Source organism: Natator depressus, chromosome 14, assembly GCF_965152275.1.
Source record: "Natator depressus isolate rNatDep1 chromosome 14, rNatDep2.hap1, whole genome shotgun sequence".
In the NCBI taxonomy this organism is placed as follows: Eukaryota; Metazoa; Chordata; order Testudines; family Cheloniidae; genus Natator; species Natator depressus.
The window spans coordinates 37,470,592-37,540,939 of NC_134247.1; the positions used below are offsets into that span (position 1 = coordinate 37,470,592).

At 49.3% G+C, this 70,348-nt stretch overlaps 3 protein-coding genes, 2 non-coding genes and 1 pseudogene across 6 annotated transcripts in view; 2 read left to right on the plus strand and 4 right to left on the minus strand.

Annotated features, from left to right (window-relative positions):
* Positions 1–5,717: 5,717 nt before the first annotated feature.
* LOC141998289 (zinc finger protein RFP-like) lies at positions 5,718–20,210 on the minus strand. The gene is made up of 7 exons (XM_074971022.1): positions 19,803–20,210; positions 18,228–18,323; positions 15,256–15,483; positions 14,003–14,025; positions 10,717–10,826; positions 9,199–9,273; positions 5,718–6,226 (listed from the first exon to the last, which is right to left on the minus strand). Exons 1-7 carry the CDS (start codon positions 20,208–20,210, stop codon positions 5,718–5,720), a joined length of 1,449 nt encoding a protein of 482 aa, XP_074827123.1.
* Positions 20,211–23,743: 3,533 nt separating this feature from the next.
* Positions 23,744–35,861, minus strand: LOC141998646 (zinc finger protein RFP-like; annotated as a pseudogene).
* Positions 35,862–56,981: 21,120 nt separating this feature from the next.
* LOC141998484 (E3 ubiquitin-protein ligase TRIM39-like) lies at positions 56,982–64,758 on the plus strand. Its single transcript, XM_074971343.1, has 6 exons — positions 56,982–57,450; positions 57,648–57,743; positions 59,872–60,102; positions 61,693–61,715; positions 62,425–62,537; positions 64,073–64,758. Exons 1-6 carry the CDS (start codon positions 57,034–57,036, stop codon positions 64,588–64,590), a joined length of 1,398 nt encoding a protein of 465 aa, XP_074827444.1. The 5' UTR covers positions 56,982–57,033; the 3' UTR covers positions 64,591–64,758.
* TRNAV-CAC (transfer RNA valine (anticodon CAC)) lies at positions 58,737–58,809 on the minus strand. The gene has a single exon. It is a non-coding gene; the product is annotated as a tRNA-Val (tRNA).
* On the minus strand, positions 58,828–58,899 carry TRNAP-UGG (transfer RNA proline (anticodon UGG)). Its single transcript has one exon. It is a non-coding gene; the product is annotated as a tRNA-Pro (tRNA).
* A 4,865-nt stretch (positions 64,759–69,623) lies between the features above and the next one.
* LOC141998422 (uncharacterized) overlaps positions 69,624–70,348 on the plus strand; it is a 7,066-nt gene continuing 6,341 nt past the window's right edge. For both annotated transcript variants that reach the window (XM_074971229.1, XM_074971230.1), the window contains exon 1: positions 69,624–69,764. In XM_074971229.1, coding sequence (XP_074827330.1) covers positions 69,755–69,764 — 10 coding nt within the window. In that variant the 5' untranslated portion in view covers positions 69,624–69,754. The remainder of the gene's footprint in view (positions 69,765–70,348) is intronic.

The following is a 70,348-nucleotide window of genomic DNA, read 5'->3' on the forward strand; positions in this document are numbered from 1 at the left end:
TTCTGCACTTGCTCAGCCTGTAGTTGAACAGCTCCTGACTACTGTCCAGGCTGCCTGCGTACGGCTTCATGAGCCATGGCATTAAGGGGTAGGCTGGGTCCCCAAGGATACATATAGGCATTTCAACATCCCCAACGGTTATTTTCTGGTCTGGGAATAAAGTCCCTTCTTGAAGCTTTTGAAACAGACCAGAGTTCCTGAAGATGCGAGCGTCATGTACCTTTCCCGGCCATCCCACATTGATGTTGGTGAAACGTCCCTTGTGATCCACCAGAGCTTGCAGCACTATTGAAAAGTACCCCTTGCGGTTTATGTACTCGCCGGCTTGGTGCTCCGGTGCCAAGATAGGGATATGGGTTCCGTCTATGGCCCCACCACAGTTAGGGAATCCCATTGCAGCAAAGCCATCCACTATGACCTGCACATTTCCCAGGGTCACTACCCTTGATATCATCAGATCTTTGATTGTGTGGGCTACTTGCATCACAGCAGCCCCCACAGTAGATTTGCCCACTCCAAATTGATTCCCAACTGACCGGTAGCTGTCTGGCGTTGCAAGCTTCCACAGGGCTATCGCCACTCACTTCTCAACTGTGAGGGCTGCTCTCATCTTGGTATTCATGCGCTTCAGGGCAGGGGAAAGCAAGTCACAAAGTTCCATGAAAGTGCCCTTACGCATGCGAAAGTTTCGCAGCCACTGGGAATCGTCCCAGACCTGCAACACTATGCAGTCCCACCAGTCTGTGCTTGTTTCCCGAGCCCAGAATCGGCGTTCCACAGCATGAACCTGCCCCATTAGCACCATGATGCATGCATTGGCAGGGCCCATGCTTTCAGAGAAATCTGTGTCCATGTCCTGATCACTCACGTGACCGCGCTGACGTCGCCTCCTCGCCCGGTAGCGCTTTGCCAGGTTCTGGTGCTGCATATACTGCTGGATAATGCGTGTGGTATTTAATGTGCTCCTAATTGCCAAAGTGAGCTGAGCGGACTCCATGCTTGCCTTGGTATGGCGTCCGCACAGAAAAAAGGCGCCGAATGATTGTCTGCCGTTGCTCTGACGGAGGGAGGGGCGACTGACGACACGGCTTACAGGGTTGGCTTCAGGGGGCTAAAATCCACAAAGGGGGTGGCTTTACATCAAGGAGTAGTTCAGGCAGGACTTCACGGAGGGTTCCAATAAGAAATGGTGCACCTAAGTTATTGTTCTTATTGGAACAAGGAGGTTAGCCTGGCCTCTGATTGATACATGGCTAGATTTACCTCGCTGCACCTTCTCTGTGAGTGACTGCAGTGTGACCTAGAGGAATGAGTCCCCTAGACAGGGGAGAAGGCAAATGAGTACAAAACAAATCTGGTCTATTTCTTGTTTTGATCCACTCCATCTATCTTTCACATCTTTGGCTGGCAGCAGACGGTGCAGAAGGACATATTGCCTACCTGCTCACCATAAGACGGTTCAATAGGACTGACTGCCGGACTTAAGAGAATGACCTGGTCAAGTCACTAAAAATTTAGTCCCTGCGCCCATGTCTGCCCAGGCGCTCCTGATCGACCTCACACAGGCGACCAGGAGTACCTCGGACATGACGAGGACGGCTACCAGTCGTATTGTACTGTCTGCTGCCAGAAGGCAATGGGTTGCTGCTACCGTGTAGCAATGCAGTACCGCGTCTGGCAGCACCCAGGAGACATACGGTGACGGTTACCTGAACGGGCTCCATGCTTGCCGTGGTATGGCGTCCGCACAGGTAACTCAGGAAAAAAGGCGCAAAACGATTGTCTGCCCTTGCTTTCACGGAGGGAGGGAGGGAGGGAAGGGGGGACTGACGATATGTACCCAGAACCACCCGCGACAATGTTTCAGCCCCATCAGGCATTGGGATCTCAACCCAGAATTCCAATGGGCAGCGGAGACTGCGGGAACTGTGGGATAGCTACCCACAGTGCAACGCTCTGGAAGTCGACGCTTGCCTCGGTACTGTGGAAGCACTCCGCCGAGTTAATGCACTTAATGCACTTCTGTGGGGACACACACACTCGAATATATAAAACCGATTTCTAAAAAACCGACTTCTATAAATTCGACCTTATTCCGTAGTGTAGACATACCCATAGGTCTTGCTGTGTCACGCTGCCTCTGGGTTCGGTGTGATTGATCACCCGTCAATTGCAGACTTTCAGCCTAGGACCTGGCTTTGATGTTTCTTCAATTGTACTTTTGTTCTTTTCTTTTTAGGATGGACTCTTCTTGCTTTGTCGGGGCTGTTGTCTGCATCTTCAGCCCTTGGTGTTTACGCTTTATTTCATCAGGGCAGGCTGGGGCTGGAAGTTGATTCCATCACCCATACATACCTCATTCACACATCTAAACTAAACTAATAAGATTACAGCAGGGTTTTGCAAAAATGAAGGCTGCAGCAAGCTTTTACAAAATGGAGTGAGCATTTTAAAATGGAGTTTGAGTTACAATATGGACAAATGTAAGGAATGTCAAACAGTGAACAGAAGTTACAATATAGACAAGTTTAATGAATGACAAACAGTGAGCAGAAGTTACAATGTTGAAACAAGAAAAGGAGGACTTGTGGCACCTTAGAGACTAACAAATTTATTTGAGCATAAGCTTTCGTGAGCTCCAGCTCACTTCATCGGATGCATTCAGTGGAAAATACAGTGAGGAGATTTATATACACACAGAACATGAAAAAATGGGCTCACTTAAGATGAGCTATTACCAGCAGGAGGGGGGGCGGGGAGAAAACCTTTTGTAGTGATAATCAAGGTGGGCCATTTCCAGCAGTTGACAAGAACGTTTGAGGAACAGTTGGGGGGGGGGAATAAACATGGGGAAATAGTTTTACTTTGTGTAATGACCCATCCACTCCCAGTCTCTATTCAAGCCTAAGTTAATTGTATCCAGTTTGCAAATTAATTCCAATTCAGCAGTCTCTCTTTGGAGTCTATTTCCCCATGTTTATCCCCCACCCCCACCCCCACCCCCGCTGTTCCTCAGACGTTCTTGTCAACTGCTGGAAATGGCCCACCTTGATTAGCTCACGAAAGCATATGCTCAAATAAATGTGTTAGTCTCTAAGGTGCCACAAGTCCTCCTTTTCTTTTTGCGGATATGGACTAACATGGCTGCTACTCTGAAACTTCCCATTTATTGTAACTCATCTCAGTGGCAACGAACACGCTGGCAAAAAAAGCATTCACAATTTATAAAAGGGATTTGAGAGCTCCTGTATATCACGCACACACAAAGCCATTCCTGGGGTCGGGGTCGATCACAAATATGTCAAATCCATTTCCTTAATAAAGAAATGAAATAAAATGACCTGAAGAAGAGCTCTGTGCAAGCTCCAAAGCTTGTCTCTCTCACCGACAGAAGTTAGTCCAATGAAAGATATCCCCTCCCCTGCCTTGTCTCTCTACATAGAACCCTGTGAAATACTCTTCAGATAGGGAGATTAATAATTTTCTCCACCATCTTCAGGTTGCCACTCCAGTCCCACTATCTCCCCTCCCCTCTCCATGGGGTCCCCAACCACAATCCCATAGCTCGGAGAAATGTGGCTTGTACCACTGATGTCAAAGGGGTACTCTGAAACCTAATGATGGCACCGTAAATTCTTTCAACCAAGAGAAAAATGACAAACAAATCAATAAACCCCCCCAAACCCCAAAAGAGCCTTTTTGAGCTATCAAGACATTTTAACACAATCAATTTTGTGAATCTTGAAAAGGTCAAACCTATTTCCTTAAAAAAACTGTAAAACTTCAAACTTGGAAATGATTTGTTTTCTCCCTTCTCTTCAGGTTCCCCCCTCTTTGGTGTTCTCCCCTCCCTTCCCCCACCTCCAATTGCTCTGAGAAATATGGACTCCCCCATGGAGTTCAATGGGTTTTTAATTCAAACTTAAAGATGAGTGTGGTTAGATGTTCAGCTGCATGTGTGTGTTCTCCCTGCGTGCTGCCCCAGCTCTGTGCAAATAGCCAGCCCAGCAGACCTTGAGCGAATGACCACAAGATCCGTTAAGGTACGAAGGCACAAGGTCAGGTTTATTGTCGACAGCACAGCTATAGCACCTGGCAAACTTTACGAGGATACGAAGACATGTATGCCCATGACAATGGACGCAGTTCAGTGAATGGCAGGACTTTCCATTCCCCCCTCAGCAGGACCAAGACACTCTCTCAGAGATACATCTTTATAACAAACAAATTACGTATTGTCCCTCTGACATAGTTAGTTACTGCCCTCTGACTTAGCTAGTTATTACCCATTTCCCTGTACATATTGGTTTGATTAAAACATCTTTATTTATTACACTGTCATCCTGACCTTGTCTTTTAGGAGGGGTCAGTGTGTTCCTGTTATCCTTGGGGAATGCTTTTGTACCATCCTTGATATTGGGGTGTTCTGGTACCACCCTTTTGGAATGTGTTTGGGTGAGTGCTCTGCACCTCTCGAACTTCTTAGGAATCTGTGTTTCTGCAGTATCAGCCCTGTTCTTGCCAGATGGTGTGAGCTTGCAAGCAGGCGGGGCCTGGCGTTTGCTAACTTTGCTTTATATCAGCAAAGCTTGCCCACTATTTTAGCTCAAGCCTCATACAAGGCCTCTGATACAAGGGCTTATATCTTAGGCTCTCTTCCTACTACATTGGGCATTGTCAATTCTTTCGCTGCTGATCTTTTTCACTGAAACCTCCAGCCACATGCCGATCCCTCAATACCAAACAGCCTCTCATCCCACCCCAGGTGCCAACAGCCTAGATCCTCAAAGGTATTTCGGTGTCTAATTCCCATTGAAATACTCTCGTATATACCTTTAAGGTCCTGCGCCAAAATCCCCAAATGTCCCCCATCGAGGAACTAAAACCTCCAGCTTCCCTTTAAAAGAATCTCTCCTGCAGCTACGCATGCTCAGCACAAAGATGTTGGGATATTGGAAACTGATCACCTGGGAATAGTGTAAAATAAATGCAATCAAATATCTTGCTGCACTAATTGCACCATTTAAATCTATTTTAAAATGCCCTTTAAAATTGTCTCTGACGTTGTTGCAAAATCTCCCCTAGAGGCTGCAGAATCACAGGTGGCTACGGGCAGCATTTCTTATTCCCTGACCTTGCAAAATCCCTGGGCCTCTGGAATCAGAAAGAATTGACAGACAAATGCCATTTGCTTCGCCTTCACGTACATCTCTCTGCCCTTTTGACTGGCCAGAAATACGCTCTAGCCTCAGGGTCGTGGAGTCGGATGTTAGAGAAACCTATTTTATGGTGGTCACATGAATAGGCTCTGACTTTTATTTTTCCCCGGGGGTGTTCCATCTCCACTCCGCCCCGAGGCCCCACCCCCATTCTGCCCCTTCCCCCAAAGCCCCACCCTTGCTCTGCCTCTTCCCACCCCCACTCTGCCCACTCCCAGAAGCCCCTGCCTGCCCACCACTCACTGTTCTCTGCCCTCCTCCAAACCCCTCCCTGAGCCACCAAATAGCTGTTTGTTGATGCCGCCATCAACTGTTTAGCGGTGCCCCCCAGTTAGCTGATCGGGGCATTGCCAAACAGCTGATTGGCCACGCCGCTGAACAGCTGTGGCTGGTGGGTGCTGAGCTCCCACTATTTTTTTCCCAGGGGTGCTCCATCCCTAGAACACCCCAGGAGTTAGCACCTATGATCCCATGGGACCATTCCCCTTCGCCCCTACCTCAGGGACACAGCCGGAGTGGGGATCCAGCCAAAAAGAAAGGGAAGAGTCTCTCCCCAGTGAAAGAGGCCGGTGGGAAAATGAAGATCAGGAACTTGTTGTCAACATCAAAAAATGCCACCTGCCCCCCTTCATAGTCCAGAGCCACCCGGATTCTCCTGGGTATCGTAGGCAGGGGCAGAATGGTCTCACAGGAGGTGTAAGCCCGGTACTGACTGCCCCAGTGACCCACAGCCCAGATCTCCTGCTCAGGGTAATTGCTCATCCGTCCCTTCCTCCTTACAGACTCCCTGGCCACCCCCACTGACCAGATTCCTCCAACGCCCACCTCCACCTCCCAGTAGCATCTGCCCGAGGCGAACCCCTCACGGCCCAGCACGGAGAGAACGGAATCGAATCGCTCGGGATTGTCGGGCAGATCCCGCTGCTCGTGTCCCCGTCTCACGCCTTTCCCGTCCGCGGACAGGACGAGCTGGGGATGAGCCGTGTCTGGATCCAGAGTCACATTCGCTGGGGAGAGAGAATCAGAGCATTAGGGGCAGAGCTCGGCCCTGACAAAGGAGGGGACCTTTTCTCGCACTCCCCAGCAGCCCGGTCCCATCTGGGTCACTCCCTGATTTTCTGCCTCTCTGTTCCGGCTCTCTGTCCTCTCCCAGCTTCTATGGGTGCTGCAATATCTGCTGCTGTGACTGCTTCTCTCTGCCTCCTCCCCTGCTGCGTCTCCCTTTGGGGGCTGCCCCACTGCCAGCAGCAGGGACAGAGCAGGGGAGGCAGCAGAGCCTGGGAGTCACCAGTTGTGCCCGTTAAGGAGAGACACCCCGGCCCCAGCTAGCAAGGAGGAAGGAGGCGGCAGCCCAGACCACAGCCCAGACTCCCGTGTGGCCGGGGGGGGGGGGGGGGCACAACCCTGGGGAAGAGCACCCAGCCCACTGTGGAATGGAAGAGAAATAGGGGATGCCAAACAATGGAGAGCTGCCTCCCAGCCCATGTGGCAGAGGGGAGGAGGAGGCACCCAGTGGTGTAGCCCATAGGGCAAGGGTGGGCAACTTTTTGGCCTGAGGGCCACATCAGGTTTCCAAAATTGTATGGAGGGCCGGTTAGGGGAGGCTGTGCCCGCCCCCTATCCGAGCCCCCCTGCTTCTCGCCCTCTGATTGCCCCCCATCCAACCGCCCCTGTTCCCTGTGCCCTGATGGCCCCCCCAGGACTCCTACCTCATCCACCACCCCCTGCTCCCCCCCCATCCCCGGCCTCTGACTGCCCCATCCAACCCCTCCTCTCATTCCTGACTGCCCCCCGGGACCCCTGCCCCCATTCAACCCCCCTGTTCCATGCCCTCTGACCGCCCCACCCCCTATCCACACCCCCGCCCCCACACCACCCCCTTGAACTCCCCTGCCCTCTATCCAACCCCCCCTGCCCCCTTACTGCGCTGCCTGGAGCACTGTTGGCTGGCGGCGCTATAGCCCTGCCGCCCAGCTGGAGCCAGCCACACCACCGCGCAGCACAGAGCACCGGGTCAGGCCCCAGGAGCTCGCAGCCCCACCGCCCAGAGCATTGCGCTGGTGGTGCAGTGAGCTGAGGCTGCGGGGGAGGGGGAACAACAGGGGAGGGGCCGGGGGCGAGCCTCCCGGGGCAGGAGTTCAGGGGCCAGGCAGGAGGGTCCAGCAGGCCAGATGTGGCCTGCAGGCCGTAGTTTGCCCACCTCTGCCATAGGGCAAGCTTGCCTGTATTCACTGTCTTGCCTTCATTATATTTAGCTGTAATGCAAGAAACCTACAGGCATGTGTATCGTAAATCAGGGGTTCTCAAACTTCATTGTACCACGACCCTGTTCTGACAACAAAAATTACTATATGACACCAGGAGAGGGGGACCAAAGCCTGAGCCCTCCTGCCCCAGTCAGGGGGGCCAAAGCCCAAGGGCTTCAGCCCAGGTGAGGGGCCTGTAACCCTGAGCCCCATCACCCAGGGCTGAAGCCCTCAGGCTTTGGCTTCAGCCCGGGGCAGTGGGGCTGGAGCTTCGGCTTTGGCTCTGGGCCCCAGCAAGTCTGACGCCAGCCCTGGTGATCCCATTAAAACGGGGTCATGACGATACACTTTGAGGTCACGACCCCCAGTTTGAGAACCGCTGCAGGATTAGCTGAAGTATAAATTAGCATAAGTGTGGTTAAGCAGGTGGTAACCCTTGAATAGATAAATGGCCTAATGGTTACATTTAGATGTTGGGAAATAAGGAGAGCTTGCTCAGTGGTACGAGTTACAATGTTCCAGACAGTGCTACAGCAAGGAACATCAGAAGGAATAATCAAAAATCCGCTGGAGCAAGGGGTGATGGTATGATCATAGGCTGAAATGGCTGTTACATGTTAACCCAGCATTTCTCAAATGGGGGTTCCGCGAGGGTATTCCAGGGGGTCTGCCGGCCCCACTGATCAACTCCTCCCCCTCCCTCCCTCGTCTCCCCCTCCCTCTCAGAGCCTCCTGCACACCAGGGAACAGCTGTTCAGCGGCGTGCAGGAGGCCCTGGGAGGGAGGGGGAGGAGCAGGGACATGGCGTGCTCGGGGAAGGAGGCAGGGAAAAGGAGGGGCAGGGGTGGAGCGGGGGTGGGAAGAGATGGGGCAGTGGTGGGCATTGGGGAAGGGTGGAGTGGGGCGGGGCCTGGGGCTGAGCAGGGGGATTGGGGGGTCCGTGAAAAAATTTAAATCAAAATGGGGGTCCTCAGGTTGCTAAAGTTTGAGAACCGCTGTGTTAACCTATAGATGCCAGAGACGGGGCTGGTCCTGTTGTCTCTTACCACCAGGTCCTCAACCAAGGCTGTGGGTATGCAATTCTGGGATAACCCTGGTACTGTATGATCTCTACCTTGTTATGTGGCTTGGGTCTTTTCTAGCTTTCTTCATTATTTTCATAAAGGTATCTAAGGTTTTATTTTGCCCTCAGGGTATGTGTCCTTGTCATCCAACCTGAGACTCCCCACAAGATATCAACCTCCCTCGTGTTAGGTCTGATTCTGGGGGAAGAACCTTACCACACGCCAATCAATTGGCCGCCAATCCAAACATGATTAACCTTCCAAAGGGTCAGGCAATAGTGGAGAGGTCCTAAAGAGCCAGGGTGAAGGGAGGATCATAAATGGAGACCCCGCAGCCCAGTGGGAAGAGAAAATGGGAGATCCAGGTGACTGAGGGAGAGAAGCAAGTGCCCCGGGGGGACACTGGGGGAGGATCAAGCCAACAGCACTGAGTCCCAGTCAGTCAGTGGATTGCACTGCCACCCCCCATCTCACTCCCATGCCGCGCTTGTCATGTGGGAACAGCAGTTAAGGGGTTAATATTGTAGGATGTTTAAGTCCCCATCCCTTTTCCTGTCGCCTTCTCTCTCCTGTTGGCAGGAGGCTGTTTTGTTTGATCTCGGAGGGTTCTTCTGCCATTCAAGCTGGAGCTACAAATGCAAACCAGGAAATATCTCTGTAAAAACTCACCCTTTCTTCCTGTGGTGTCCACACCCCACGCTAGAGATCTCCCTGCACTGGTCTCTAGCCCCAGAGCCAGAGTGTCTAGAGAGGAGAGATGTCATGGAGTCAGCTTTATGCCCAGCTTTCCACTCTGAATTAAACAAGTCCGCTTTATGAGTGTAAGGAAACAGAGATAGGGAAAGGGGCAGAGATATGGAGAGAAAAAACTTGTTTAGTCAAGCCTGATGTAACTTAAATGGAATCAAGAATATCCCAGGAGCATTTTTATGTGACTATATCACTTGCTTTCTCGAAGGATCTCAGAACACCAATACATTCCTAGATTGAACATCAGAGAGCCCAGCGCAGACTGCATTTCTCCTCTGTTGGCCTGACCCATTGAGCTTTGATCAGCCCCACTGGTTGCTCCCTAGTGGTGAGGGGCTGGGCTGAGCTAAGCTGGGAGACTTGGTGTAAATCGTCACTTGCTAGGCGAACTGACAGGAGAGCCTGGGAGGGAGCCGAGAGAGGGCACACGAGAGGCTTTCCTTCTCTGTGCGGATTTCAAGATGGCCAGTGCTAGAACAGCAGCGGTGATCTACCACGGATGCGCCATGTTTTCTTTTCTGCCGGAAGCCAGAAGGGACTTCCTGTGCATGAAGTGCAAGGGGCTGGCTGTGCTGGAGGAATAGAACATCGTGATTTTGAAGATGGGGAAACTGAGGCACATAGCACTGAATTGATTTTTCCAGGGTCACTCACCGAATCGATGGAGGAGCTAGAACAAAACCCAAGTCTCCTGACTCCCAGCCCCCAGCTCTATCTCCTGGATCTGTTCCTTTTTCTCTAATATTAAACCATTGTTTACTGGATCTCTTTCTCCGTTCATTCATGAGTAGGGCCCTACCAAATTCATGGCCCAGTTTGGTCAATTTCACAGTCATGGGATTTTAAAAATAATAAATTTCATGATTTTAGCTATTTAAATCTGAAATTTCATGGTGTTGTAAGTGTAGTGGTCCTGACCCAAAAAGGAGTTGTGGGGGAGTCGCAAGGTTATCATGGGGGGGGGGGTTGTGGTACTGCTACCCTCACTTCTGTGCTGCTGAGGGCAGTGCTGCCTTCAGAGCTGGGCAGCTGCAGAGCAGCGGCTGCTGGCCGGGAGATCAGATTTCACAGGGGGAGACCAGATTTCACAGTCTGTGACGCATTTTTCATGGCTGTGAATTTGGTAGGGCCCTATTCATAAGCAGGATTCAGATCCTTTTGGATCTGGCACTGCTCCCTTCACCTGGATCCCAAATTTCTCATGATGTAGGAGAAACAAGTGAATAAAACATTGAACCACATTCATGTTATTTCATTTCTGAATCCTCATTCAAAACTTCTTTTGGCCTGGACAGTTCCCAGACCCACGGCCCCGTCCAATGGTTCTATACTGTTCTTTTGCTGGGTTGTACATTGGCTGCTAAGTGGCCAGAGCCCATCTCCTCTCACAGTCACAGAGATGCAACTTGATCCTCCGCCTGCCTCCCGTCTTGGTACCTTTGAATTTCCTCAGGGTCTCCTTTAAAGCAATAGTTTGTTGAGAGAAATCACTAAGCCTCTTTTCCAGCTCAGGAGAAATCCCCATGGGCTGCTGGAACATTTTGCACCTGGAGAGAGAAAACTCTCTGAAGTAAATTGTATTCATTACATTAATTACTCATTATGCATTACTTAATTGCCTTTTAATATGAAGCTCACACCAGTCAATGCTCCTGCTCTGGGGACCCAGAGAATGGATTCCTCTGTGTGTCCTACCCTCACAGAAGGTGACACCAAGGCACTGGCTGTGCATACTTCCCCCACAGTCATGATCCATCCTTAGGCTACAGAGACTATTAGGCCCAGATCCACAAAGGGATTTAGGCATCTAAGTCCCAGATTTAGGTGGCACTGAAACCCCTTCATCTGCCACCTAACCCTGTAGATGCCTGTTAGGGGGCTTATTCCTTCACCCGCTCACTTCCCTGGTCCTTCTCGCATGAACAGAGAGCAACAATACCCGAAGTCCAAAGGTGCAAACAATTCGATGTTTATTGGGGTGAACTTCCAGCAAGCAATGATTCCAATTTCCTTCCTTAGTGTCCCCCTTCCCAGCTCTGACACCACAGAGCCTTGCCTGTGTCCCCCGATTCCTTTTCCCATTCCCCCCTTAACAAAACATGATTCCAATTTCCCCATCTGCATTCCCTGTTCCCATTTCCCCCGTACTTCCTGATTGCCTGCAGGCTATATAGTAAAACTTGAGTTCTGCTTAGCTATACCTTAACCAATCATTTCCCTGAAATTTAACTAACTAATCCTAACATATTGTAATATGATTAACTAACCAATTATATCCCAACACCTTAATTGGTTTACACCCAGCAAAATTAATTATACAGCAGACAGAAACAATCACAGAACCAGACAGAGATTATACAGACAAACAATAGGGAAATGGGGTCTACAGTGACAGAACAACAAAGAAATGAGGATTTCACATCCCAGCTATTGATAAGTGGGTTCTTGCCAGACAGGATGCTATCAAACTGAGTTTTCTTTTACATCTTCTAGGCACTTCCCTTTCTCTGGAGGCGACAGGCACTATCAGGACAGGATTGTATTCCTAACAGCCCAATAGCACCTTATTTCAATGTGACTAGGTTGGAATGTGAGGATGTGACCGGTCGCTTCCCAGCTTATGGCTGCCTCTGCTGCTTAGCCAGAAGCCTTAGCCTAAGAACAGGGCCTCAGATTGTCACAGTAAGAGAAGGCCCTTACACCCGCAAACAGTGATTTTGATTCTTTCTTTTATACCTCTATAACTAGCTAAGTGATAAGAATACACCTAAATTCTTAAAGTATAGTTGCAGACAGACCTGAATATCTACATCCTAACAATGCCTAAGCACACTCAACACCTACCTTTCAGCCACAACGCACAGTCAACCTATGGAACTCTTTGCCAGAGGATGTTGTGAAGGCCAAGACTAGAACAGGGTTTGAAAAAGAACTAGATACACATGGAGGACAGGTCCATCAATGGCTATTAGCCAGGCTGGCAGGGATGGTGTCCTGAGCCTCTGTTTGCCAGAAGCTGGGAATGGGTGACAGGGGATGGATCACTGGATGATCGCCTGTTCTGTTCATTCCCTCTGGGGCACCTGGCATTGGACACTGTCGGGAGACAGGATAGTGGGCTAGATGGGCCATTGGTCTGACCCCGTGTGGCCGCTCTTAAGTTCTAAAAATGTCCTAGGTTCCTATGTTTCTGCCTCTGGGCACAGGCACTGCTACCTCCCCATAGGCGTCTCCTGCCTATGCTGCAGTGCAGTCCTCAAACCGGGGAGGTGCCCCCCCACCTATCTTGCCTGTAGATGTGCTGAGACATGCCTAACGGCACACAAAATGGGTAACCCCTGGGGTATGGGATGTTCTGCAGTGGGTCTCTCAGTCTCTCCTGTTGAGGTGGTTCAACCTTTTTATACATAATTAAATATGACTTGGGCCAGACAGAGAATGCCTTGCCAGTCCTAGAGGGCACTCACCTGAGAGGTGGAAACCCTATGGTCAAATCTCATCGTTGCAATGCCTTAGAAGATACGGGCCTATGTGTATGGGTAGGAAGGAAGTTGCATCCTGGCCACTTTGGTCCATGTCCTCCATGCTCTGATGGCCAGGATGTTCCCATGTTGCTAGTGGTCTTTGTATTGTAGACCTCGAGCCCAACAGCAACTGGAGTCAGACCAGTCCCTCACCAGACACAGCTCACTTCACACAAAGGGTACATCTGCACTCTTCTTTCAGCACGGTATAGAGTGCATACACGGGGAGGCCCCCTTAGCATGGGTGTAAATAGCAGTGCAGGCCATGAGGCATGGCTTAGGTGAGTAAAGACACTCCTGAAGGGTGAGGGTATGTAGACGAGAACATACCCCACATGCTCTCTGCTCACCCAAGTCATGCCTCCCCATCTACTCAGTGCTGTTTTCAGTGGGGTAGCGTCCCACTGACTCCCTGCAGCTGGAGCCTCTCCCCGCTGCAGGAGAAAAGACTCCAGAAGTGGGGAAAGGCTCTGGCAACGGGAGAGACAGCGGGGAAAGGCTCCTGCAGCTTCCCACTACAGGAGCCTGTCCCCACAGCAAGGGAAAGTCTCCAGCAGGGGAAGGCCGCAGGGGAAAAGTGGCCTTTCCTTATTGCCTCCCCCCTGCCGGAGCCTTTCACCGCATGTAGTTACACAGCACAGCGTGGACAGAGCCTGTTTCTCATTGCGTCGTGTAGCTACACACACCCTATATGCCACCACCAGTGGTGTGTAGTGTAGACGTAGCCAAAGAGTCAGCAGTGCTGGATTGTAACCAGGGCCCTAGAGATGAAAGGCCTCTTAATCCATCCCCAGCATCCTGAGACAGCCAATCCCTTAGAGGTGGAAGCAGTGCTTAATTTGTGCCAGGGCATGCCAGGGCTCAGTGCCAGCACCTCTAGGCTTGGCAGTTCCTAGCCCCGGCACCTCTGGGCCTGGCAGTTCACAGCCCCCGCATCTCTGGGCCTGGCAGTTCACAGCCCCCGCATCTCTGGGCTTGATGCATCAGTTATGAAAGTAAAAAATATGGCTCCTAATTGCCTGAGCCACAGCACTTCTTTCATTACAAAGTAATCACTGGGTGGAAGACATTTAAAACCACTTAATTAAACTTAACACAGGAGAGTTGTGACTGTGCCCCCTACACATTGCTGCTGTGCCCTGGGGTTTTAACGTGACAAGAGAATGAAAGGCGAGGGGGAGTGAGAAGGAGCCATGTACCTGCTCAAGGTGATCCTGATGTCCTAGAAGGGAGAGAAAGAGAGAGAGGAAGTTGATTGCACATGTGAAATACCAAACACCCATCAAGTTCCATAGGTTAAAGTCACAACCTACTTCTACATATTTATTAAAGCATCTAGATCACAGAGTTGGATTTTCCAAAACAGCTACTAAATCTTCCCCTGGGGTTAGACGGCGCGTTCTATTGGGCACAGAGAAACAATCCAGGGTGTTTTCAAAAGGCAAATGCTAATCAGGAAAATTAACATTTCCCACCCCAATCTCCACCTCCATCTCCACAGCAGATTCCTGGGTTTGGCACATGTTACGTTGCCTTAGCAAAATGTTTAGACTCCTACTTTGGACGCTGGGTTATGGGGTTCATTTGCTGGCTCTGCTGCAGGCTCTCTCTGTGCCTGGCACATTGGGGCCTCTGGAGGCTATTGCAATACAAACAATAAGTTAAATATTTATGGGCTCATTTGGATTTGGTCTTCCCTAGGGCACTAGCTGAGTGCAGAACTCTGGCAAGCAAAGTTGCCACAGGGCTCTGGCATTCTGCATGCACAGGGCAGCCATAGGCAGCGTCTCACAAAGAACTGGGAGAGCAGGCTACATACCAGGAATATTCCACATCAGATTTCAGAGTAGCAGCTGTGTTAGTCTGTATTCGCAAAAAGAAAAGGAGGACTTGTGGCACCTTAGAGACTAACCAATTTATTTGAGCATAAGCTTTCGTGAGCTACACCTCACTTCCTCGGATGCATAAAAGTGGAAAATGCAGTGAGGATGTTTTTATACACACAGACCATGAAAAAATGGGTGTTTTTCACTTCAAAACGTTTTCTCTCCCCCCACCCCACTCTCCTGCTGGTAATAGCTTATCTAAAGTGATCACTCTCCTTACAATGTGTATGATAATCAAGGTGGGCCATTTCCAGCACAAATCGGGGGGGGGGGGTAGGAAAAAAACAAGAGGAAATAGGTTACCTTGCATAATGACTTAGCCACTCCCAGTCTCTATTCAAGCCTAAGTTAATTGTATCCAATTTGCAAATGAATTCCAATTCCACATCAGAGAGAATTTTGGAGGCAATTTTGGCATCATCCCCTGTGCATCATCCCAATTTTGTGCATCATCCCCTGTGAAGATAGTTCAGGATACCGTGCAGAGGCAACTGGGTGTCTCTAACAGAAGTGGGGAAAGGCTCCTGCCCACTGCTGGAGCCTATCGCCACAGCAAGGAAATTCACCTGCAGGAAATCACTCGCTGGCTGCTGGCACTTCCCCTCCAGCTCACTGATCAGGCTATTAAGGTGGGAAATCTCCATGGGAAATCTGGTGACTGTTTCCTTTTGCCACTTCGTAATCCTGTCCAACTCTTCCAGCCGGGCCAGCAAGAGGCACTCTTGTTCCTCCAGAAACTGGCGGAGCTGCTGAAATTCAAACCCAATTCTCTGCCTCTCCTTTTTGATCTTTTCCTGTAACAAACAGATAGAAATGGGGAATGGGCAGGTAAAGACCCTGCAGAGAGATCGGGGTATTTCATACAGCCATGTGTCTGCCAAAGGGAAATTTCTCACTACCCCAAAAAGTCATTTCAAGACTTTTTTTTGAGACAAACTCCCTGTGGATGAGAGAGAGATCTTCCTAAAGCTTCCTTAGTCAGTCCTAATTTATGTTAATAGTGTGTGATCTTTAGCATAGATTCATAGATTCCAAGGCCAGAAGAAACCATTGTGATCATCTAAGTCTGACCTGCGTAACACAGGCCATAGGATTTTCCAAAACATTTTTTCTTTAATTAGAGCATATCTTTTTTTTAAAAAAAAACCAATCTTGATTTAAAAATTGGCAGTGATTGAGAATCTGCCATGACCCTTGGTAATATTGCAGTGGTTAATTATCCTCACTGTTAAAAATATACACCTTATTTACAGTCTGAATTGTCTAGCTTCAACTTCCAGCCAGACAATTGTGGTATATTTTTGTCCTCTAGTTCCAAAGAGCTCATTATCAAACATTTGTTTCCCACGTAGGTACTTACACACCGTGATCCAGTCACTTCTGAAGCCTTATTTATGTTAAGTTGAATAGATGGAGCTCCTTGCATCTATGACTAGAAGGCACATTTTCTATTCTATTGGTCAGTCTCGTAGCTCTTCTCTGAACCCTCTCCAGTTTATCAACATCCTTTCTGAATTGAGGAGACCAGAACTGGACACAGGATTCCAACAGCAGTTTCACCAGGACCAAATACAGAGGTAAAATAACCTCTCTACCCCTACTCGAAAGTCCCATGGTTATGCATCCAAGGATCACATTTTGGCTACAGTGCTGCATGATGAGGATGTTCTCATATCACTGGCCTAGTGAACTCCAGATTCATCTAGCAGCAGAAAGGGCAGCAGGAGGCAGGTCTCAGGTTAACATTCTCTCTCTCTCTGGCTGTGTCTACACTGAAACTGCTACAGCGGCACAGTGGCAGTGCTGCAGCTGCTCTGTGGTAGGGCGTCAGTGTAGACACTCACTGCAGCAACAGGAGGAGGTCACCCCAGAGGCAGATCAAGGTCTCCTGGGGTCCTGGGCCGCAGCAAGTGAGGGGGCCCCGATGCCAAAACTGTGGTCCTACCCCACTCCTTCCGCCTGCAGCTCCACCCCCGTTCCGCCCCTTCCACCTGCAACCCCGTACATGACCCACCCTTGTTCCGCCTCTCCCCCCGTGGCCCTCCCCTCGTTCTACCCACGGCCCCACTCTTGTTCCGCCTCTTCCCCCATGGTCTTGCCCCTGTTCCACCCACAGTCCTGCCCCCATTCCACTCCTTCCCCCACAGCCCTATCGCACCCCCCTCCCCGCTTGCTCCTTCCCCCCACTGTGGCACCAAGACTGGAGAAGCTGTGCACCGAGGTTGTGGTGAGAGCTCCTCCCGCCCTGGGGCCGTGGCGGGGGGAGATTTTTCCAGGCTGTTGGCCAATGCGGTAATTTGGCACTGGTTCTCCCATTGCTGTGCTAAATCCACCTCCCCGAGAAGCAGTCGCTAGGTTGATGGAAGAATTCTTCTATCGACTTAGCACTGTCTACACCAGGGTAGGTCAGCATAACTATGTCTTTTGGGGGGGGTGGATTTTTCACATCCCTGAATGACATAGCTAGGTCAAACTAACATGTTAGTGCAGACCTGGCCCATCTCTCTATCTCACACACACACACCCCCTGCACTGGCAGAGACTCCTGGGCAAAGGGAGGTGCGGGAAATTAAAAGCATGACACCAATAAAAAAATCCAATGAGAAAAATCATGATATCAGCATATCAGTCATTTAAAAAACAAATACAAACCACAGAGACCAATGCTCATTAACACACAAGAGAGACACCCAGAAATTTCCTATAGGCACCCCCGTGGACAGAGACGACCCATGCCTGCCACTAGTGGCGGGGGCGGGAGGGGACAGTGAGGGCAGCTGGCTTCAGCAGTGTAACTGAGCATGCTCAGTCCGTGGGAGCATGCTCAGTACAAACCGTGCCGCAAATCTGGGGGGGCACATGATCCCCCTATGTGTTGCCTCTGCATGTGGAAATGCAATCACACACGCATCACACTCAGGAGCATGTGGTCACAGAAGAACAGAAATACCATCCCCACATGGAAGTCATAGAGTGAGAGACACATTGACACATACTTATTTATTGTCTCAGAGAGACACAAGCATTCACATCCCAGGCTCTTAAGCTTGAGCTCCACTTAAAAGTTATCGCAAAAAGAAAAGGAGGACTTGTGGCACCCTAGAGACTAACCAATTTATTTGAGCATAAGCTTTCATGAGCTGCATCCGATGAAGTGAGCTGTAGCTCACGAAAGCTTATGCTCAAATAAATGTGTTAGTCTCTAAGGTGCCACAAGTCCTCCTTTTCTTTTTGCGAATACAGACTAACTATTCTGAAACTTAAAAGTTATATCAGCATAATCACAGCGGTCAGGGGTCACAGCGCTAGGAAGAATTCTTCCGTCGACCTCTCGGGGAGGTGGATTACCTACGCTGATGGGAGAGCCCCTCCTGCCAGCGTAAGTTGTGTCCACACTTGTGTCTACAGCTGTGCAGTGGTGGTGTTTTCAATGTAGACAAGCCCCAAGATCTAATAGCCCATATTTAAATCCTAGTCTAGACAAAGCCAGCGATACTCACTCACAGATAGAGATCCCCTCTCTGCTTTGCGCACCTACCAGATACTCCCAGCTCCTCCTCTCGCCACTCAGTTTAAATTCCAGGAGTTTTTCTCTCTCTTCCCTCAGAGCCTGCAGTCGAGCCTTGACTCGCTCCTGAGAAGAGAAAAAGATTTTGGTGGGATTTCCTTTTCGGGTGGGGGAGGAGTGGATCCAATTCAGACTTCACTTAAATAAACTCTTTACCAGCTACTCTAACTCACGAGGAGAACTTTCTTAATGCCACTTGCATGTAAATTCCCTGGCTGGCTGGGGCCAAGTTTGCCTCCCATAATTCACTGGGTTCCCCCCCCAGTCAGTAATGCTGGCCTGTATAACAAACCAAGGGCTCTGCTTAGCAGTCAGGCAGTCTGGGGAGCAAGGAGTGGGTTATTGCTTTGTTGGGTATGAAATTAATGACACAAAAGAAGACAAAAATGACCTTAGTCAACTTTATTTCAAATAGACCAGCTTCAGAAAGGAACTTGCAACATCTAAAGGGCTCGTCTATGCTAGAATCGCCACAGCAGCACAGCTGTACCAATGCAGTTGTTCGCAAAATACATCCATTAAAAAGCCAGGGAATTAGGAGTCAGTGTTAAACTGGATACCCAGCGTACAAGAATTGGAGATAGGCATTACCTTCTTGGGAGTGAAATAAGTGGCGTAGAGCAAGGAGTAATATATTACTCCAGTCAATTTTATTCACAACAGGTTCAGTGGCTGAGGAATGTTATTTCAGGGTGAAATAGCCCTGATCCTGCGGCACACACATGCTTAATTTACTAATCTAAGTAGCCTCATTGACATGGTAATATAAATTTAAGCATGTGCATAAGGATTTATCTCGACTTGCCAGTCATTGCAGGTGTGAATTTAAAGCACAGTACATGTGTGGACAGTTTTACTCCAAAACAACAGTGATGTATTCCTATTCAGCTTAATCCACTTTACAGGAGCAAGAGCACTCTTGCTCCAGAATAAGAGCGTCCACACACGGAGTTGATCAGGAATTTCTCCATGTAATGGACAAGCCCTAAGTAGTGTTTGGAAGACTGTGACCTTCGATGCAAAAGGGCACATTCATTTAGGTCTAATTCCCAGACTATGTAACATTTTCTTTAATGTTAGATGCACAGATCAGTAACTTAAGAGCACAACCCCTTGCAGGAACACTTGTTAGTAAAATGAATGAATGAGACGTTAGGTGTTCAGGTTCCACTAGAAAAAAAAACCAGTTATCAGGAGCAAAGATAAAAAATTTAGTGGCTAAGGCCTTGCTCCTCAAAGATACCTAGGCTCTCAATTTCCAGTGATTTCAATGGAATCCAGAAATCTAAATACCTCTGAAGCTCTGGGCCAAAATTCCATGCAAGAACTCTGTTGTGAGCATAAATAGACCATCAATAACGCAGGAAATGAGAAGTTCAAGTTAAACTGGAAAGCAACCCAAACGTTTAGTCTAGAAATTGCCCAGCGAAGGGCCCAAATTACACTAGGATTTACTGAACTGCTGCCATTTTGATTTTGAAAAGCCAACCAACCAAAAACATAAATGAGGCATAAATAGAGACTCTGGAGAGAGAGATTTCCTACCTTGTACTTCTGGGCAGCCTCCTCTATGGGAACTGCAGCGTGAGCTCCATGCGCCCAGGACTCTCTGCAGACCAAACATATTAATTGTTGTTCTTCCACACAGAAGAGTTTCAGAGGCTCCCTGTGTCTCTCACACACGCGCTCTGCCTCTGGCTCTTTTGCGGGAGGTAACTTCAACTGTTTCACTAGCTCCACCATGTTCGCCAGCTCCCTGTTGAGCCTGAAGTTTCTCTGCTGGGCGGTCTGTCTGCATTGGGGGCAGGAGAAGTTTATAGCCAGTTCGCCCCAGCACTGAGTGATGCAGGCTCGGCAGAAGTTGTGCCCGCAGTGTATAGACACCGGGTCTTGGAAATACTCCAAGCAGATGGAACAAGAAGCTTCCTCTTGGAGTTTTTCCACAGTAGCCATGGCTCTCCGTGAGGACAAGTGTGACAGCAGGTTAAATTCACATCACTTCCCTTTGAGTGCATCCTGACAGCATTTCTTCTTCTGGAGCCGGCTCATTTGCTGGGCTGGAATGAGCCCCATCTAGTTTCAGCCCCTGAGGCCCTGGAGAGCAATGTGACCCTCCCCATGCAGGGAACAGTGCTACTTAATTCCCAGGTTAAAAAAAACTCTTTGAAACTGCAATTAAGAGAATGCATCTCTCTGCTATTGAAAGGCAGAACGGTGAAATCCTGCCCCCAAATGTCAATAAATGAATGTAATGTAATCATTTATTTACATCCAGACACAGTAAGAAAAATTATTGGCGGTTAGGAGTCAGATTTCACCTAACAGATAAAGATTATCCATCACTGGAGACTTTTAAGAGCAGGTTAGACAAACACCTGTCAGGGATGATCAGATAATACTTAGTCCTGCCATGAGGGCAGGGGACTGGACTAGATGACCTCTCAAGGTCCCTTCCAGTTCTATGATTCTATGATTACCAAGTAGGGAAGCGCTCCAAGCTAAGCGTATCTCTGTCCCTGTCCTTCTTGATCCCCTGCTGATCTGCCACCTTTGCGCCACCCAAGTTGTGTTTATATTTATTGATATTCCTGTAGCTGCTAGACCTGCCCCAGTCAGGCTCGGTGTGCTGCAAGCCAGACAGACTTGTAATAAACACCCAGATCCTCAGGTATTTAGCCTCCATTGGAAGTTAGGAGACTAAATACATTCCAGGACCTGGGTCAAAGGAAAAATCCTTCCTCCGTATTCATTAACATTCCCACGATTTCCTGGAGCGGGGAAAGGAGTGGATGCTGCAGACGGGGCCGTACATCAGCCATGGCAGACCATTAAAGGCAAGGCAAACAAGCAACAAAAAACAAAAATCAGAAACTGAGGCCTGGTCTGCACTAGGGAATTCAGGCCGTATAACGACATCGCTCAGGGGATGTGAAGAATCCACCCCCGTGAGTGACACAGCCTAGTGCAGCTTAGACACAACCTAGCCCCCAGGGTAGAGAGCACTGTGTGGCCGGGAGAATGCCGTAGCTCCCGTCTCTCGGGCAGGTGGAGCACCTACGCCAACAACGGGAGACGTCTTCCCGTCAGTGTCGGTAGCGTCTTCACTGAAGTGCTACAGCGGCACCACTGCAGTGTTTTAAGCGTAGACCTGCCCTCAGTGGGAGGAGACGGGGATGGTCGGAGGTTCAAAACCTTCCCTGCCCTGAAGACCCTTTGGTTTAGGTTGACCAGTCAGACGATGGGTGGGAGAAGGGGATACGGGAGACAAAGCAGAGCAGGAAGTGGGTGCCCTGACATTTAGTCTGTTTGTCAGCAGGTTGTTGTGATTGTTTTGTCTATTGACCTTTCCAGTGGGGGACAGGAGCGGCTTAAGCTCCCTAAAAGTGTGTGGGGGGGGGAAGCAACCAGTGCCCAAACCATGGCCCCAGCCCCTGTGCCACCCCTCCCCCCTGAGGCCCTGCCCCCACCCCATCCACCCCCAAGGCCCCACCCCCACCCCGCCCCTTCTCCCAGAATAAGATAGTATGCATGCTTTGTGTAACTCCAGGGCTTGTGTCAGCCCAGGGCTTTTCATTCATGGATAATTAAAGCAAAGAAGCTAACTCTGGGGTTCTGCAGGGACTTTAAACCATGAAGTCTTTAAACCACGATTTGAGGACTTCAATAGCTCAGACACAGGTGAGAGGTTTTTTGCAGGAGTGGGTGGGTGAGATTCTGTGGCCTGCGTTGTGCAGGAGGTCGGACTAGATGATCATAATGGTCCCTTCTGACCTTAGGATCTGTGAATCTATGACAGATCTAGAACCCAAGTCGGTGGAACGGCTGACACAGTCACACCACTAGCTGGCAGCCATGGTAGGGCTCTCTGGGTCGTCACAGACGCCATCGCGAGATAAACACCACAGGAACCGCCACCTCTGAAGGCCGGACTGACAGCTTCCCTCTAGGCCCCTGAACATAGGACCGACTCCATGCGTGCTCCGGGGCTGGAGCACTCATGGGAAAAAAAAAGGGGTGGTCAGCACCCACTGGTAGCAGTGCCAATCAGCTCCTCCCCCTCCCCCGAGCACCTCCTTTCCGCCAGTGATCAGCTGTTCAATGGCATGCAGGAGGCGTGGGGGCGGGGAGAGGGAGGAGTGGGGGCCGGAAGAGGCAGGGCAGGTGGGGGCTTGGGGGAATGGGTAGAGTGGGGGCAGGGCCTGGGGCAGAGTGGGGGTCGAGCACCCCCTGGGAACTCAGAAAGTCGGCACCTCTGCCCCTGAACCTTGTTTAAGCCCAGGAGGCATTTCAAGAAGTGTTTGTGCACGGAGCTGAGCTCCCCAGCCAGATGTAGTGACGGACATGCCTCCATCACCGGACATTTAGATCCCGAAGGAACCACATGAAGACACCTGAATACTGCCCAGTAGAGGTGTGGGCATTTCTAAAGAGGCGAGAAAGTTCTTTTCATTGACATTGCCTTCCACTGGAGTGACCCACTCTCGTGGCAAAGGGCATGTCAGTAAAAAGCAACCACCGCACCCGTCAGACAGTTCTGAGGGTTCCTTGGCTTATTTCTCTCCAGTAGAACCTCACAGTGCCGAACCCCTCGGGAATGGAGGTTGTTCGTCACTCTGAAATGTTCGTAACGCCAAACAAAAGGATACGGTTACAACTGAACATTGACTTCACACAGCTTTGAAACTTTACTAAGCGGAAGAAAAATGCTGCTTTCTCTTTATTTTTTTTAGTAGTTTACGTTTAACACAGCACTGTATTGTGTTTGCTTTTTTTTTTTTTTTTGGCTTTGCTGCTGCTTGGCTGCGTACTTCCGGCTCCAAATGAGGTGTGTGGTTGACCGGTCACTTCGTAACTCTGGTGTTCGTAACTCTGAGGTGCTACTTTATCGTGTACTAAAAAGGAAAGACAAGGGAGCCCATTGGAGCGATCAAGACTCTTTAATACAATCATCTGGTGGATCATAAAGACATAGAATCCACTTGCTAAAACAATAACACTGTAAAAATCCATAACATTTTCTCCACCTCCTTCAGGACCCATCTTTTTGTCCCCCGCCCGTCCTCACCACACAGCCTTGAGAAATGTGAAGTGAACCACAGAAGTCAATCGGTTTTAACTCTGAAACCGAAAGAGGGCGATTTCATTCGTCGACCTTGTTAACCCTTTGACTGCCCATCGCTTTTAGCAGAAACATCCACAGTCCCAAACATCCTTAAAGCCCCACTAGCCAGCAGTCAGAGCCTTCAAATTCTCCTTCTCCCAACAATGTCAATAAACACATGAATGGGAGCCCGGAAACTGACCGTGTGGGAACAGAGTAAAATAAACCCAATTCAGTGCCAAAATAAATACCCCATTTCACTTCAAGTCAAATACTCCATAGGAAACAATTAGCTGGAGCTCCCACGAAATTTCGCCCAGAGGCTATAGAATCCAGACAACTTGCTACAGAATTTCTAATTCATTCACCCTTCCGACACCTACAATCCTCCCCAAGAACAGAGGATGAAGACACACAGGCTGGGTCATGAGGTTTGCTTCTCTAGCCCGACAGCTTCACTTTCTTCCTTGTTTTGACACCTCAGAAATACACGTCAGCTTCCAGGATCATAAAGCTGGGCTTCTCAGAGGCCAGAGGAGCCCGGTTCATGGGGATAGACTAGCCCATAGCTCAGGGACAAAGCGTGAGCTGGGATTCCCAGACCCAGAAGAAAGGGAGGATTCTTTCCCCATTGAAAGAGGCAGGATGGAAAGTGAAGATTGGGGCCTCGTTATCAACATCAAAAAAAGCCACCTGCCCCCTTTCGTAGTCCAGAGAAACTCGGATCCTCCCAGGTCTCCTACTCAGTGGAAGCAGGGTGTCGGGGGAGGTGTAAGCCTGGTACTGTCCCCCACAGAGGCCCACAGCCCAGATCCCCTGGGAGGGGTCCAGACTAAGCCATCCCTTTCTCCACACAGATTCTCGGGCGATCTCGACAGTCCAGAATCCCTGCTGCCCCAGGTGCACTTCCCAGTCGTTCCTCCCGGAGTTAATCCCTCCCGGCCCAGCACGCAGCAGTACGTATCAAATCTTTTGGGATTGTCGGGCAGATCCTGAGGCGTGTCCTCCCACCACACACTTTTCCGATCCTCGGCCAGGACGAGGTGGGGATTCGCCGTGTCCGGATCCAGAGTCACATTCGCTGGGGAGAGAGAGAATCAGAACGTTAGGGGCAGAGCTCAGCCCTTGGGGAGGCTGGGACCATTTCTCACACTCCCCAGCAGCCCCATCCTGGCTGGGACACTCCCAGCAGTAGAGAGAGACAGGAGAATCATGCTGCCTGCTGCAGAGATATTGTGTACCCAGCCGGAAGGCAGCCGAAGGGAGAACGCAAACCCCAGTGTACATGGAATGATCCTGGAGGGTTGGAACCAGTGACCCCGAATGAGAGCAGCGGCCTCTTCTTTGTATCGAAGAGTTTAGGTGATCACTCCAGCCCACGGGGAATGGAAAAGGCACCAACTCAAGACTCCTCTTCCCAGACCAGGGGCGGGGTGGAATTTTGATACACGAGAAATCGAAACAACTTCCAAATTTTCCAATTTTTAGCAAAGCTGTTTTGCCATTTTTCAGTGGCGATGGGAGCTGATCAGTCTCCATATAGCCCGGCAGCCCCCTTCTCACTCCCATGGGATAACAGCAGTTAAAAGGTTACTAATACTGGGGTGCTAAAGGCCTTCCCCCTTTCCTGTAAAGCTCCTCCTTCGTTGCCAGGAGGCTACTTTGTCCGACCTCAGAAACTTCTTCTGCAAGCAAAGCCCAAGCCACAATTCTCATGTTTTTCTCAGTAGGGAAATATCCCTGATACAAGTCACTTTTCCAGCTGTTTTCCAGACACTCACCCCATTCCACCTCCAATTCAGACGGCAGAGACTCTAGAGAGAGAAGAGAGGCATGTCATGGTGTTATCGTTAGGAGAAGATTTCTGCAATTCACCAGTCTAACAGGACTTTAAAGATGGGAAACAAATGGAGGGGATGGGACAGAGCTATCCAGACAGAGAGAAATTAAGGTGGACAGAGCATGAATTCATCCCCCTACATACAGAAGGGCCAGGCCAACATCTATGCACCTCTTGAATCTCCATAATACAATTCAAGTGAGAGACGATGGACCATTGTCTCTCAGCAGAGGGGTGAATTTCACCTCCTGCGAATTCCTAGGCAGTTTGAAATAAAAGAGAATCAAGAATATGATTTGATCCCTTTGTGTTATGGTACCAATGGTGTCATCCCCAGTATATCGCACTCCTCAGTAATTAGGATAGATGAGTAAATCCATCTATGAGAACACAATGATATACACCTCTCCAAACCCTACCCCTAATTCAGTGATGATGATATATTCCTTTACAGTTATTTAGCTGGGCTTTCCCTTGGCAGCCAATTGCCAAGTGCCTAAATCCTCCCCGTCACAGACACACATCTGGATTTCCACCCCCTTGGTACCTTTGAATTTCCTCAGTGTCTCCTTCAGAACAATATTTTTTTTGCGAGAAATTGCTGAGTCTCTTTTCCACGTCAGGAAAAATCTCCAGTGGCTGCTGGAAGTCCCCCACCTTGCACCTGGAGGGAGACAGACTTTTTATTGATCGTTCTTTATTTTATCAGCTCGTAACATGACTTTCACGCCAGTGAATGCTGCTGGACTAAGCAGCCAGGGTTCGGATTAGGGATAGGTGCATAACTCCAGTTGAAATCAATGCATAATTAGGTACCTAAATACTTTTGATGAGCTTGATTCCTGTGATGGCGGTGTACAACCCCCAGATCATACAGGAAGAGGTTAAAGCCCAGCCAGGGGCTTCATTAACCCTGAGTTTAAGACTGGAAGGTGGACTTCAAAAACGGGAAGCCCAGCAGTTGCGGGACTGATGGGGAAGGAAAACAGACAGGCTGCTTCTGTGTGGAGTATGAAGCTTGGCCGGGGCTAGGAGCTGTCTGGGGATGGCAGCTGCCGGAGCCCACAGCAGGAGGGCAGGCCTGTACTGGATTGTTCATCTGACAGAAGCCTAGGCACATGGTGCTGGGTGTTGAGACAGGCCCTTGCAGATAGGAGCCTGCCTGCTAGGAAGGAGGTTGGAAGTAGACCCCAGCTGGGCTGATGATTCTTTTGTCTGGCGTTTCTGTTGGATTTTGACCAGAGGACTCTATTACCCTGGAAGGAGCTGAACAACTGTCTTGGCTGGAGGACTAAGCCACCTCTACAGGGGAAGTGGGCTGAAGATCATGTGGAGAAACTGAGGCATCACCACTCCGCACCGGGGGCAGGGGGGCATGCTGGGAAGGTACCTCTGTCACAAGCCTGGACAACTAATTTCTCTGTGGCCCCCATCCTCCCAAAGGAAATAGAAAGGCATTTAGTCATCTCAGCCTTTTGGATATCATTGCCACCAAATGTGTCCAGCAAGAACTGGACTGAAAACCCCAACCCAACTCCCCAAAGACTAATCGGGTGGGGGAGATTTTTGATCATGGCTGATCTGGCCAGGGTCCTAATCCATGACAGAGAGGTGAAAAAACCCAAAGCCCACTGCCAGATGTGTCAGTCCCTCAGGTATCCAAGTTACTCAATACACACATTCAGATGACGGACGAGTCCCTTCCCTAGGATGGCTAATTCTATAGTCTAGTAGAAATGGAATCTACCCTGGGGGTTTGTTCAGCAGTGGGAGATTTCTATACCAAAGGTGACTGTGCCCCACAGGCTGAGCTAGGGAGACGGGGCTTTATTTATTCAGGGAATGGCTTATACTGCAATCCTGGGATGTGATTGCAATGCCAGTTAACGTACCCGAGGTAGCTTTCATTGAGCAAGCTCAGGTAGTGGACAGTAAAGCCGTGGCAGAACATGCTTCAGCATAGGTGAGTAATGACCCAAGATTCTGGGCGGGTTTATACAGACTGTGCAAAAGCACATGCCACTGAAGGTTGGGTGCTCTCAGTACGTGAGCTGTAGGCCGGCTAGGAGTGAAAACTATACCCCAAGACTGCAGTATGGACCCTTAGTTTATACAGTCAAATTGAATCGTGCTTCCCTTGGGGATCAGAATCAGTCAGTCATCCCCAGCTAGAGAGGAGAAGCTGAACTGTGCCCTGGACCATGTGCTTTGCTGTTGAGTTGTAGGGCGAGCTTCCCACACAGTCAAGTGGGAGGGAGAAGGAGCCATGTACCTGTTCAAGGTGCTTCTGATGTCCTACAGGGGAGACAGAGATATAGAGAGCTCAGTCCCACAGCGATAACAATCAGAATGAACAACGAAGGGTCTTTGCACCTCTCCATGCATTTTATCCCTATGACCCTCTGCTCTATTTGGTGAGCACCAGTGCTTTGTTAATTTTGCACCTTCTTGACACTGCCCTTTTTAAGAACAAATCAGTTATTATGATCAATCAGTTCCAGAGTGAAGCAGGCCCCTAGGGGTCGGGATCTGGCCACACGAGGATCTGAACGGAGCAGCGCTGCTGGTGTGCCCGGCTGGTACATGCTGTCTAACCGATAGACCTTTATTGGCCAGCACAGATTGACTACCCTTGTGCTTCACGGCCTGGGGCAGGACTTAGATCTGGGTTCAGTTGCTGGCCCAGCTCCTTCCTCAGTGGCCTTGGCAAGCTTTACTTCATCTTGCCGTGCCTCGTGTGTGAAATGAGGATGCCAGCCTCTAAACTCAGACTGCACCTACATTTTCACTGTAAAAGTCCCCCAAGCTTCTGGCAGACAGCATCCGATGTCCAGGCACCTACGTCACGTCCAAGCCCCAGTGAGATCAATGAACCAGGGGAAAAGAGCAGCTCCTGTTCCTAGCTTTCCCATACGGCCCGATCGGGTAAGCACAAGAGCTTGGAGATGGGGTGGGAGGAAGGGGAAGAGGCCTCACTGCACTGGAGAGTGATTCTCATTCTGTCTCTGGCCTAATTAATATGTAAATAAAAGCGCAATGGCTTCAACCAGCAAGACCCACTGCAGTCCATCCCCTAAGGCAGTCACTTGCCTAAGAGGTAGCAGATGCCCTGCTCATCAGGACGGGAGTTGAACTGGGGTCACCCACAGCCTAAGCAAGTACGCTAACCACTAGGCTACAGGTTTCTGAGGGCAGAGCCTGCTTCATCCCCTCACCCAGCCATTTTGTCTGGCATTAAGCAGGTGCGTACGCCAGCAATTCTCAAACTGTGGGTCGCAACCCCATTTTAATGGGGTCACCAGGGCTGGCGTTAGACTTGCTGGGGCCTGGGGCCAAAGCCAAAGCCTGAGCCCCACTGCTCGGGGCCAAAGCCCAAGGGCTTCAGCCCTGGGTGGTAGGTCTCAGGTTTCAGCTTCAGCCCTGGGCGGTGGGGCTCAGGTTACAGGCCCCCCGCCCAGGACAGCAGGGCTTGGGCTTTGGTCCTGCCTCCTGGGGTCATGTAGTAATTTTTGTTGTCAGCAGGAGGTTGCAGTGCAATGAAGTTTGAGAACCCCTGGCCTAAGCCCTTCTCACAAGAAATGCCTAAGCGAGGAGAGCAGGTCCCGTTTGTGGCTCCCAAGCAGAGCTAGGAGGCTCCCTACATCCCAGGTTTAGGCTTCTAACTCCGGGCTTAGCACACTTCCCTCTCATCAGCATCTCCCATCGGCTTGCTGAGGAAGCTCCCCGCCGAGCGTGCATTACATAGGGAGCCACCGCAGCTAACCCGGGCTTTGTGGACGCCAATGATTTTCAAGGGGCTGAAAAGCCAAGTGTTGCAACGCTGAGTGAATCCAGGCCAGCGTGACAATCCCTTTGGAGTCCAGGGAGATTACTGAGGAACCCAGGAAGCTGAATAGCACATACCACCTCCTCAGCTGCCCTGGAACCTGCATGGGGCATAATAAAGCAAAAACTTTCCGCCAAACCCCACAACCGTGGCCGCGCCAGGGGAGGAAGAGCCTTCTCTGGCCTATTATCCCCGCCGCCCATGTTCGCCCAGGATCTCAGCACCATGACAAAATGTGAAGTAAAAAAATCAATATATTTGAATGAAGTACCATAAATCCCAATGAAAAATGATTGGAAAACAAAGATAATATACAGCGAAAGTTACAGACACTCCAGTTCTTGCCTAGAATGGAGGTCTCACCTGCAGGAATTCACTCGCTGGCTGCTGATACTTCTTCTCTAACTGACTGATCAGCTCACAGAGACGGGAAATCTCCTCTGAGAGTTTAGCAACACTTCCATTCTGCCGGTTCACAATCTCCTTCTCCAGCTCTCCCAGCCGGGCCAGCAGGAGCCGCTCTTGTTCCTCCAGTAGATGGCGCAGCTGATCAAATTCAGACAGGATCTTGCACCTCTGGGTTTTCCTCTGTTCCTGTAATGAACAGATTAAAACAAAGGGAAAGGAAAGGCAGGTCAAGAACATAGAGATTCAGGGGACACATAACTGGGCCCTGAATGTACAGGAGGGTGACTTTAATTGTCCTTAAAAACCTCCAAGGTCAAGGATTCTACAACCACCCCAGTTAACCTCTCCCAGCGTTTAATGCTCTTCAGAGTTAGGAAGCTCGTGACCCGGTGGCCAGTTGCTATCGCTGATGTCTCTTCCCTTCCTCCCAGGGTCACACACAATTTATCCTCATCATGTTTGGCTGAGAAACCTTCTATGGTTGCTCATACTTTTGAGGCAATATCTGTCTCTCACTTCCTTGTATTTAGTCTGCTGGAGTAGAAAGTGTCTCTCTCTGTCCCATTGCCTGCTCAGCCCATCCTCTCTGGGTTTAGACCAGGCGTTCTCAAACTTTTGTTTGCTGGGACCCCCTTTGAAAATACTTCAGGCTGTGACAACCCAGCCCCCGCACACCAGGCCATCCTTACTTCTGCGCTACGGCTGGTGGCAGTGCTGCCTTCAGAGCTGGACGACTGGCCAGCCGCCGCCGCCCTCGCGACTCCCCCACAATAGTCTTGCAACCCCCTTTTGGGTCGGGACCCCCAGTTTGAGAAATGCTGCTTTAGACTGTGCTTTACACCTCCCGCTTTCCACCCCTAGTTTGTGGCCACCGATTTTGCGTTTGGAGCAAGTCTGCTTTATTTTCGCACAGGGCCATTATGGTGAAGTAACTGCCAGGGTGATAGCTCCGTGCAAAAGATCAGGAGCAGCCTAACTTCTTGATGTTTGATTTCTTCTTCCCAGTGACCCTGTGTGTTTTGCTTCAGGGGCTGATCTATCAATGTGAGTAGCTTTTGATTGTTATTGTTCACTGGTCAAAGAGTGAGGCTGACCCAGGGAGAGAGAGACCCACACCCATGTCCCTGCAGGGTAATAACAATGGGCACCTACCAGATATTCCTGGCATCTCTTCTCTCCAGTTACTTTAAACCCCAGGAGCTTTCTTCTCTCTTCTTTCAGAGTCTGCAGTTGCATCTGGATTTGTTCCTTGGCGGGGAAAAGTGCTCTGAATGAGATTTCACTGAGGGTTGGGGGGGGGGGGGGGCTATTTTCTTCTGTTATTGATTTTCTTAGAACAATACATAACAAAAGGGGGAAAGGGGAAGTACACAGTAATCAATATGAATTTAAAGTAATGAAATGTGAAAAACTGATAAGGGAGGCCAGAATCATCAGGGGGAAAAAATCACAACTGGTGAGGCTAAGGACAACAAGGAGGAGTTTTTTAAGCATATCAGAAATAACAAACAAACCCCCTAACAATGGTATAGGCACATCACTACATCATGATCATGATAAACTTGCTACGAACAATGCAGAAAAGGCAGACGTGTTCCATAAATATTTCTGGTCTGAGCTTGGGAAGAAGCAGGATGCTCCATTCCACATGTGAGGATGATGGAGTATTTCCCAGCCCATTCGCAACCAAGGGGGATGTTAGAAAACGTCTAGGAGGGATAAACATTTTTAAATCAGCATTCCCAGATAACTAACTCCAAAGGAATTAGCTGAGGAGATCCCCAGCTGGCTGGTGTTAATTTTTAATAACTCTTGGAACAATAGGGAAATTCCAGAAGACTGGAAGTGTTCTAATGTTATGCAAGTAATCAAAAGGACAATCAGATGACCTGGGTAATTTTAGGCTGGTTAGCCTATCAATTCTGGGCACAATGCTGGAAAAACTGATATGGGATTCAATGTGAATACAATTAATGCCAGTCAACATGGTTTTACGGAAAACAGGTTGTCAAACCTGATTCCATTTCTTTTTTAAATGAGATTACAAGTTTAATTGTTGACTGTACAGATGTACTGTACTTACACTTCTGGAAGGCATTTGACTTTTAATCAGAATGTTGGGTAATAATGCAATTAGCACTATACAGTGTCAACAAAGCCCATGTTACAGGGATTAAGGACTGCCTGACCTGTCTCAAAAAAATAGTTTTCAATAGGGAACCACCACTGAATTGGGGCATTCTGCAGGGATCGGTGCAAGACCTAAAACTATTCAACATTTTTATCAATGATCAGGAAGTGAATATAAAATCAATGCTGACAACATGTGGGGATGATGTGAAGATTGGTGGAGTGGTAGATCATGATGAAGATAGGTCAGTCATATAGAGCAGTGGTTCCCAAACTGGGGTTTGTGAACCCCTGGGGGTTAGCAGGAAAAAATTCCCTAATGGCGGACAGAGCTGTCCTTAGGGACCCTGGAGAGTACGGGGCCAGCAGCCCGGAGCCCCAGGACTTCCAAGAGCTAAGCAAATCAAAGCAAGCATATCTATCACACTGAGGAGGTTTAAACTTTGAGACTCCTTATAAGAAATGGAAAGGGATGTGGTTATTTTTTGCTGTTTTTCAAATTAAACAGGCAACTAGTATTGTTTTTAAAATTATTATGAAGAACAAGTTTAAGCTTTGTTGTAACATGCGTTGTTTGCCTGGACTGCTCAAGACCTGAATGCTTGTGTAGGGTGCTTTGAGTTGGCTTCTTAAATACCTTCATGCTGTTTCATATCTGATACTCCTTGATGAAACATAGGAGCCTTGTCTTATAACAGGGTTATTCAAAGTGATACAAGCTACGAAAGATCTTGGAAGAGTGTTGCCATTTTCATAATGTAATAAAAATACTGTAATGATAAATAATAATAATAAATAGTGTGTAACAAGCATGTCATAAAAACAAATTTTATATTTCCAAGATCACTGCTTTTATAATTTATACTCAGGTAAAGAAGAAAATCCCTGGAAATACTCATTTTTAGGAGGGGGTTCGCGAGACTTGACATTTTAGTGAAATGGGTTCACAGATTGTTAAAATTTGGGTACCACTGATACATGGATCATTTGATAAGTTAAATGTATTTTACAATCAAATTCAAAGTTATACATCTAAGAATGAGGACTGCAGGCCAGACCTACAGAAGGGGAGACTGTATCCTGGAAAGCTGTAACCCTATAATGCAGAGGTCCCCAAACTGTGGGGCATGCCCCCCTAGGGGGTTGTGAAGGAACGTCCGGGGAGGGGGTGCAACGGGACCCGGGCCAGCCCCCACAGAGGGCAGGAAGGGAGCACCACCCAGCCCCTCCCTGCCTCCAGCTCTGCTCCAGTCCCGCCCTTCGGTCCCGCCCACGCCTAGTCCCATCCCCAGCCTCGGTGCAGCTCCGCTCCTGCTGAGGCTGGGGGCAAGGCCGGGAACGGAGCCACACCTGGCCGCAGGCCCGGCTGCCGGACCCCACCTCAGCTCGGCTGCGGGTCTGCTCCCGCACCTGGCCCCAGCCTTGGCCCGGCCCTGACCCACCCCCAGCTGCAGCCCCAGCCTCGGTCCCCTTACCTCTGTCCACCCTCCCTCCCCAGCCTGGAGCCGTGGCCCTGCTCCTGGTCCCAGTTCCGGAAGGGAGGCAAAGGGGCACAGACAGGGGAAAGGGGGGCATGTCCCTCAAAAGTCTGGGGACCGTTGCTGTAATGGATTTAGAGGTCAATGTGGACAAAGAGTTCGACATGCGTTCCCACTGCGATGCGGAGGCTGATATGATCCCTGGATATATAAACGGAGTCGTGACTAGTTTGTATATTTTTTGACCTGTGTATATGTTCATGGTGAGGCTGATCCTGGATATTGCCTCCCGTTCCAGTGGCCACATTTTTAAAATGATGAAAAATTGGAGAGGGTGCAGTAAAGAGCCACAAAAATGACTGAAGGGCTGAAAATAACAACTTAGGGCTAGGTCTACGCTTGAATCACTACAGTGGCGGCTGTAGTGCTTCATTGTAGCCAATCACTTCAGCCATGGGAGAGGTTCTCTGGCCGTTGTAGTTAATTCACTGCCCCAAGAGGCGGTAGCTAGGTTGAGCACAGAAGTGGGGTAGCACTGTCTACCCTAGGGCTAGGTGGATTTTTCACATCCCTGAGAGATGTAGCTATGTCAGCGTAAGTGTTCAGTGTAGCCCAGCCGTTACAGTGAGAGATTTAAGGATTTCGATCTGATTATTTTATCGTGACTATTGAGAGGTGACTTGATTAGTGCATAAATACTTTCAAAGGGGGGGAAAAATGCCAGGTACTAAAGGACTCTTTAATCTAGTGGATTGGGTGATAATGCAATATGAACAAATGGCTGGAAATTAAAGCCAGATCATTTCAAATGAGAAATAAGGCACAAAATGTTAAGAGTGAGGGTGAGAAGCCAGGGAAGTGGCAGAGTTTCTCCAACTCCTGAAGTTTTCTGATCAAAACTGCATGCCTTTCTGGAAGTTGTGCTTTAGCTAAACGCAGGTTGCTCAGCTCGATACAGGGGTAACTGGGCAAAGTTCTATGGCCTATTTTATATGGGAAGGCAGACAAAATGATCATACTGGTCCCTTCTGGCTGTACAAGAACCGCCAGACTGGGTCAGACCAAAGGTCCATCGAGCCCAGTATCCTGTCTTGGTCGACAGTGGCCAATGCCAGGTACTTCAGAGGGAATGAACAGAACAGGTAATCGTCAAGTGATCCATCCCCTGTCACTCATTCCCAGCTTCTGGCAAAAAGAGGCTAGGGACACCATCCCTGCTCATCCTGACTAATAGCCATTGATGGACCTATCCTCCATGATCATACCTAGTTCTTTTTTGAATCCTGTTATAGTTTTGGCCTTCACAATTTCCTCTATTAATATAAGGGAGGCGTGGTCACTTTCCCTTTACAGATTCGTGTACGTGAGAGATTATCTGACTCCTGCTCTGTGTCGTTTGAAATAGAGAAAAGAATAAGGATTTAAAAAAAAAAAGCTGGTACAAAAATGGCGCTCAACAGTAGTTTCTTACCTTGTAATCCTGGATAGCTTCTTCTGTGGGAGCCACATTGTGAAATCTGTGAGCACGGGACTCTCTGCAGATCAGACAGATGGGGCTTTGATCCTCCTCACAGAACAGTTTCAGACCCTCCTGGTGGGTCTTACATGTCCTCTCCCTTCCTGCCCCTTGGGCAGCCTGGCAACTCAGCCGTTTGGCTATTTCAGCCACATTTGCTAACTCCCGGCTGGGCCTGAATTTTCTCTTCAGGGCCGTGCCTCTGCACTGAGGGCAGGACAGTTTGGCCTCCAATTTCTTCGAGCACCGCCGGATACAGTCGCGGCAGAAGTTGTGCCCGCAATCGATAGACACCGGGTCAGTAAAATAATCCAGACAGATGGAACAAGAAACTTCTTTTTGCAAACACTCCACAGGATCAGGAGCTGCCATGGCCGACTGCAAGTGGGGGGGAATGAAAAGGTTACTTTCACTTTACAGTCTCTTCAGCCTTGGTCAGCAACTGAGCAGTTCCCTTTCTGAAGCTCCTTCATTTTCTGAGCTGTGAGGAGTTGCAGTCCCTGAGGAGGGAAAATCCCCCCCACCCCCACCCCGCCCCGGCAGGACACAGTATGAAATTGCCATGTCGCAAGCCGCGTCAATAGGACTGAGGCTGGTCTACACACAACACTCAAAGGCTTGGTCAAATTCTGTTCTGGCCGCTGAGGGCTGTGCCGCTGCAGCGTGTAATAGCAGGATTTTGTTTGTATTTTGTATAATTTAGAATAAAAAATAAAAGCATGTTAATAATGTAGCATGTGTTACATGTATTAATGTATGACATTATCCCTATAATTCTGAAAGCAGAAAGGAAGGGTCTAGTGGGCCATTGGTAAAGATGCATCTGCCAGAATCTTGTGTCTAAAGCAGGGCCTTGGAGCCACAGCCAGGCCATGGTAAGAACTGCGCGGGCAGCTGTGGGCAGCCGTGGACCCTCCAGCCTGAGCCCCAGTGTCCACACTGGTTTCAGAGTAGCAGCCGTGTTAGTCTGCATCCGTAAAAAGAACAGGAGGACTTGTGGCACCTTAGAGACTAACAAATTTATTAGAGCATAAGCTTTCGTGAGCTCTAGCCCACTTCATCGGATAGCTCACGAAAGCTTATGCTCTAATAAATTTGTTAGTCTCTAAGGTGCCACAAGTCCTCCTTTTCTTTTTAATGTCCACACTGATATTTTAAAGCCCTGCAAACACAAGTCAGCTAAGCCAGGCCAGCCGCAGCCAGGCCACAGACAGTGGGGTGCAGACATACCTGTACTCCCAGGCCTCTCTGCTGGAGCCTGCTCACTCCTAGCAGCCTCTGATCTCCCAGACCATCCTGCCCCATGCCTCCTGCTGCGCCTGTATGGAAAGCAGGAGATTCCTGCCTCGGTGCTGATTAAACGGCTCCCACTCAGCCAGGTTTGCTAGAAGCTGGGAATGGGAGACACGGGATGGCTCACGTGATGTGATGATCCCCTGCTCTGTTCATTCCCTCTGAGGCACCTGGCATCGGCCACTGTCTAGTGTTGCCAACTTTCTACTTCCACAAAACTGAACACCCATGCCCCACCCCTGCCCCGCCCCTCCTCCAAGACCCCACCCATGCCCCGCCCCTTTTCTGAGGCCTCGTGCCCTGCTTACTCCACCCCCCACCCCCAGTCACTAGCTCTCCCCACCCTCAGTCACTTGCACATTTTCACCAGGCTGGCTCCGGGGGCTGGAGTGCAAGTTCTGGCTGGGGGTGCAGGTTTTGGGGTGGGGCCAGAAATGAGGAGTTCAGAGTGAGGGAGGGGGCTCCGGGCTGAGGCAGTGGGTTGGGATGTGAGAGTGGGTGAGGGCTCCGGCTGGGGGTGCAGGCTCAGGGGTGGGGCCAGGGATGAGGGATTTGGGGTGCAGGAGGGGGCTCCGGACTGAGGCAGGGTGTTGGGGTGTGAGAGAAGATACGGGCTCTGGGCTGGGGGTGTGGGTTCTGGGGTGGGGCCAGAAATTAGGGGTTCAGGGTGCAGGAGGGGGGTCTGGGCTGGGGCAGGGGGTTGGGATGCGGGGGCGGGGGGTAAGGGCTTGGGCTGGGGATGCCAGGCTCTGATGTGAGGCCGGGGATGAGGGATTTGGGGTGCAGGAAGGGGCTCTGAGCTGGGGGGTTCAAAGTGTGGGAGGGCGGCGCTTGGAGGGGGGGCCAATGTATGGAGCCCCCTGGCTACCCCTATGCATAGGAGCTGGAGTGGGGACATGCCAGCTGCTTCCTGGGAGCCACGCATCGCGGAGGCTAGCAGGAAACCTTGCCAGCTGCGCTGCATGGTGCCGCCAGCCGGACAGTCAACAGCGGAGCCACCAGGATCCCTTTTCAACCGGGTGTTCCAGTCAAAAACCAGACACATGGTCACCCTACCACTGTCAGAAGGACACTGGCTAAATGGACCTTGTCTGAGCCACTATGGCTGTTCTTATGTGGTGATTTGGGAGTCAAATAACTGAATTCAATTATTTGGTTTTTTTTGCAAAGAGTGACTATGCCTTTAAAGTCTGTTTTCCCCTAAGGGAATAAAATTTCTCTGTCTGACTTTATTTCCAGTGTAAATTTCCTGTTAACCTGAGCTTAATACTGTCCCCAGCACACAAGGGATCATATTTCTCACCAGATCCCCCAGGAGCTGGGAGAAGTCACAGACACGGCTCAGCCAGTGAGACAGATCCAGGAAGGGAAACACCCAATTCCATCCTGTGTTCCCCTGCCAGAGGGCTGAAAATTTTTTCTATGCATCCTATGAAGTGGGCTGTGGCCCACGAAAGCTTATGCTCTAATAAATTTGTTAGTCTCTAAGGTGCCACAAGTCCTCCTGTTCTTTTTTTGAAAATTCAAACTAACTTTTTGTTACCCCTTTCCCGCCGGGATCCATTGCCTGCAGACTGCCCTGCAGAAAGTCTATGGGAGGAAACGTCTTGTCCCATCTGCCTGGACTATTTCCAAGAGCCGGTACCGGTCTATCCACTGCGGGCACAACTTCTTCCGGGCCTGCATCAGCCAGTGCTGCGGGGAAATAAGTACAAACTTTTCCTTCCCCCCAGTGCAGAGAAACTGCCCGGCAGAGAAATCTGCAGCCCAGGAGGGGAGCTAGTGTGTGAGAGACACCAGGAGGCCCTGAAACTCTTCTTTGAAGTGGATCAAACCCCAATCCGCGTGGTGTGTGATAGATCCAAGGCTCTGAGCCAGATCTCACATGGTGGTTCCCATAGAAGATGCTGCCCAGGAGGACAAGGTAGGAAATATTTGCCCACTAACAATATTTGTACCGGTGGCTTTTTCCCAAACCTAGATTTCAGAGGCCAAAGCTCAGCAGTTCAGACAGACCTCCAGGGGTCTGGCACCTTACTTGTGAATTTCCAGATGTTTGGATGTCGGGGTTCCTTTCACCTGAACTCCATATTTTCTGCCACTTTATTAGTTGGTATTTGTTAATTACAGTGATCTTATCAGGAGATATACTCTTAAGTTACTGATCTTGGCCCTCAACCTTAGGACTAATTGTTGATGAATTTTTAGAGCAAACCTGCCTCCCTCTGTTTTACCAGCAATCAGCAATATGGGAGCAGAGATGGAGGCCAGTGCTACATACGAGAGGCCAGTGCTACATACGGAGGCCTGGACCCAGCTTGCGTTCCTAAGATGAACTGGCTGTCCTCTGTGACCTGCTGTTCTCCCCCAGTTCCTGCACCATCCATGGCCTGGCCTGTGAGTTGCCTTGTGGGTGCTCTCCCGGCCTGCTGCTGGGTTAAATAAGCTGGAAAGCTAAATCCATGCAGCAGTGTTATTGTTGGGGGGAGGGGAGGATCATTGATCCTCATGCTCCAAAAGAAAAAAAATAACACCCTCCCCGGCACCCCCGATGTCCCTTTGCCCAGGAACAATTCCAGACCTGACTGCAGGCTCTGAAGGAAGAGAGAGAAAAGCTCCTGGGATGGAAACTGACTGGAGAGAGGAGAAGCTCAGAGTACCTGGTAGGTGCCCAGTGCTGTTACCCAGCAGGGCCGTGGGGATGAATGTCAGTGAGGGAGGTTTGTGTGTCTCTCTGGGGCCGTGTGCTGCTGGTTTGGGATTGTGTGTGTCTGTTCCCCTCTGTGGGCTGGAGTGGGACTGAGACTCCTTGCCTGGCTCTGGGGCTGGGGCAGATTCCCCAGGAGCTCTGGGCAGCCCTGGGGCCGGGCAGACGCTGATTGAATCCAGCAGCAGGTGGCCAGTCCTGGGTTTCCAGTGGCGCCATGGAGTCAGGCCCATGGTCAGAAGGGGCCCCGGCCTGCTCTGGTTGCACAGCGCTGTGCCCCGAGACCCCACTAGCCTGCTGGCTCCCCCGCTCCCATCACTTGCTCTTCTCTGCCCCCTGGCCTCACCCACCGGCTCCTCTCTGCCCCCTGGCTGGACCCCAGTGCACCTCCAGCTCTGGGCAGTCTCTGTTTCCCACCACCTGTGGGGCCCCACCTGTCTCCCCGGAGCTGAGCTGCCTGGGACTGATGCAGAAGCCTGGCCAGTCTCGGCCAGTACAGTGTGGGGGGCTTGGCTGGGCCCCTCCAGGTAAGTGGGTCCTGAGGAAGCCTGGCCAGGGCAGGTCCTGGCCTGGCTGATCATGCCACTCCCGAGGAGCCGGATCGATTCCCTGCCCTGGGACCAGCCCTGGTTGTGCTGTCGGCAGGGCCGGTGAGGGTGGCCGGGAGGCAGGGCATGCGGGAGTGGGTCTCTCAGAGGTCAGGGGGGGGGGATACTGGGCTATGAGGGGGCGGGGAAGATCTGTGTGTGTTGGGGCACTAGAGAGTGGGGATTCTGTGTGGGGTGCTGGGCCATTGTGGTGGGGCTCTCGGCAGGGGTGGCATTGTGCAGGGTGCTGTGCATTTCTGGAGTGGGCCTGCGGGGGCACTGGGCATAGTGGGTCCAGGGGGGCTCTTGCCATAGGGAATGGGGGGGGTGTTTGTGTTGGGCGGGGGGTTGTGTGGCATGGCATGGGCCCACCCCTGAGGGGAAGGGGCATGCTGGCAGCACAGGGCGGGCAGGCCAGTGTGTGTCTGGCAACTGCCAGTTTGGAAATAGTGCCCTTGCACTGGGCTGGGCGGAGTGGGGCTGCCCCTGCCATGCCATGCCCCATTGCTCCTGGCTGGCCCCTTGCTCTGGGGACTGACCTCCCTGTGCCATGCTCCACTGCTTCCATGGGGGCCCCCAAATATGTTTGGAGCCAGGCCCACACAAGGTTAATCCGGCCCTGCAGGTGGCCAGAGTGATGGGGAGGTGGGATCATGGCCAAGGCTGCATTATGGTCAGTCCCTGGCTATCAGAGAGGCTCCCTGGGCCCTTCCCAGCCCCATCACTTGCTCCTTGGACAGCCTGCTGGGCTCGGCTTCAGGCTTGAGCTTCCTGCCTCTGGCCTGGCCTACACTACAGAGTTAGGTCGACGTAAGGCAGCTTATGTCGCCCAAACTCTGTACACATCTACACTACCAGGTCCCTCCTGCCGACGTAACTCGCCCGCTACGTCGACTTTATTACCCCGCCTCCGCGAGAGGCATAGCACTGAATGAAGTCGACGCAGGGATCGCTTACGGCGGCTTAAGAGGCCTCCGGGAGTTGTCCCACAATGCTCCATGGTGACCGCTCCGCTCAGCATTCTTAACTCCGCTGCCCAGCAGCCGGGTACACGGGTACCCCTCCCCTGTTAAAGGACCAGGAGCTTTAGAATTTCCCATGTCTTGTTTGTTCAGTGTAGAGAGCTCACCTGCCCAGCTGAGCATGCGGGGTCCACGCTCCAAACACTCTCCTGCCTGGAGTCTGCAGGAGGTGTTGGATCTCCTTGGCCTGTGGGGAGAAGAGGGTGTGCAGGCAGAGCTCCAATCCAGCCGTAGAAATGCAGATGTCTCTGAGAAGATCTCTCGGGGCATCGTGGAGAAGGGCTATCAGAGGGACCCATGGCAGTGTCGCGTGAAAGCCGAGGCGCGGCAGCTCGCGTACCAGAAGGCAAGGGAGACGAACGGTCACTTTGGTGCAGCACTGCCGACCTGCCCCTTTTACAAACAGCTGCCTGCCATCCTCTGCGACGACCCCCACCCCCAAGAGCCGCCTGGAGTCCTCGGAGGAGTCGGAGTCCCAGGGCACCGCAGGCAATGGTGAGGTGGAGCTGCTGGTCGAGGAAGAGGAGGAGATGAATGGGAGACAGGCGAGCGGGGGATCCGTTGTCCTGGGGAGCCAGGAGCTGTGTGTAACCCTGGAGCAGTCCAGCCAGTCGCAGCACTGCAGCATGGCTGACCACGATGCTGGGGAGGGTACCTCTGGTGAGTACGCAGTTAGCATTAATATTGTGGGGACACGTGTTCTTATTTGCTATTTTTTATTGAAATAACCAGTGGAGGTAGAGTGGCTCTCTGCTTCTCAGTGCCTGGACCAGGTAGGCAGAGGGTGGCCTGTGAAAGAGATTGTTTATGTACATTGGGATGTCCCAGGAACCCTCCATAGAGATCTTCAGGAAACTTTCCTGGAGGTAGTCTGCAATCCATTGAAGGTTTCTGGGGAGGGCTGCCTTATTTCTTCCACCGCGGTAGGACGCTTTCCTGCGCCACTCCAGTATTGATTCGGCAGGCATCATCTCAGTGCACAGGATAGCAGCATAAGGATCTGGTCCGTACCTGAACTCATGCAGCATCTGTTCCCTTTCCGCCTCTGTTACCCTCAGGAGCGTGGTACCAGCTAGGGTCACCTATGGGAGATGGTGCGAGTATTCATTTCAATTGCTCGAACCGCAAACACTAGTGCCTGTTTCCCCCCGCCCCCCCGCTGCCTTGTGATAGCTTGCCCCTACCCCATCACCAGAACCCAGGGGCACAATGGGGAAGGGGTGCTGGAATCAGGGGGTGGAGTGGGGCATGGCTGTCTGCTGTTTAACATGGCCATCATTTGGGAGGCAGGGGTCTGTGTTCCCCCACCCCCACTTCTGCAGAAGCCCCAACGCCCCTGCCCCCAGGCTGGGACAACAAACCGGTCCAATGAACACCTTGCAGAAATGCAAATGTTCTGCTGTACATTTGCAGGGATTCAAGGGAGGGATTTTTATGCAGGAATTCTGCCCTAGACCCTGGGTCTACACTGACAATGGTTCCTTTGTGCTTTTACAGCCAGGAGAGCAGCCTGGGGCTCTCCCTCCACATTGGCAGAGAGGCTCTTCCAGATAAGACGAAGGCCAAAGAGAACCTGAGACGGCACAACGAATGAGAGAATGAACGCCTCTGGGAGGGCAGACACCAAGCCGAGGACCACTGTCTCGGAAAAAACGGACGTTCTGCGCAGGGCGCAAGCCAAGAAGACTGAGCGTGGCATGCAGCAGGAGGTGCTGGGGATTCTGAAGGAACAAACAGACATTCTGAGGCGTCTGCTTGACCTTCAGGAGAGATACTTTAAGTCTCGACTCCCACTGCAGCCCCTCCACTACAGCACTCTAACATCACCCTACTTCCCCTCCCCTCCTTGCACACATTCCACTTGGCGTAGCGGCCCAATGCAGTATCCCTTCCTCTCAATCCCCAGGGAGGGTGCACGGAATCCCAGCTGCCCATTCACTGATGTGTGGCAGGCCGGGTCCATGCACTTTTAAACAGAAGGGGAATGTGCATTCCCCCTCCCAGTTGTATATTCCCCTGGGGTTTCCAAGGTTTACCTCCGTGGCACGTATTTCTGTTTCTGTGTGCAATAAAAGTCCATTTCTCAAAAACGAAACCATCTTTATGACTTCAAAGTGAAGGCGGAGGGAAACTGAGGCACTCAAGGGGGGTGAACAAGGTCACACACAGCCGGACCTGTAGATAGAACCCAGGAGTCCTGGCTCCTATCCCCTTCTTGCTCTAAGCATTAGTCCACACTCCTCACGCTCACGGCAACCACTGGAGTAGCCCCTGTGAGGTATGTAGTATAGGGTCTCAGCCCATTCTCCGGGCTTCATTTCCCCCCTCACTGGCAGTGCCTTTGGAGAGGCCAGGGGCTGAGTGGACTGTGGGGTGGTCGCCGCAGCTGTAGCAAGGGAGGGGGCTCTCGTGGTTGAATCAGGTGGGGGCTGGGAGTCATTTTCAGAGCATAGTAAGAGGTGTGTTTCCAAGGTTACATTACTACACACACAGCTGTCAAAGCAAGGTTCAGACTATTGGCAGGCACAATGCAGAAAAGCAACACCCATTACCGGAAAATCAAATGGATTTTCAAAGCCACCCAGAGCCGCATTGCTCCCCGCTGAGCTCCTGATAGCCCCGGTAGCTGTTTGCTCAAAAATAGCAGACAGCTGATCCACCGCCATGCCCCACCTCTGTGGAAACGTCTCTCCCTTTGCCCCACATAAATTATGAAGCACACAGCAGGCAGCGATAGCGAAGGTTAAGATTCTGTCACGGTTCTTTTTAGTAAAAGTCACGAGCAATAAACAAAAATACACAGACAGCCGTGACCTGTCCCTGACTTTTACTAAAAATAACTGTGACATTCTATACCTTGGGGGAGCATACTGTAACCCTCATATTCCTCATTTTCATATAATCATGATTTTACATATAAAGCATGCCTTGTAAGGTATCAGGGAAAAGGTTATGATCTGCTGAAAGTCATTTCTCTTTCCATATATGTGTATCATTAATGCAGATGAAGTTATGAGAATTGTGTTGTATGGTTGTCACTAAAACATGTTGTAATGTAAGTTGGGGAATCAGCCAGATATTAGCTCCCCAGAGGCAACAGCAAGGAAAGTGACCATCACCCAGGTGGGATTTCGAACAACCCATCAACAACCATTGTCCAGCAAGGGAGCTACAATTCAACCACTCACCTGCATGAGGCCACACCAGGGGAATTGCTCAACTGTGCCTGGAGACTCAGCAATGCCTCCAGACATGCCTGGACTTGTGTTCCCCAGCACATGGGACTGAGGGTATAAAACATAACAGAGCAGGTCCATGCTTCACCCTTCTCCTGCCCCCACCTACGCTGCAAGCAATTAAGACACTGAAAAGAAGACAAGACTCCAACGGAGGAGACTGGCCCAATTTCAAGGGTGACATCTGTATATTAAGGATGGCAATATCCAGTAGGGTGAGAAAAACTACTTAGTCTAGTTGTTGCCCAGTCTAATAGGGTTGAGAGTTTAGACTGAGTGCTTATATTTTATTTTTTGTGGTAACTAACTCTGACTTTTTGTCTATCACTTAATATCACTTAAAATCTACCTTTTACAGTCAATAAATTGTTTTACTGTTTATCTTTACCAGTGAGTTTGTATGAAGTATGTGGCAAAACTGCTCAGGGTACAAAGGCTGGTGTATGACCACTTTCCACTGATAAAGTGGTGAACCAATTAATACATTTGCACTGCTCGCCTTGAGCAACGCAAAATGGTATCTTCCTGGGGTACAGTGCTGGGAGCTGGGAGGATTTCGCTGGTGTCTTTCTCTGTGTGATTCACGAGTGGCTCTGGGAGCATTCATGCAATCTAGCTGGGTGTGGCTCCACATGCTGTTGTGCTGAGTGATCACAGCGCCTGGAGGGGTTTGCTGCTTGTCACTAGCAAAGCATTGTGAGAGACAGCCCAGGCTGGAGAGAGTCAAGGGGGCACAGCAGTCCAATGGTCCCAGGCTTCACCCCAGGGATCCCAGCACACCCAGCACATGGGGAAGGAAAGAGGCACAAGATGGGGAGTGCCAACAGGGAGAGGGGAGAACCCAGAGGATAGACCCAAGGAACAGGCTGCTGGGAAGAGCTTTGTTGGAGACCCTGATCCCAGAGGGAAGGAAACGAGGAGACCTGTGGGACTGGCGGAGAGCAGGGGACAGCTCCTGAGACACCCGCAGAAGGCCAGGACCACAACCGAGTTCACGTGGTCACAGCTCAGGCGACCCCTTCTTGTTCACACCTGCAGTCCTCCAGACCCGTATTTTGACACAAAATCTGGTCAATACTGTGACACCGATAGAGGGTCCCCACATCTCAGCTGAACACTAACAGATAAGGTAACTGAAATGTATCTAGTTCATGTGTGGGTTCATATTGATAGGAGGGGTATTAGAAAGATGAGAAAGTGTTTAGTGGTTGGACTCTATTGAACGCTTGTAAGTCGCTGCCTGCATAAATCTGACTTGTAGTATCTGCATTCCATATTGTAAGGTAATATTTGGGCAGGTGTGTCAAGGTTCCTTCCCCACTCTGAACTCTAGGGTACAGATGTGGGGACCTGCATGAAAAACCCCCTAAGCTTATTTTTACCAGCTTAGGTTAAAACTTCCCCAAGGTACAAACTTTTACCTTTTGTCCTTCAATCTTTATGCTGCCACCACCAAGCGTCTCACAAAAATAACAGGGAAAGAGCCCACTTGGAAACATCTCTCCCCCCGCCCCAAAATATCCCCCCAAGCAGTACACCCCCTTTCCTGGGGAAGGCTTGATAAAAATCCTCACCAATTTGCATAGGTGAACACAGACCCAAACCCTTGGATCTTAAGAGCAATGAAAAAACAATTAGGTTCTCAAAAGAGAATTTTAATTCAAGAAAAAGTAAAAGAATCACCTCTGTAAAATCAGGATGGTAAATACCTTACAGGGTAATCAGATTTAAAACATAGAGAATCCCTCTAGGCAAAACCTTAAGTTACAAAAAGACACAAAAACAGGAATCTACATTCCCTTCAGCACAACTTATTTTATCAGCCATTTAAACAAAACAGAATCTAACGCATGTCTAACTAGATTGCTTACTAACTCTTTACAGGAGTTCTGATCTGCATTCCTGCTCTGGTCCCGGCAAAAGCATCACACAGACAGACAGGACCCTTTGTTCCCCCCGCCCCCAGCTTTGAAAGTATCTTGTCTCCTCATTGGTCATTTTGGTCAGGTGCCAGCGAGGTTATCTTAGCTTTTTAACCCTTTACAGGTGAAAGGGCTTTTCCTCTGGCAAGGAGGGATTTAAAGGTGTTTACCCTTCCTTTTATATTTATGACAAGGTGTAAGCCTCTGTGATACAGGAGAAGGACATTAACTAGTGTTCGAAGAGCAGCCCTTGGACAGAAATTGTTCTATCCCTCCCAAAAAAGAAGACCCCTCGATACCAGATAGGCTATGGGTGGGTCTAACAAGTGGAAACACTCCACATCTGGATTGAGGAATCATCAGCAAAGGGACTAAAGACTCTTATTGTTCCGTTGTCCTCTCCCTGAAGATGAGTCATAGATTCAAAGGCCAGAAGGGATCATCATGGTCATCTAGCTCAGGGGTTCTCAAACTGAGGGTCGTGACCCCTTAGGGGGTTGCAAGGTGGTTAAATGGGGAGTCGCGAACTATCAGCTCCATGGGGCAGCCCCAAGCCCCCATTAAAGTAAACAACCCTGTTGGCTCATATTAAAGAAGTTCTGTATTAAAATCACAAATGAGTTTGATTCCCCATAGTTTAAATTCCAGGGTATTACTAATTAAGAGGTCTCTTGGTTTTTGGTACTGTTTCTCTCCCTCTATGTGTGAAACTTGCAAGCTGCTAATTGTGTTAGTACATTCTAAGACAGAGTCTGTTCTCAAAGCAATTCTTTGTAACAACAACTACTCACACAGAGAGAGACTCAAAGCAATACTCTGTAACAACAGAAACAGCACCCAGAGACTCCCCGCCCTTTTGTTGTATTCATCTCACTTTGTTAACAATTGTGATTAAAATAGAGATAGAGGATGTATGTGGATGGATGCTTGGTGTGGATAATAACTGAATGATCAGGGAGGTGCCAGCCTAAGAATCCAGTGTCCATCGGCTGAAGAAGGCGTCAAGTGGAAATAACCAGAGGACCCCCGGAGGGCAGACTGGAATCCACCCAACAGCCTCAAGGATGGGAGAACCAAAGAACAAGATAACATCTGGCAGCACGGAGCCGTCAGGAATGTGCTATCTGCTGATTGATTCAGCAACAGCATGATGAAGCAATTCCCATAGACTGGCATAGGAAGAAACTCCTATAAAAATGGACTCTAGAAAGTGAGAACTTTGGGGTCTGATTATGCAAACCAACTTCCAGGAGCATCAGATGTGCATCTGACGAGGCCCTGCTCCCTCCTCATGTCCAGGCCACCTGGCCAGTGGCTTGGCATGAGCAACTCTAAGGCTGGTAACTATGATAACAACCTTGCAGAACCTCTGTGTGTGTGTGTGTGTGTGTGTGTATGAATGAATGTGTGAATAAATATGAGATTGAATGGAATGTTATAGCTGTAACTAACTGCTTACTATGATTCTTTCTGTATTCACAATAAATATGGTATTTTGCCTTTTCCCCTTTAATAAGATCCTGCTGGTTTTTATTTTATTGGTATAACATTTTGGTGGAGAATTGCGAAAGGGGGAATATTGGTAAAAAACCTCAGTTATTGTAAATATTGGTGTGCACACCGCCAGCTCTATTGAGCTAGGCATTTCTATTAGGTTAACCAGACCTGCTGGCCTCAGGGAAGGTAGCAAGAAAAAACAGGTTAACCAGACCTGCTGGCCTCCGGGAAGGTAGCAGGGAAAAGTGTATAAATCAAGCTAAGGTTACTAAAAAAAGAACAGGTTAACCAGACCTGCTGGCCTCCGAGAAGGTAGCAGGGAGAAACAGGTTAACCGGACCTGCTGGCCTCAGAGAAGGTAGCAGGGGACCTGCTGGCCTCCGGGAAGGTAGCAGGGGAAAAACACATAGATTAAGCTACAATTACTAAACCTAAGTCCTATTGCTCACTGAGGTATCAGGGGCAGCAAGAAGGCCTAAGGGCCAGGCTAAGCTACTTGCTGGAATAAGGAGTAGCAGGTTCAGAGAATCTAGGCTGTGTCACTCGCTGACCTGTGCCAGGTATGACGAGGAAATTTGTTAAGCTATGATTTCAGAATCGAGGCTGTGTCATTTGCTAAGTAATACCAGGAGTGACAAAGAGATTGAAATTTCCATGTTAAGATGTTTAAAAGAAAACAGGGTAAGCCAGTACCAGAGGGAGGAATGGAGTCAGAAGGAACTCCAACCTCACCTTTTGTTAAAGAAATTACACCTTTTAAACATCCTTCAAAAATTTGGGCACAACCCTTGGACTAAACAAGCCCTAGCTGATGTCTGCACTATTTCGGACCTAGAGGATAGATGGGCTCAGTATATCCTCATAGACAAACCTTCTAGTGCTGCCAAAAGAGATGCAGCAGCAATTTGGTTGTTGTGGGAGGCATGTAAGGATTCTTACCTCCGCTTGTCTTCATGTAAAGAGGAAAAGGCACAAACGGAAAAGGGAGCAGACAATTGGAAGGTGCTGGCTACAAATACCCAAAGCCAGCTGAAAATAGTGAAAGAGGCACTCCAGGAATACAAAAAGAGTGAAAAAGTTAACTCTGCAGAGGCTGGAGGGAGGCAGGTAAAGGGGGAGAAGGTCCTATGTACGGCACCCCCAGGCATAATTACAAAGAGAAAAGAGAGTAAAAAAGTTAACTCTGCAGAGGCTGGAGGGAATTAAGCAGCTAAACTTTGTGAAAATGTTAAAAAGGAAAAGTGTTAGAGAAAGAGCATTCTTGGTTTCTTTGCAGCCATTCTGAAAGAAAAATGGGCCCTTTTCCAAAGGAATGTCTGTAAATTAGCCAGGCAAAAATAAACTATCTGATTAAAATCATTTGACTGGACAATTTAGTCAAATTTGCTAAAAGAACATAAGGGGGTTCTACTGGAACTTAACTGCCTCAAATGTATAAAGGGAATGTAAGATGTAAAAAACAGAGCAGCGTGGAAGGGATGTTAAGGAAAAGAAAATGTGTATGTATCTACCTGTGTGTGTGTGTAAACATGTAAAGTTCTAAGGAACAATTGGTTTTGTTTTTGTTTTAAATAATGCCACTAAAAATCCATTTGACTCTTTAATTCAAAGTTGCAAAACTGACAGACCTTTTTGTTAGACACAGGTAATTAGCGTTGTTTGACTTTGGGATTTGGCATTTAATCCTTAAAAGGTAACTCAATGCTTTACAAAATTTAAAATGTTTTTAAGTTGTGGCTGCAGCAGGGCAGTCAAAATCAGGAGAATAGAAGAAAAAAAAATCTGGATTCTTTTTGTTTGGTTGGTTGGTTTTTGTTTGTTTGTTTTTGTAACAAAGTAGCAGATGAGAGCTATAGTAAAAAAAAAAAATTAAAAAAGACAGTGCCCCTCTGAAGCAACAGCAGGGGTGAGGTGCACAAAACAAAAAGAAGCAATGTTAGAAACACTGAGCCTTAAAATGGCTCTGAGTAATCAGACTGTCACTTTGATAAAGGTACATGAAAACTCTGTAAGCAAAAAAAAAAAAAAAAAACACAAGAAATAGTTACACCTTATGTAAAAATTGATCTGGATAATGTTATAGAAGTTAAACTATGGAAGGAATGTGCATTTGCCCCAGAACATGTGCAGGGCATATTGTAGAAGGGGCAAAAGAAATGCAAACATACCATGCTACTTAATTAAAATCCTATTCGGGCTCCAAAGGGAGCCACAATAGGTTGGGTTTTCTTTTTCAGATTGCTGTGTGTTTTGGAAGGAGAAGTTAAAAGTGATCAAAACTCTGGTGAAAGTTGATTGTGTCCCTTTTAAGATAGAGTCTCTGAGCTGCTGCGGGCTTTAAATCCAAAAGCAGGAAGCATCTGTGAAAATGCAAATGACCTAAATGATAAAGGAAGGAAAGAACTAGCAGCACAAAGGAGCTGCAGATAAAGGACACACCTGGTCAGCAAACAAATTGTCTAAATAAAAGGCATGGGATCACAAGATAATTTTAATAAATGTAATGATAATAAGTACCCCTGTAACAATGTATAGTGTGTATGATTTTTGGAAAAATCTTTAAGGTCATATGGTAATGATGCTTCTCAGCTATTACCTGTAAATAAACTTAAAGCTTAACACAGCAGGAAAAACATTATAAACTTGGTCTGCTGCATAAGAAGGAAAACTGAGGTACCCTACCTCAGGGATTTCATGACTAACGGTGGGATAATTTCCCCATAACCCTTAAAAGATAGATGCCATTGAAACCTGGCCTGCCTATAGAACAAAAAAAAACAGGAAAATATGGGAGTAATTCCTCTGTTTTGCCTGCAATCAGCAAGGGTATTTGTAAAAGAAATATTTTAAGCAATAATCTGCCACCCCAAAAAGGGTAGAAACATGTTCTTTTGTCTTTCAGAAAATCAGAAAAAGCTGATGCCAGCTGAAGAGCAACCCAATACCATGAATCTACTGTCACAATAGAAATTGTGTTTTGTGTTCTATGTTTTGTCTTGTGTTTTGTCTTGTTGCTAGCACTGGTGTGTGTTTTAAAAAAAAAAAAATACTGAAGACCTGCAGGTACTTAAAAATAAATTAAGCTCTCTGTCCCAGCTACAGGACAGCCTGATACAAAAACAAGCACATGCCAATGTAGACTTGGTCCAAATTGGTCTGGGTAACCTAAAAGCCCGATGGAATCTTTGGCAATGGCTTAATACTACCACATGGCTTATGCGTAAGAAAAAAAAAATTTAGAAATAGGAAACTACACAGCCATAGCTATGGGATGCACTGAAATGCAGATACTTGCCCTAGCTACTTTGGAACACAAAATGTTCTGGGTCATATTGGGAAATATTAAGGGTTTGATGCATTTGTTAAAACAAAGAAAGAGATCATTGTTTGACACTTATCAATATGAATGGATGCAATACGTTTCCAGTATTGTAAAACCAGACTTGTTAATGGGAGAAATTGTTATCAAAATTGCACACCAACAGTCCCTGGAGGCAAAGGTATTGAAGGTTAGCCCACTCCCCATATTACACATGGGATCCTTCTGGCTACCCTGGCCCTCGAGCCAGTGGGCTGGGGAGGGAGGGAAGCTATTGGACACTAGAGCTTGTACCGAATGGACTCCTCAAAAGTGGGTGTGCCTCACCTTGCCTGTTGCCCCAGAACTTTGTTGTAAAGATACATCACTAGGATCATGTATGTGGGATGAATTGGAATCACAAACTCAAATTGCCTCCCAGTACCCTCTCTTGAATAGGCTACATAGAAAGTGACACTGACGATTATAAATCTTAGTGTCAAAAGGGGGATTATGTTGGATCATATTAAAGAAGTTCTGTATTAAAATCACAAATGAGTTTGATTCCCCATAGTTTAAATTCCAGGGTATTACTAATTAAGAGGTCTCTTGGTTTTTGGTACTGTTTCTCTCCCTCTATGTGTGAAACTTGCAAGCTGCTAATTGTGTTAGTACATTCTAAGACAGAGTCTGTTCTCAAAGCAATTCTTTGTAACAACAACTACTCACACAGAGAGAGACTCAAAGCAATACTCTGTAACAACAGAAACAGCACCCAGAGACTCCCCGCCCTTTTGTTGTATTCATCTCGCTTTGTTAACAGTTGTGATTAAAATAGAGATAGAGGATGTATGTGGATGGATGCTTGGTGTGGATAATAACTGAATGATCAGGGAGGTGCCAGCCTAAGAATCCAGTGTCCATCGGCTGAAGAAGGCGTCAAGTGGAAATAACCAGAGGACCCCCGGAGGGCAGACTGGAATCCACCCAACAGCCTCAAGGATGGGAGAACCAAAGAACAAGATAACATCTGGCAGCACGGAGCCGTCAGGAATTTGCTATCTGCTGATTGATTCAGCAACAGCATGATGAAGCAATTCCCATAGACTGGCATAGGAAGAAATTCCTATAAAAATGGACTCTAGAAAGTGAGAACTTTGGGGTCTGATTATGCAAACCCACTTCCAGGAGCATCAGATGAGCATCTGACAAGGCCCTGCTCCCTCCTCATGTCCAGGCCACCAGGCCAGTGGCTTGGCATGAGCAACTCTAAGGCTGGTAACTATGATAACAACCTTGCAGAACCTCTGTGTGTGTGTGTGTGTGTGTGTGTGTGTATGAATGAATGTGTGAATAAATATGAGATTGAATGGAATGTTATAGCTGTAACTAACTGCTTACTATGATTCTTTCTGTATTCACAATAAATGTGGTATTTTGCCTTTTCCCCTTTAATAAGATCCTGCTGGTTTTTATTTTATTGGTATAACAACCCCACCCCCTTTTTTAATGAATAAGCCACACTCAAAGACTTGCTGTGTGAAAGGGGTCCCCAATACAAAAAGTTTGAAAACCACTGATTTAGCCTGACCTGCACATTTCTAAAAATAATAAATAGTCAAAAGAAAAGGAGTACTTGTGGCACCTTAGAGACTAACCAATTTATTTGAGCATAAGCTTTCGTGAGTGAGCTGTAGCTCACGAAAGCTTATTGTCAAATAAATTGGTTAGTCTCTAAGGTGCCACAAGTACTCCTTTTCTTTCTGCGAATACAGACTAACAGGGCTGCTACTCTGAAACCAGTAAATAGTCAGTGAATTAACTTAATTACCTTACATCCTGGTGATTGCAAACTTCACATTTCACTTAAGAAACAGGCACAGATTACAGGGTGTGAACTCAAAGCCAAGGACGCTCTAATAACCCTCATCCACATGATCACCTCCTGTGTGAAAAGCCATGGGTGGGGACTTCTTCCAGGAACAGAAGGTGCCCTTCCTGTGCAAAAGCTGCCACCAAAAGCTGGAAGATCCCCCTGGATCTGCAAGAGGCCAAAGCCAGACGTATGGAGACCCTGTGTGGCTGGCCTAGTTCTGATTCCCAGGCAGTCGGATTCCCAGGGATCTGCAGTGCCGGAAAACCCTTCGGCTGTATCTGCCCTGTGGTGGGGGAAGGCTCCAGAGGAAAGGGGATACAGATAAGATCCATGATGCCAAAGAAGGGACAATATCCATTTCATTACCGCTCATCCATCCCTCACCAGTCTTTCCCCCCACACGGAGATGGGCCCGCTCTGCACTAAACAAATGATCTGCGGTTACATCGTGTGTTGGTCCCAGCGTGACCATCACACGCCCCCATCTCTGCATTCCAAACCTCCTTGGTCTTGTCTCTGTCATGGCACAAGTCAAGCTAGGAAACCAGCTCTTCAGGGGAGGAAGGAGAGCCCCAGCAGATCAGCCTGCCCTGGTGAAGGAACATAACCCCAGGGGATGGAAGGGCAGTACTGGGATGGGCCAGTGGGACTGCAAGCGAGGAGCGCTGAAAAGGGTGTGGGGAAGAAAGGGATTTGGGGGGGGGCACCTGCACCTGGTGATCGATGGCTGGATTGCAGGCCAGTAGTTCTTAAAAACCCACCGGACAGCGGAATAGTTGGATGTGGGTCTTTCTCCATCTCACCCAGCGAGGTGGTTCCATTCTAACTGAATAATGAATCATCAGCTGGGCCAGAAAGGGAAGGAATGATCGCTCTGTTGCTCATTGGCCTGAAAGGTGGCAGATCCCTGTTCAGACCCTTTCTCCCCATGAGGTAGAAGGGCGAATTGAACTGCAGGGGTGGGGGGGTCTGCCACATTCCAGATGAGTACCCCAGAACTGGGCTAAAGGTTCTGAAACTATTTTGGGTAGAGGTGCTCCTCCGGCCGTCATCTCCCTGTTCCTGGATCACTGCCACGGGCAGTTGAGGGACTCCGGAACTCCCAGCCACTGCGGGTGCCAGAGGGACCCCGGAGCTGTTAGCCACTGTGGCTGCTTGATACTCCCCTCCCCAGTCCCGATTTTGTCACAGTTATTGTGACAGGATCCCCGGGGTGCAGCCTGGGACTGTGGGACCACTGTGCCTTCTTAACTCTCTCCAGTCTGGGCTGTCTCTCACAATGCCCTGCTAGTGACCAGCAGCAAACCCCTCCAGGCACTGTGATCACTCAGCACAACAGCATGTGAAGCCTGTGTCTGCACCCCATCTCCGCTTACCTGCCCATCAAGCCTCCTGCCTGCCCAGTCTCCGTGCAGTATTCTCCTCTCAACAGCTTGCTGAAACTGGTGGCTCCTACCCACTACCCAGGCTCAGCTGCCCCCCACTCTCTCTCTGCTGCTGGGAGTGGGGCAACCCCAACATGAGAGGAAGCAGAGAGGCAGCATTTGCCACTGTAACAGCACCTCTAGGGCCTAGGAGGAGGGAGCCATGGTGAAATCCCTGCTCAACCCCAGCACAGAGGCAGCTCCCATCCCTGGGGCCCCGGAGAGGGAAGCAGAAAATCAGAGAGGGTCCCACCCACAACAGAGCTGCTGGGGAGTGTGAGAAATGGTCCTAGCCTCCCCCAGGGCCAAACTCTGCCCCTAACGCTCTGATTCTCTCTCCCCACTGACTCTGGATCCAGACACGACTCATCCCTGACTCATCCTGTCTGCAGATCAGAAATGTGTGAGAAGGGGAGGCACAGAGCAGGATCTGCTGGACAATCCCAAGAGATTTGACACTGAGCGCTGCATGCTGGGCTGTGAGGGATTCACCTCGGGGAGACATTACTGGGAGGTGGAGGTGGGGGCTGGGTGATACTGGGCTGTGGGGGTGGCCAGAGAGTCTGTGTGGAGGAAGGGAAGGAGATCAGCCATAGCCCTGAAGGGGTCATGTGAGGTCTGTCTGTGGCTGGCTGACTCTCAGTATGATGCCTTCACCTGTCCTATGACCCCCCTTCCCATGAGCTGGTTCCCCAGGAAGATCTGGGTTTGTCCGGACTATGAAGGGAGGTGGGTGTCATTTTTAGGTGCTGATACTGATGCCCTGAACTTCACTTTCCTGCCAGCTTCTCTTGCTGGGGAGAGTATCCACCCCTGGCTATGGATGGATGTAGGAGCCAAGCTCACGCTGTGTCACTGAGACAGGGAAGGAATATCCCATTAGGACCCCACGGAATTGGCTCCTCTCGGCTCCTACACCCCAGTCTTTATGAGCCAGGAGGCTAAAGTGTGACTAGGGGGGAAAGGAGGCTAGAAAGGTGTTGATCTGCCTGTATGGTGACTGTTCTTTGTGTTCCTGGAGGACTCTAGCATTGTCCTGAATCAGAGACTGAGATGGGGAGGCCTGGTGACGGGCAGGAGAAGGCGAGGACTGGAGAGGAAAACCTTTGGGTTGAGACAGTGGGGTAGGGGATCTAGCAGGGGATTGTGAATATTAATCTCCACATTCCAGAACTATGGTTCAGAATTCTACAGCTCATCTGGACCCTAGTTCATTTTTCTGAGGCACAGAATCATTGTATTAAAGCATCGCTAGGTTTCTGCATTGATCTCTTGTCTTCTTTAGAGCTCGTGTATGATTTTTGTTTAATGAGGAAATTCCCAGACACAAAGTATACTAGTGTGGAATTAAGGTTGAGAGTAGAGGGAAGGGATTTCCCCTTGCTAGTTGTCACAAAACTCAGCAGGGTTCTACCAAATGACTCCTAGAATATTCCTGGGAGGAAAGGCCAGGCAGAGAAATGCCATCAAATTGAGGGCCGGGTGGCAGGGCCTCACGGACTCAGCCAGTTATCCCCAAACCAAGTTTTAAAAACCCAGGAAATTCAAAGAGAATTTTAAACTGAAAGGAAAAAAGAAAAGAAAGAAAGATGTACTAAGGAAAGTATGGAATAATCCAGTGTGACTTCAAAATCAGTTTACTCCATTTGAGCTCCACCACTCATTTGTGCCACACAGTTATTTCTGGAGAAGCATCCAAGAATTCCTGACTGCTGAGAGCCCTTGTCGGACTACAGGAAGATTGGGGGAGGAAGGGTCAAAGGGTCAGATCAGCCCAAGACAGGGAAGGGGTGTCCCAATTCGAGATCGCAGCTCCGTCTCACAGCTCCCGCAGCCAGAGAATCCCCAGGAGTTGGCTTCACTGAGAGTCTCCTCTCTGGTCCCACAATGCACCCTTCTGCCCTCTCCCCACTAAACCCCCAAAATGGGTCCTGGCCAGGACTCTACAGTTACTCCCTCTGGATATGACCCCCTTACGTCCACTGCTAATAACCCCCTCATGAAACTGTAACCCACACACCGCCTGGGTGTGGTGTTCTGTCCCATCTAGTGGCACCGAGGCCACTTAGAGACAGAGAGATTAATGAGTCTGCTCTACAGCCTTACCTAAGGGCCATAGGCGTAGAGGCTCGTACACTAAGCTCCAGAAGCCCCAGGTTCAATTCTACCTGCCAACCAGTGGGGTCTGTCAGTGTTACAAAACCAGCAGAGATTTCACCTCCTTCCTCTTTCATTTGTCTCTGCCCAAGTATTTCCCTCCCATTGGCCATTCCCTGCACCCAGAAAGGTTCTTCCCCCCCTCCAGTGGATGCAGACACAAAAAGCAGTGCCAGGTAACTGGCCTTATTAGCCACCAGAGGCTCTAGAAATGGAGACTAGCTTTCAGCTCCCACCCACAGACAGTGCTGATCTTGGAGGGTGCTAGCCCACTTTGAAGCTCTTTGTGTATCTACAAAGGATGAAGCTGACACAAGAATCCGCTTCCACACCCTGCATGCAACTGAGCGCCACCCCCGGGCATCTCATGTTATTCTCTGCACAGAGAGAAAAGGAGGACTTGTGGCACCTTAGAGACGAACCAATTTATTTGAGCATAAGCTTTCGTGAGCTACAGCTCACTTCATCGGATGCATTCAATGGAAAATATAGTGGGGAGATTTATATACATAGAGAACATGAAACAATGGGTGTTACCATACACACTGTAACAAGAGTGATCACTTAAGGTGAGCTATTACCAGCAGAAGAGCAGGGGGAGGGGGGGAGTGGGGTGGGCGGGAGGGACTTTTTGTAGTGATAATCAAGGTGGGCCATTTCCAGCAGTTGACAAGAACGTCTGAAGAACAGTGGGGGGTGGGGGGAGGAAAAAACATGGGGAAATAGTTTTACTTTGTGTAAAAAGAAAAGGAGGACTTGTGGAACCTTAGAGACTAACCAATTTATTTGAGCATAAGCTTTCGTGAGCTACATGCATCCGATGAAGTGAGCTGTAGCTCACGAAAGCTCATGCTCAAATAAATTGGTTAGTCTCTAAGGTGCCACAAGTCCTCGTTTTCTTTTTGCGAATACAGACTAACATGGCTGCTACTCTGAAACCTGTCACTTTTAGGTCTGTAATCGAGTGACCAAAGAGATTGAAGTGTTTTTGAATGTTATAATTCTTGACGTCTGATTTGTGTCCATTTATTCTTTTACGTAGAGACTGTCCAGTTTGACCAGTGTACATGGCAGAGGGCATTGCTGGCACATATCACATTGGTAGATGTGCAGGTGAGCGAGCCTCTGATAGTGTGGCTGATGTGCTTAGGCCCTATGATGCTGTCCCCTGAATAGATATGTGGACAGAGTTGGCAACGGGCTTTGTTGCAAGGATAGGTCCCTGGGTTAGTCTGAGACCTGCAGAGAGAGAAACCCACTTTCCTGCCCAGCCCCCTGGGTGGGGGAAGGGCTCTGTTTAACCTAGGCTCATGTTGCAGCCCAGCCAGGGCTTCCCCAGGCACAGAACCGCCCCTTTCCTGTAACAGACACTGAACACGTGGACATTTCAAATCGCTGCTGAGGCTGCAGTTTGCAAGGGGCGGGCTGGCTGCACGTGGGGTGCAGGGAGCCCGGGCCATGGCCATGGCCACAGAGGGCTCTGCGGTGGAGACCCTGCAAAGAGAGCTGGCTTGCTCCATCTGTCTGGAGTACTTTCAGGACCCGGTGTCAATACAATGCGGGCACAATTTCTGCCGAGCCTGCATCAGCCAGTGCTGGGAGGGATCGGTTAGAAACTTCTCCTGCCCCCAGTGCAGAAAAACTGCCCGGAAAAGAAACTTCAGGCCCAACAGGGAGCTGGCGAGAGTTATCGAAATAGCCAAAGGGCTGAGTTTCCAGGCAGCCACAGGCTCGGGAAGGTGTGAGAAACACCAGGAGGCTCTGAAACTCTTCTGTGAAGAGGATCAAACCCCCATCTGCGTGGTTTGCAGAGAGTCCCAGGCTCACAGAGCTCACCCGGTGGTTCCCATAGAGGAGGCTGGCTTGGATTACAAGGTAAGGAAGCTCTGTCTAGGGCTAGAGAGTTTGTGCCTCGTTTTATTTGTTTGAATAGCACTGTTATTTCAGGGGATAAAGAGCAAGAGTCACATAGTCCTTCAGACACAGGACTTTGAGACTAAACCCCCCCAAGGCAAAGAAAATCTCACACACCAAAATACTTCAACCCACTCAAACCTTTTCTCTTGGTTCAGGAACAAATCCAGACCCGCCTGCAGACCCTGAAGGAAGAGAGGGCAAAGCTTCTGGGATTTAAAGAGACTGAAGAGGGGAGATGCCAGCAGCATCTGGTAGGTGCCTGTTGTTATGTAAGCAGGGACATGGATTTGGGGGGCTCTGTGTCTGGGGGAGTGTCACTCTGTGAACAGGGGAGGTAATTGTTGGTGGAGCTTGGCTGCCTGTGTGTAAGATGGTAACTTCTGAACACTGCTTCTGATCCATGCCAATATTTCAGGGGATGCTCTAGGCCAGAGCCCTATAGATTTGGGGGACAACTGGGACATTCAAAGAGGGGGCAAAATGGAAGCCACCCTCATCTGTGGATGGCCCTTGTTAACACATTGCAGTATAACAATAACTCTGCTCATCTTCCCAATAGAGGGTAACTGTGTTCACACCCTGAATTACAAAAGGAATAATTGCTGTCCCTGGTGGGGGGGAGCCATGGGGCAGGTACTTAGCCTGCAGGGGAAGCCAGAGGAAGGGGAGAGAGACAAAAGACCCCTCTGGCATGGGTGTGGGGTGGGGGATTGGTCCCTGGCATGATGGGGTGGATTGGGGACCCTGCTCTGTGTGGGGAAAGGGCCCCTGGTGTGGTGGGATGAATTGGGGATTCTGCTGGGTGGGAAAAGGGGCCCTGGCATGGTGAATTGGGGACCCTTTTCTGTGAGGGGAGTGGAAGGCCCCTGGCATGGTGGCCGGAATGGGGGACCCTGCCGTGTGTGTGTGGGGGAATAGGGCCTCTGGCTTGATGAGAATGGGGACTGTACTATGGGAGGAAGAGAAAATGGGGGTCATAGAATATCAGGGTTAGAAGGGACCTCAGGAAGTCAGCTAGTCCAACCCCCTGCTCAAAGCAGGGCCAATCCCCAATTTTTGCCCCAGATCCCTAAATGGCCCCCTCAAAGATTGAACTCACAACCCTGGGTTTAGCAGGCGAATGCTCAAACCACTGAGCTATCCTTCCCCCCAAAATGTCTACTAACTTGTGAAAAACTTACTCGCTTCACCCAACATGGGGCTCGAACTCACAACCCTGAGATTAAGAGTCTCAAACAAGACTCTGTTTCTGCCCGGTTTCGAACCGGGATGCTTTCGCGTGTGAGGCGAACGTGATAACCACTACACTACAGAAACCACATAAAATATAAAAGAGGGCTCGTCCGGGATTTGAACCCGGGACCTCTCGCACCCAAAGCGAGAATCATACCCCTAGACCAACGAGCCATACAGTCATATTAGCTCTGTCTTTGCATGTCTCTCTCTACGGGCTGGATTGTGGCAGTGACTCCCTGCTCTGTACTGGGGCTGGGGCAGGCCCAGGAGAGGGGCCATGAGCACTGGCCAGTGCATGCATAGGGCCCTGGCCCTGCTTCCTTCTTCCCTTGTCACTAGGGCCACCAGCCTGGAGCTGTCCTGGCAGGTCTGCAAATGTGGCCTGTCCCACACATAAGAGAGAGGCCCATTTTTCTCCTCCATCACATGCCCCTTATGCACCCTGATGGGACCTGTCTCAGTCGGGGGTCCGTGTGTCCCCATTTGCACATGGCTGGCTCTGTGTTTGAGTGTTGGAAGATCAGGGTTTTCCTCAGAACTTCCAAATTCTTTTGTCCCCCTCCCCGCCCTCTCACTAAGCCTCTGCCAAGGTCACTGTGAGTCCTGCCCTTCCTGCCACTGGAAAGGACTCAGATGTGCAGACCTCCTTTTATCCCGGGACAGAAGGATCGGGTCAGATATGAGGTTGCACCAGTCAGAGTCACCAGGGTCAACTGCAAGGCTCTAGGAACCCTGGGGAGAGTAGCAGGCAGAACATTTCTATTTTTCAGTATCTCAAGTGCTGCATGTTTAGATGTATTGATGTCGAAAGTCTCCTCCCTGCTCCCAGTGTTACCCGACTGTCCTCACGTCCCCGCAATAAGACCCTGGGCTTGCCTTTTTGAGCCCAGACAAACGTTTTCCTTGTAAAACCTCTTCCAAGAAAACATCTCTGTAAAATCTGAAATTCGCTCAACAACTAGGAAACTAAACAAACCTCCACTTGAGCAATTTAACTGGGCAGAATGGGAAGAAAGTAAAGATCTAGCAGCACCAAATTAAAAAACAAATAATTTCAATACAATCTGGGTTTGTTTTGTTTTTTTAATTATTACTCTTATCCACGCTGGGTCCCTGAACTTCCCTTTCACCTGTTTGTTACAGAAACAGACACAAGCTGAGAGGCAGAAGATTGTGTCTCTATTTCAACAACTGCACCAGATGCTGGAGGAAAAAGAGCGACTCCTGCTGGTCCGGCTAAAAGAGCTGGACAAGATGGTTGTGAGGATACAGAATGAAAATGTCACCAAACTCTCCGAGGAGATTTCCTTTCTCAGTGAGCAGATCAGTGAGATGGAGCAGAAGTGTCAGCAGGCAGCAAATGAATTCCCACAGGTGAGAACTCCGATCTCTGCAGCGAAATGGAGATAGGGTTTTCCATTGCTTTGTATCAATCTTGATTGTAGTCCATTTTCGTGCTGTGATTTGTCAGGGTGGCAGGAGAGGCGGATAATTATGGATCTTTTAAATCAAAATAAATAAACTCTATGAAGTTGGTGATCAGACCTCTTTTGGTCCAATGTCTGGGCACCTCACAAATATTAATGAAGATCTACTCATCAGGGTCTATAGTAGGTACATTCTATCATTCCCATTTCATGGATGAGGAACTGAGGCCAGAGAGACTAAGCGATTTCCCTAAAGACACGGTCCCAAAGTCTCTGACAATGACAAGAACTGACTCTGGGTCTCTTGAACCCCATTCCTGTGCCTTCATCATAAGGTCAGCCTTTTTCTCCACCCCTGTGTGGGCCAAGAAGGGGTCTTGGGTCAATGCTTCAAGGCAGGTGTGGTAACCCAGTGTTTCTCAAACTAGGGTCTGCGGACCCTCAGTTCACCGGCCCCACTGATCAACTCCTCCTGCTCCTTTCCTCAACTCCTCCCCCTCCCTCCCAGGGAGGGGGAGGAGTGGGGACGTGGTGTGCTCAGGGGAGGGGGCGGAAAGAAGCAGGGAAGAGGAGGGGTGGGGTGGGGCCTTGGGGGAAGGGGTGGAGTAGGGCGGGGCCTGGGACTGAGCGGGGTTGGGGAGTCTTGGGGGTCCACAAAAATTTTTAAATCAAAATGCGGGTCCTCGGGTTGCTGAAGTTTGAGAACCCGTCAAGAGGTCTGCACTGCGATTGATGGTCCAGAGCACATTTATTCATTATTAGTTTACATTCACTGCCTTGTGCTTCAAAGGGACAGTGACAAGAAGGGGTAGAATGAATGAAGGTGCAGTAAATATACCTGAGGTTACACTCTTCATTTTCACTTTCTGATTAAAAAAACTAGAGCAACATAAAATTAACCTGGCAGACATGACATGGACTTAAAGATGGCTAACTGACAGGTTTCAGAGTAATTGTAGACAGGGAATCATCACTGAACACATGTGTTTCTAGTGGGGTCCCTCAAGGATCGGTTCTGGCCCTATGCTATTTAACATACGCTAGTGATGGGACAGTAGATGGGGAGGGCTCTGAGCTACTACACAAATTCATTCCCAGGTGTCTGGCTGGTGGGTCTCGCCCACATGCTCGGGGTCTAACTGATCACCAGATTTGGGGTCAGAAAGGAATTTTCCCCCGGGTCAGACTAGCAGTGACCCTGGGGGTGGGGTTCGCCTTCCTCTGCAAAGGGTCACTTGCAGGTTTAAACTAGTGTCAGTGGTGGATTCTCTGTAACTTGGAGTCTTTAAACCATGATTTGAGGATGTCAGTACCTCAGCCAGAGGTTAGGGGTCTATTACAGGAGTGGGTGGGCGAGGGTCTGTGGCCTGCAACGTGCAGGAGGTCAGACAAGATGATCGCGATGGTCCCTTCTGACCTAGGAATCTATGAAAAAGTGTAACCAGGTACAGAGATTTATGTAGTGTTAGTTTTCATTATTAGCACTGTGGGACTGAACTTCTCTCTCTTTCTCCCTCTCTTCCCCTCTCCCCTCCAGGATGTCAGAAGCACCTTGAGCAGGTATGTGTTGCCTTCTCACTCCTCACTCGGGCTTCACTGTGCTGGGAATGTTCCAGACAAATGCATGCGGGAGGATTAAAATTCAGACCCCAATCTTCCTCGGCTGAACAAAATCCTGGGCTTAGTGCTCTTCATTTAAGGCCCCGTGATTAATCATCCTAAAGGCTGGGTTATTCACCCGAAAATAACTCCTTTCCCCTCCCTGGAGCTGGTCTTTCTCCACATCACAACTGAAGCATGTTAAGTGGACCTGTGGGGGAAATTGGTGCCTTGACTGACACTGTTCTGAGGCTGGGATCCACAGAGCAATTCAGTCACCTGGCCTCTCAATCCAGCAGTCTTCACTATCCGAAATTCATACTGACAGGTGATGTGATACATTATATGTTATAGAACAATGAATTAGAACATAAGAACGACCATACTGGGTCAGACCAAAGGTTCATCTAGCCCAGTATCTGTCTTCCGACAGTGGCCAATGCCAGGTGCTTCAGAGGGAATGAACAGAACAGGTGATCATCAAGTGATCCATTCCCAGCTTCTGGCAAACAGAGGCTAGGGACACCATCCCTGCCCATCCTGGCTACTAGCCATTGATGGACCGATCCATACATTTATCTAGTTCTTTTTTGAACCCTGTTATAGTCTTGGCCTTCACAACATCCTCTGGCAAAGAGTTCCACAGGTTGACTGCAGTCTGTCTCTCTAGGTGCAAGAAGGGGAAGTCCCAGCACCCAGTGGAGATTCCTCTTGAGCTGGAGGAGTTCCTCAGTGAATTCTCTCAGGGGAACAGTGTCAGGAAGACGCTGAAGGAATCCAAAGGTACTGAGGCAGGAAATGGAGCTGTAACTCTGAATGCAAGAGGGGGCGGGCTCTGCCTGATCAGCTGATACGGTAAAACCAAACACCCAAAGAGGTCAGGCAGCTGGTACAATATCTGAATCAAGTGAAGATTCTGGGGAATTACCTCCTTTTGACTTAGCAGGAATGACATGAAGGTGATTCCTTGGTCAAGAACCTGCTTATGCTAATTATTGAGGGATGCAAAGTCTTTTGGAGGACTTAAACTCTATCGTTGTTGCCAAGGGCCCATGTTGTGTTCTGGATTCTGTTTAATTTCAATCTGGCTTTCGTAGAAATTTTCTCTAGGTGCAATTCACCCCAAACAGAGTGACCAACTTAAGGGTTTTTCCTCTCCCTCTGGGTACCTCTGCATCTTTCCTGCAATTAAACCACAGTTCTCCCCCTCTCTCTTTTCCCCGGATTCAGAGATCTCGGTGCCCTCTTCTTAGGGGTGAGAGGGCAATCTCCCCAGGCATAGGTGCCGACTCCATGGGTGCTCCAGGGCTGGAGCACCCACAAGGAAAAAAATAGTGGATACTCAGCATACACCAGCAGCCTCCCCACCCCCCCATCAGCTCCTCCCGCTTCCCCCAGTGCCTCCCACCCACTGCGATCAGATCACGTGCCGGAAGCGCTGGGCGGGAGGAGCCAGGGCAGGGGCACTTGCGGGAGGGGGTGGAATGGAGTGGGAAGGGGTGGGGCCTTGGGGGAAGGAGAGGAGTGGGGACAGGGCCTGGGGCGGAGCAGGGGTCGAGCACCCCCTGGCAAATGATAAAGTTGGCACCTGTGTCCCTCGGTGCTGCCTCTCTAAGGCCCGGGAATAGATTGCTCTAGGAACAGGTTCATATTGTCCATATTGCGGAATACATGTATGTGGTGGCAGAAGATCTGTTTGCATTGTCTGTGGGGGGGGATGGGGGGAGGGTTTAAGAAATAGTTATGAATGAAGAGAAATAGCAGCTCCCCCGTTAAAAATAAGGCAGAGGTAGTTGGAGTGACTCTTGCGGAGCCCTGTAAGCAGAGGGCGCTGCTGGGTTGGGAGCCGGGCATGTCGCCAGGGATCGGCTGGAGGTGGTGGGGGTTGTCCCCTCTCCCCATGGCTGGGTGGGGAGGGGTCTCTCCAGCTGGTGCCTCTGACTCCTCCCGCTGTCAGATTTCTTGTCAGTGTGCTGCCCCCTTCTCCTTCCTTGCTGGGGGGGGGTGGGGGCAGGGATTTCCCAAACTGCAACTAAAGCTGATGCCTCCATCTGGGCATCCTCCCCTGCTCCGTCCCTGATGATGGGAGTGGGGGAGAAGGCAGAGGGGCAGCCAGAACAGCACCCTTCTAGACTGTGGCAGGAGGGGGCTGCAGTGAAATCCCAGCTCAGAGGCAGCTGCCTGGGACTCAGGACAGCGAGGCAGGAACTCAGGGAGGGTCCCAGCGAGGATGGGGCTGCTGGGGAGTGTGAGAAATGGTCCCAGCATCCCCCAAGGCTGAGCTCTGCCTCTAACACTCCAACTCTCTCTCCCCCCAGTGAATGTGACTCTGGATCCAGGCACAGCTCATCCCGAACTCACAGTGTCTGAGGATCGGAGAAGCGTGAGGTGGGGAGACAAGCCGTGGCAAGTGCCTGACAATCCCAAGAGATTTTACACTCAGCCCTGTGTGCTGGGCTGTGAGGGATTCACCTCGGGGAGACACTACTGGGAGGTGGAAGTGGGGGATGGGGGATGCTGGGCCGTGGGGGTAACCAGAGAGTCTGTGAGGAGGAAGGAAGAGATCAGCCATGGCCCTGAGGAGGGGATCTGGATTTTGTGCCACTGCGTGGGTGAATACTGGGCTCAGACCTCCCCTCTGACCACCCTCTATCTGAGCTGGGACCCCAGGAGGATCGGAGTTTTGCTGGACTATGAAGTAGGGCGGGTGTCTTTTTTCGACGCAGACAACGAGAAACCCATCTTCACTTTCCCCCCGGCCTCCTTCGGCAGGGAGAGAGTCCGCCCTTGGTTCCGTCTCTGTGGGGAGGACATGCTGCTCCGACTGTGTCCCTGAGGCGCAGAGCGGGACAGCCCTCCTGCTCTGCCAGCCCCCATCTTGAAGCACTTGGAGGCTGAAGTGTATTTCTGGCTTGCCAAAGCAACCTCGAGACAGGAGCGATCTGACTAGATGCGAGAATGACTTTGACCTGCCTGTTGGTCCCTGTTCTCTGTGATCCCAGAAGGCTGTACGTTTCTGCAGAGAAGGGGGGGGGGGGGGGCAGCGGCGGGGGAGTTGAAGTACGATTTAGTGTATCACAAAAGGAGCTCTTCTCTGTTGTGCTGGGCAAAAACGACAGAAATAAACACAGAACTCTTTTATAAACTGGGGTGGTGCTTTCTTTTCCTGCCATGCCTACTGGATTCAAGGCAGGTTATGTGAGAAAGATTATTCATATTATTAATAGTACAGTAAAAGCTGTGTTATCCAGCGCTTTATGAACTGGAAAGCTCTATGAGCCGGCATTTCCGGTATCTCCCAATAGAAATCTTCAGTCTAGTAACCGGGACTAGTCTACTGCCCAGGAGGTTATGCAATTGCACATTCTGCACTCTGCTTTTATGCAAAAGAGGCAGAAGACAAGGCAGCAAGGGGATATCAGGGATTTAGTCAAAAAAAGCAGCTTCCAGGGTGTGTTGTAGGGTCAGTATAGATCCAGCCCAATCTCCTACACCTTCTACATCTACTGTACAATAATTGGTGTTGATAATGCTGACCATGAGGCACTGCAAGATCCTGCAGTGCCTTCTGAATCAAAGAAAGATTAAATTATGTTAAGTAAAGCTTTAGCGTACAGGGTATTTTTAGTGATCTGGGTGTACGCCACGCTCTGCCCATAGTGAAATGCAGTGTCATAAGATAACCTACTATATAGAAAAAGCTTTCCCTGTATACACCTAAGTGCTTCAAGAAACCAACCACTCTGCCGTGCAGTACTACGACTGGATTGGGGAGTACCTGTCTACTATTTTATACCGATTTTATTGTATTCTTATTCTTTGAAAATTGGTATTCCATTGGAAAGTATAACACTTAGTTAATTGGAATTTTTGACTAACTGGCACCTCCATTCCCCCAACATGCCGGATAACAAAGCTTTTACTGTATAAATCTTTATTTATTCATATTGTCATAGCAGCTAAGGACCTCAGTCACAGCTTGTGCTAGACAGCATGCAAACAGAACACAAAGACAGTGCCTGCCCTCAATCCCTGTGTAGCTAGGTCGAGACTCACTGGTGCGGCGCCTCCTGCTGGTCCTCTGGGAATTAGCTCTTTTCCAGCATATAGAGCACCCTCTGCAGACCAGTGTCTCACCTGCTGCTGGCCCCATGTCCCTCCCAGACCCCAGTGCCCCTTACCCTTGGGTTTCTACCCCCAGCAGTATCCCACAATCTGACTCTCCCCTCCCAGGGGAACCTCCAATCCACTAAACCCACCTTGCCTCAGTGGCTACTGCCAGTCATCATCTAGCCCCCACTCACTGGGGCAGGCTGCAATCTGTAATGGCCAGTCATCACTGGCAAGGGGATAGGACCTCCTGCCTTTGCCTATCCCCAGGCTGCCTCTCTGCAACCCCAGTACCTTTTGTAGGCCTTCACCAGGCTGGAGCTCCCCCGCTGCCGCTGCCCTTGCCCTTGCCCTTGCCCTGCTCTAGGTACCTCACTCTTAGGCAGCTAGCTCTTCACGCTCCTAGCTAGAGCAAGACTCCTTCAGCTTCTGGCCCAGAGCTCTCTTATCAGGGCCAGCTGGGCCCCAATTAAGCTAGCCACAGCTGTGGCTGCTTCCTCAATCAGCCTAGCCTTTCACAGCCACAACCTTCTCCAGGACTGCTTTTAACCCTTGTTTTCCAGGAGTGGGGCAGTTGCCCCACTACTCCCTGCTTTCCCCTGATGTCTGCTGAAGCCAGATTTTCAGGCCTGGGTGCATCAAGTGCCCAGACACTATGGTGACAGGGGGCCACCCACGTACCTAGATAGAGAGGGGCTGGGAAACTCCTGTGTGTGCAGCTATAACATCACAGCTGTTAGAGGGGATCAAAAGTTGGAACTTCAGCCCCCGAATCACCCACCCCTTCCCCTTGCATTAAAGCAGTAAAGCTTTATCCCCAACAATAGGGGGAAGTAATAGGTATTAGAATTATTTCTATCCTTTTTTTCTTTCTTTCCCACGAAACAAGGCCCATCAACTTAAACAGCACAGCTTGAGAGGAAAATATGAAGCTCAGTTCCCCTCTCATGTTAATATAAATCAGGAACACAGCAGAACCTGCAAGTTACAAACCCTCAGGAATGGAGGTTCATTACTCTGAAATGTTCGTAACTGAACAAAACGTTATGGTGATTCTTTCACAAGTTTACAACTGAACATTGACTTAATGCAGCTTTGAAACTACTATGCAAAAGAAAAATGCTGCTTTCCCTTTATTTTTTTAGTAATTAACATTTAACACAGTACTGTGCTGTATTTGTATTATACTGTGTCTGCTGCTGCCTGCTTGCGTACTTCCGGTTCCAAATGAGTTGTGTGTGGTTGACCGATCAGTTCGTAACTCTGGTGTTCATAACTCTGAGGTTCTACAGTAACTCACTGGTGTCATGGGGGATCAATCTCTGCTCTCAGTTTTACCCATATTCATTTAGCAGAGCTGGAAACTAATCCACATATGGCCATTTTCTCGGTTGGTGCAAGTCAGCAGAGCATCAAGGAAGACATCCCCACTTTGGGAAAGCGTTTTACACCTTCACCAAGTTAAATAAAAGTTAACAATGCTGTTCAGTAAGTGGAATTTTTTTCCCACTAAACATGCTGATATGTGATGCTAGCTTTTAATGGAGGGTGGAAACCCTCAAAATGTAGAAACATTATATAGAAGGAAAAGTTCTAAAACTGTTGGATCTGGAAATGTTGAAATGTTTTGTTTCACTGGACATGAAATGATTTATTTTGCGACGTTGACATGTCAAAATATCAGTCCGAAGCCCAATTTTTGTTTAACTTTTTTTTTAACACGAAATCAGAATGTTTCAGCAAAACTGACCTGTTGCCACAAAATATTTTGGCGTTGAAACCACGTATTTTAACTGGACAAACGTTCGGACAAAATATTTCAACCGGCTCCTATGTGATAACAACAACAAAAAAAATTTAAATGAGAATAATTATGCCAAAGGGAAGAGAAAGAAGCCCTTACAGGCAAGAAAGGAAGACTCACAAAAGAGCCCATGATGTCCATTAGCAATCCACAAACATCCAGGAGCCCCAAACACTTTTGAAGCCGTGCCTGCCTTAGCTGTGTCTCTTTGACCTCTTCATCACACACCCAAACCTTCAAGGGGAAGGGCACAGGGAAATAAAGTTCATACACTAACCAAATAGTTACAGTGACACAGAATTACCCTAACATATGCATTCTCGTTTATGAGTGCTCTCTGTTTTCCAGTGCTGGATAAATCACTGCGGGGGCCATCTTCAGTCCCCCCTAGGGAAAGTCCCAGCAGCCGTGATGCTGCATCATGATATTCGCTGTGAGTCCTTAATCCCTGTCTACACGGTGTTTGCGCTGCTTTAACTATATTGGTTTGAAACTGGTATAGTTAAAGCAGAACACCTCCCCTTAGTATGGATATACCAGTATAAAGATGCCTATACTAGCATAGTTTAGGGCTTGTCTACACTACCGGCCGGATCGACAGACAGCGATCGATCCAGCGGGGGTCAATTTATCGTGTCTAGTATAGACTCAATAAATCGACAGCCCGTCTCTCTAGCGTGAACTCTGGACTCCATGTGGCTGAAATTGTGTGACTTAGATCAAACACACACACACACACCCGCCCTGTAGTGTACACCAGCCCTTGTAAATTTAGGGGAATAAGCTATGTTGATATAAGCACCTTTATTCTGATATAACTAAGTGTTATACCAAGTTTACTATAAAAGAATGACAAAGGAAAGAGAGAGACAAGGCGGGTGAGGTAATACCTTTTAATAGACCAAGTTCTGTTGGTGAGAGAGACAAGCTTTCAAGCTTACCAGGCGGGAGCCCAGCCCTGCAGAAGAGCTCTGTGTGGATCAAGAGCTTCTCTCTCTCACCAACAGAAGTTGGTCTAATCAAAGGTCTTATCTCACCCACCTCCTCTCTCTGATATCCCCAACGCGGCTACAACATAAAGGAAACAGAGACAGATGCACAAAGAGAGAAAAAGTCGGACAGTGAAAGAGACAAACAAGGACAGAGAGAGAGAGACGGGCGGATTGGATGTATTTGTGGTCTACATTTAAATACAAGGAGACCAGCCCAGCAGTGCACTTGCTCCACATCACAACCTTCATCTTCAGATACTTCTTCAGCCTGCAATGAGCCTACCATGAAAAACAGAAGCCTCCATCACAGCCCTAGCTGGGAATGTGACATTTCCTCAAGGCTCAGTGAAATCCAGAGATAGAGATCCTCTCCTTGGCATCAGGCTAGCTAAGTGATCAAAGGAACCGTGCTTAAGGCTCTGTATGCCTTTCTTGAGCTGGGTATTCTGGTCTGTAGGTGGAGGTTGGGTTCACATCCTGCTCTGAACACGTTTTGTCCAGGCACATGGACTGGGTGTTTAAAATGAATTAACTAATGGTGAATTCACTGCAGGCAAAGAATTCCTCCCTTTGTTATCCTGCAGGGCTCGCTTTCTTTCTTAAAGCTGGGGTGCCTTCCTGCCCCTCCACATCCTCCTCTCCAGCACATCACAATCAAGCAGTCCTCATGCCTCCGAGATGGTCATTTCCCATACTGCCCTGCCATGCAAACTACACTTCCCATAACACTCTGCCAGGCATACTGCTTTCCCCATAATGCTTCACCCCCAACACTGCATTTCTGATCAGGCCCAGAGACTACACCTCCCACAATGCCTTGCGATGTAAAACGCTGTTGCATGGCAAAGGAGACTACACTTCCCATAGTTCTCTGCAACACAGACTGCCCTTCAGAGTTTGCTCTGCACTAAAGAGTGCGTGTTCTTTATGCCTTGCAGTGGAGACTACATTTCCCACAGTGCATCTGTGATGGAAACACAAAAGGCAACTGGGATGCAGGTTCTGCTACCCCGGTGCATCAGAGAAGCATCTCTGGTTGGCTGGGACTGCTCCCCAATTACCCCTTGGTGCTTGGGCAGAGGGCCCTCTCCAGTATGAATCCAGGTAAGTGCTGGGAAGGGGATTGATGGTAGGTGCAATGAGTAGACAACTCAGGGAAGGCAGCCAAGGAACCTTGATGTAGGTCAATACAGCAGCTGAGCATTTTGAAGCCTGACCCCTAAGAAGCTGCTTAGAGAGCAAGATGTCCTGTTTGGTGCTGGACTGCAGGACCCCTGTATTTGCCAGCTGAAATCATTCAAAAACCAGTCAGGCCCCCAAAATCACGAGACTGCTTTCAAATAATGAGGCTTTAAATAATAAACACAGAATTATTATTATTATTAATTTTGTTATTTATTATTAATAATTATTATTATTTTATTATAGTTTATTATTTGCCTTCTGGGTTTTGAGACTCTAGAACCAAGTTTTCAAGCTTTTCTCTTTAACCTTGGGGGCTAGAAATGTACTTTTTTTAAAAGAAAAAAATTAAAGCTGAGATTCTCCCATAATCATCTGACTCTGGGTGCTGGGGCTTTGAGGAAAACACTAAACATCGTGAGACTGGCGATAAAAAACAGATGTTGGCATCACTGGAACAGTCGCCCAGCTTCTTAGCTGAGCCAAGATTTTGCAAAGTGACTTAA

Coding starts and splice junctions, on each gene's coding strand:
- LOC141998289 (XM_074971022.1), bottom strand. CDS start 20,210: ATGGCTACTGTGGAAAAACTCCAAGAGGAAGCTTCTTGTTCCATCTGC. Junction 18,324..19,802: donor AGGCTGCCCAGAAGTACAAG/GTAGGAAATCTC, acceptor TTCTCTTCTCAG/GAGCGAGTCAAGGCTCGACT. Junction 14,026..15,255: donor CAGCGAGTGATTTCCTGCAG/GTGAATTTCCTT, acceptor TCTCCCTTCTAG/GACATCAGGATCACCTTGAG.
- LOC141998484 (XM_074971343.1), top strand. CDS start 57,034: ATGGCCATGGCCACAGAGGGCTCTGCGGTGGAGACCCTGCAAAGAGAG. Junction 57,451..57,647: donor AGGCTGGCTTGGATTACAAG/GTAAGGAAGCTC, acceptor CTCTTGGTTCAG/GAACAAATCCAGACCCGCCT. Junction 62,538..64,072: donor GACGCTGAAGGAATCCAAAG/GTACTGAGGCAG, acceptor CTCTCCCCCCAG/TGAATGTGACTCTGGATCCA.